The 72089-nt window shown below is 40.0% G+C and overlaps 3 protein-coding genes and 1 long non-coding RNA gene across 4 annotated transcripts in view; 1 reads left to right on the top strand and 3 right to left on the bottom strand.

The window, feature by feature from the left end:
• Nucleotides 1-19427: 19427 nt before the first annotated feature.
• On the bottom strand, nt 19428-20211 carry LOC145040006 (uncharacterized). Its single transcript, XM_078988000.1, has 2 exons — nt 19962-20211; nt 19428-19894 (listed from the first exon to the last, which is right to left on the bottom strand). Exons 1-2 carry the CDS (start codon nt 20209-20211, stop codon nt 19428-19430), a joined length of 717 nt encoding a protein of 238 aa, XP_078844126.1.
• A 956-nt stretch (nt 20212-21167) lies between these two features.
• On the bottom strand, nt 21168-21912 carry LOC145040004 (uncharacterized). Its single transcript, XM_078987996.1, has 2 exons — nt 21595-21912; nt 21168-21485 (listed from the first exon to the last, which is right to left on the bottom strand). The coding sequence occupies exons 1-2, from the start codon at nt 21910-21912 to the stop codon at nt 21168-21170; spliced, it is 636 nt and encodes a 211-aa protein (XP_078844122.1).
• Nucleotides 21913-45961: 24049 nt separating this feature from the next.
• Nucleotides 45962-48151, top strand: LOC145038742 (O-fucosyltransferase 37-like). The gene is made up of 6 exons (XM_078987002.1): nt 45962-46655; nt 46799-46970; nt 47065-47154; nt 47255-47448; nt 47514-47772; nt 47866-48151. The coding sequence occupies exons 1-6, from the start codon at nt 46054-46056 to the stop codon at nt 48001-48003; spliced, it is 1455 nt and encodes a 484-aa protein (XP_078843128.1). The 5' UTR covers nt 45962-46053; the 3' UTR covers nt 48004-48151.
• Nucleotides 48152-71392: 23241 nt separating this feature from the next.
• The window catches only part of LOC145038741 (uncharacterized), a 1306-nt gene continuing 609 nt past the window's right edge, over nt 71393-72089 (bottom strand). Inside the window, exon 2 of the long non-coding RNA XR_013679536.1 lies at nt 71393-71555. This is a non-coding gene — a long non-coding RNA (uncharacterized LOC145038741). The remainder of the gene's footprint in view (nt 71556-72089) is intronic.

The following is a 72089-nucleotide window of genomic DNA, read 5'->3' as shown; positions in this document are numbered from 1 at the left end:
CCTTTGAGCCAAAGGAGGGGTAAAATGGTCTTTTACCCTTCTAAGGGTGCTTAGAGAGAGTAGAGTCTAGTTTTGAGAGTTATATTTATGAGAATATTACTTTATGCGTTTAGGCGGAGGCTAGATCGTATTTCTACCGAGTTAGTGATTTACCGGGGCATCTGAGGTGAGTCTTCTCACTATACTTTACCTAGAGTGGTAATTAGAGTTATGTGCCAGAGTTATCGTATGATATTATGTGATGTGTTATACTGCATTGTTCCTATGTGTTTTATATCAGAGTATATCAGAGTTAGAACCGAAAGGTTCACAGATTTAAGACCAGAGGGTCCACAGAGTTAGGGCCCATGGGCCCACAGAGTTATAGCCTCGAGCGGCTAGCAGTGTTATATATGGTATTTTGGGGAACTCAGGGGTCGTTTGATAGTTGTTGATTGGGTTAGAGCTGACTGGGTTAGAAGCTGATTGGATTAGAAATGCTGACTGAATCCACATCTGACTGAGTTTATGTTGTGTAACGCCCGTAGATTCGGGCTAGTCAATTTAGAGACGATAAGCATCAAAAATGATTTTTTGATAAAAGATTATTTATAATGAATAATCTTAACTAAGTTGTAGTATATGTTACAAGGATTCCGTACATATAAAGAACGCCAACATCCGAGTTATAACGAAGAAGTTATGACCTGTCGAAGTTTCGCGACAGAACCGGCACGACACAATGCGACGTAAAAAGTGAATTTACGTTAGAGCGATATTTAGCTGAAACAATCTAAATGAGGATCGAACATCTCATTAATTGTAGTAAAATGATAAAAAGTTAGGCGAGAACGGGCGTCAAACGAAGAAGTTATGAATTTATAACGAAAGTTTCTGTCCCGGCCTATTAAAAATAAATAATAAAAATAAAGTCAAAATTAGCCGACGAAGTCTAAACTAAAGTTGTAAAGTGTAGTCTCACCTTCGCGTGGATATAAAGAACGTCGAAAACAGAGTTCGTATGAAGAAGATATGAATTTCCGAAGTTTATTAAATAATTTGTATTTAAATTTAATTGAAAAATCTGGTATTATCTGAGGACGAGTCATCAGACTCATCCGAAGTACGCCCCGCGTACACCGAGGATGTCGACACTCGCATCAAGTGGCTTCGGATGATGAACGTAGTGATGATTTCGGACCTGTACGCCCCGCGTACTCCGAGGCTCCAGCCTCCTATAAATAGGATGCGAGGGCAGCCGACTCAATTGCTATTTTTCTCTCTTCTCTCTCCAGTTTTATCTCGATCTGCGTGCCAAAAGTACCCCGAAGCCCCGGTAATATTCCCAAGCCCCGAAGCAAGTCCCGAGGCCCCGAAGATCCCAGGAAGTGCGATTCCCGAGCCGAAGCTCTGCTCGCAAGGAGTCCGGTTTTTGTAGAGATCTTCCAAATCTGCTGAGAAATACTACTCCTACGAGCTGTAGTGCTGTCCGATCATCTTCTGATCAAGTGAGTGTATACTACCTTTCATAAACACGATAATAATACAAGTATGGTTTAAGTGTATTAAGTATATTGTTGTTTATATGTGTGAGTGTGTAGTTACTTTCTTCTAATGCATAAATATGAAGTATTTGTTATAAAACACATGCTATGGTTTTATATATATTGTTGTTTATTTGAGATGAGTGTGGAATGGATGTTTTATATAGTTTTTAAATGGGTTAAACTATATATGTATTTATATCTACAAATATGTTGGGTAGAACATGGGTAGATGAGATAGTTGGTATGTGACAAAATGATGAGGTATGAAAGATGATTAAGAATGATATTGGCAGATGCACCAATTAGAGAATGTCATAATGCTAGCAGATGTGCTCAAGCATAGTATTGGTAGATGCACCAAAGAGAGAATGACATAATACTAGTAGATGCACTTAAGTATAGTATTGGTAGATGAACCTGAAAGAGCATGCCATAATGCTAGCAGATGCGCTTAGGAATAATATGTTGGGTTTTAGCCATAAGAACTTTCCTATGTGCGCATGCAAAACCCTATTGCTTGGATCTAGGCTTTCTAATAAACATGCTTTTGAATCCAAGACTTCTAATGGCTAATTAGGTTAAACAACAACATTAAAACAGATCTAGAATCATACCTTTGAGTTCCTTGTTGATCTTCTTGTCTTGGAGCTTCTAGAGTCACAATTGTCACTCCTCTAATGGCTTACAAACACCAATAGCAAGCAAGATGATTTAGGAGAGAGGAGAGGGGATGGAATTCGACCAGAGGTTCCTTGCTTTAGGTTCTGAAAGGTTGTACACGAATTCCACATCCCAAGGGCCTATTTATACCTTTAGACTCCTTAAGGGTTTCACCCTAAACCCTAATTGGATAATCCTCTCTTAAGGCTATCCAAATCCATTCCATAGATATCCCTATGGACGATTTTGAGCTATCCTAAAGCTCTTAGAATCCGTCCAAAGTGTATCTTAATGGATTTACAGTCCAAAGTCTAACTATCAAACAATTGACAGTTTATACCCTCTTATTTAATTAATCTCTTTAAGTCACCAAATTAATACCAATTAATTTATGACTTATATTAATCAAATAGCTAAATATTATTCCTTATAATATTTACTCTCTCTCTTAATAAATCATCCTTCAAGTTGCTATGGTGAAGGCAACCCAAAAGGACCATGCACCACCGAATATAGTTATAGCCTTAGACACTATTCCAACAGTCTCCCACTTGGATAAGTCTAGTAACTATACAAGTATAATACGGTTTGCAATCGTAGCTCTCAAAGACGCTGTCAACTCTGATCTAATCAATCTTGTCCTTTAGATAAGGGATCGTACAGTCCTCTATTAGATATCATGCTGACAATCCTATGGAATGGTTAGTCTAGCATTTAGATTTCTCGATCTTCGATTTATTTGACATAGAACTTAATCGAACACATCAATTCAGTTCTGACCGGGCCCGGCACATAAGTCAAATCAAATCATCGAGTGGCCAAGATATCTCTTCTACCCTCTTAGGATAAAATTTACAGATAAACTTCGACTTATATGCATTTACTTATTCATTAACCAACTATACACAACAATGCGTTTTATAACATCAAGTTACTGATGCGTTTTCGCATTATCAATGCACAATCAATTAACAAATAATAAACCATATATCTAGGTTTTAAGACCATATGATATTATCGTCTTGCGATCACCTTTTATATCGTATTCCATAAAGTGATTCCAGCAAGCGCGGGTTTATTCCAATTCTCAAAACCAGTTCATAAGCACTCATGAACGTTGCAGCAACCTTTGCTATGTCTAACACCATTTAGACATTCTACACACCAATTCATGACAATATTCATTCATATCTACTCCCAACATATGAACGATTGTGGACCATTTGAATAATTCGATTATTCTTAATAACTCAATTATTCTGGAAGTCAAAACATGCAAAGTGAAACAATAGTTAAACAACTAATATATGATAGTAACTTTACTTATAAATAAAACTTCTTTATTTAATCATCAAATGTCAATTACATTTATCTATTATACGTTTCTAATACTATCTAATCTATGCTAATATCACCCTTCAGCCCAATACTCCTAGCATGCTGCAAGTGCTTAACCCTACTCAGTCCCTTCGTAAGCGGATCTGCTGGGTTATCTTCTGATGATATCCTCTTCACTACGAGTTGTCCTTCTTTTACACGATGTCTAATGAAGTGATATTTTCTGTCGATATGTCGAGATCTACCATGATCCCTCGGTTCCTTGGTCAAGGCAACCGCACCTTCGTTATCACAGAAAATCTCCATGGGCTCTTTTATGGCCGGCACAACTCCAAGATCACCGATGAAGTTCTTCAACCATATTGCCTCCTTCGACGCTTCGCTCGCTGCGGTGTACTCTGATTCGCACGTTGAATCAGCTACGGTTTCCTGCTTGGAACTTTTCCATGTCACTGCTCCTCCATTTAGGGTAAAGACCCAGCTCGACTGTGAACGGTAGTTGTCCCTGTCAGTCTGAAAGCTGGCGTCACTATACCCTCGCACCTTCAAGTCATCACTCCCTCCAAGGACTAAGAACCATTCTTTCGTCCTCCGAAGGTACTTAAGGATGTTCTTCACCGCAATCCAATGTGCTTTGCCAGGGTTCCCTTGATATCTGCTAACCATGCTCAAAGCGAAGGCTACATCAGGGCGAGTACAAGTCATAGCGTACATGATTGAGCCAACTGCGGAAGCGTATGGTACTAGGCTCATTTCTGCTATCTCAGCTTCGGTACTCGGACTTTGAGTCTTACTCAACTTGGCATTTCCTTGTATCGGTAGTTCTCCCTTCTTTGAGTTTTCCATACTAAAACGTTTTAGTACCTTCTCCAAGTAAGTATTCTGACTAAGTCCAATTAGTCTCTTACTTCTTTCTCTTACTATCCTTATTCCCAAAATGTAAGAAGCCTCTCCGAGGTCCTTCATAGCGAAGCACTTCCCAAGCCAGGACTTAACCTCCTGCAGAGTCGGGATGTCGTTTCCTATGAGTAATATGTCATCGACATATAGAACGAGGAAGCTTACTACACTCCCACTGCCTTTGACATATACACAAGATTCGTCTTCGCTTCGTACAAATCCAAACTCTTTGACTTTCTCATCGAAGCAAAGATTCCATCTGCGAGACGCTTGCTTAAGTCCATAAATGGACTTCTCAAGCTTACACACTCTATTCGGAAGCTTCGGATCCACAAACCCCTCTGGCTGAGCCATGTAAACATCCTCAGCCAACTTTCCATTAAGGAAAGCGGTCTTGACATCCATTTGCCAAATCTCATAATCATGAAATGCGGCAATCGCTAGCATCACTCTAATAGATTTAATCTTCGCAACTGGTGAGAAGGTCTCATCATAGTCAACTCCGGGAGTTTGAGTAAAGCCCTTCGCAACCAATCGCGCTTTATACGTGTGTACGTTCCCATCCACGTCGGTCTTCTTCTTGAAGATCCACTTGCACCCTACAGTCTTACGTTCGGGCACGTAATCAACCAAATTCCAAACTTGGTTATCGTACATGGATTGGATCTCGCTATCCATCGCCTCTTTCCATTTCGCAGACTCCGGGCCTGCCATGGCTTCCTTATAGCTATTAGGTTCATCAAGATTTACTAGTGTACAATCACTAATATACGTGTCCCCTTCGGTAGTAATATGAAAACCATAAAACTGGGGTTGAACTCTAACTCTATCAGAACGTCTAAGAGGTAAGGATTCATCAATCGGTTCAACCGGAGTTTCCTCCTCGGGTTGAACGCCAGCGGTAGAGGTTCCTTCATCTATCGATTCTTGAATCTCTTCAAGTTCGATTTGCCTCCCACTGTCTCCTTGGCTTATGAGTTCCCGCTCTCGGAAAACTCCTCTCCTTGCAACAAAGATGACATTATCTTTCGGTCTATAGAAGAGATATCCAAAGGAAGTTTACGGGTAGCCGATGAAAATACATCGCTCACTTCGAGGTCCAAGCTTGTCGTGAGTATCTCGTCTTACGAAAGCCTCGCAACCCCAAACCTTGATATGTGCCAACGAGGGAGCTTTCCCCGTCCACATCTCGTGAGGTGTTTTGGCAACCTTCTTAGTAGGGACTCGGTTAAGGATATGGGCGGCAGTCTCTAAGGCATACCCCCAAAAGAAGATAGGTATTGAAGCACGACTCATCATAGAGCGAACCATATCCAATAAGGTTCGATTACGCCTTTCTGCCACACCATTTAACTGCGGTGTCCTAGGAGGCGTTAATTGCGAAACTATTCCACACTTCTTGAGATAATCGTGGAATTCAAGACTTAGGTACTCTCCTCCTCGATCGGATCGAAGCATCTTGATTTTCCTGCCCAATTGATTCTCCACTTCATTCTTGAACTCTTTGAACTTTTCAAAGGTTTCTGACTTTTTCTTGATTAAATTGATATACCCATATCTACTATAATCATCGGTAAAGGTCACATAGAAGCGGTTCCCATCCTTCGTGGTTGATCTAAAAGGTCCACATACATCGGTATGTATTAGGTCTAATAGTCCCTCACCCCTTTCACAAGTACTCGTGAAGGGTGACTTAGTCATCTTTCCAAGTAAACAAGACTCGCATGTGTCATCTTCCCTAAGGTCGAATGACTCCAACACTCCATCCTTTTGGAGTTGGGCTATGCGTTTCTTGTTGACATGTCCAAGACGACAATGCCACAAGGATGCTTTATCCATACTAGTGGAAGAATCAATATTCAAAACATCATTTCCTAAGTTATCAACAATCATAACAGTTTCATATATTCCATTACATGGTATAGCTTCAAAGTAAAAGACACCATTTAGATAAACCAAAATAGAACCATTCTCATTATTAAAAGAAAATCTGAATCCTTGTCTATATAAACCATGAAATGAAATGATGTTTCTAGCCATTTCTGGCGAATAGCAACAATTGTTCAAATCTAAAACTAAACTATTCTTAAGCACTAAAGAATACACTCCAATTTTGGTCACAGGCGACGATCTTCTGTTCCCCATGATTAGATTGATCCTTCCTTGCTCCACATCCCTACTTCTTTTTAGTCCCTGCACATTAGAACAAATGTGATAACCACAACCGGTGTCAAGAACCCATGAAATAGCATGATTAGAATCGTTAGATTTTATTGCATATATACCTGCGAAAGATGGCTTGATCTTTCCTTCCTTGATGGCTTGCAGGTAATCCGGGCAGCTTCTCTTCCAATGTCCTATCTTGTGGCAGTGGTGGCACTCTGCCTCCTTCGGGTTAGAGCAGGGCTTAGAGGGATCAACTTTGGTCCCACTAGAAGAGGAACCATCTCGGGCTTTCACCTTTCGATAGTTATTTGAAGAAGCTTTCCTCTTCTTTCCCTTCCCTTGACCAATAGCCAAGACAGGAGCAGCGGATGGATTGGGAGTTGGTGCAACAGACTTGTCCTTGAAGTTGCTCTCAGCAACCCTCAAGAGACCTTGGAGTTTACTTAGAGTGACCTCCTCTTTGTTCATGTGGTAGGCCATCCTAAATTGGTTGTACATCGGAGGCAAAGAGTGAAGCACCATGTCGATCGCCAAGTCTTCGCCGAAGTCAACATTTAACTTGCGAAGGCGGTCGACATACCTTTGCATCTTTTGCAAGTGCACGGTAAGCGATTCTCCATGACCCATCTTGGCGGAAATCATGTTAGTGAAAATCTCGTAACGCTCTTGTCTCGCGTTTTGGTGGTACCTCTCCAACAAATCTTGATGCATCTCGTATGGATACATGTCCTCGTAGGACTTTTGGAATTCGGAGTTCATGGTGGCGATCATGATGCAATGTACTTTCGTTGCATCTCACTCATGGGTTTCAAAGGCGGTGATTTCGGCGGGAGTAGCAACTTCGGGGTTGATTTTCTCGAGCTTCTCGTCGAGGACATACTCTTTATCCTCATAGCGAGCAATGGTGCGAATGTATCTTATCCATTCGCCAAAGTTCGTTCCATCGAAGGTGACCTTTTGGCAAAGGCTCATCAACGTGAAAGAACTAGCAGCAGCGTTGTTTGCGTTTGACATCTATAGAAAGGACAAAGATTGATTAGAATAAGAATCCCTAATTATCACCCAATAAGAAAAATTAGGGCTAGGATCCAACAATAACATTTACATACTAGAAAAGGGATGCCGTAATCCAACATGCAAATAAATTGAAGGTAAGTGAATGACGATTCACTAATTCTCCAAAACTTAAACTTTTAGTCCTAAGTGTTTTTGAGAATTCCTAGGTTCGGATGAGATTCATTGAACTATTCAATGGCATGTTTAAATCTCGATATGCCCCTCTCGTTTGTGACTGGGATGCCGAGGATCACAAAGCGGGTGTGAATTACCATGCAAATTCACATGGTGCCTTCATTGTTACGATCACCTATTCGATGTGCCGGTAAACCACACACGCTCCATCGAACTATGATAAACAATGAATCACCCTTTTCCACCTTCGCTTAGAACCAATTAGTGTGCCGGTAAACCACACACGCTCCACTAACATCTTAGCAAGGTGCAAAGTGTAATTTCATGGGATTGCATCAATTCACTTTTCCTAAAGTAACTAAGATTGGGAAATTTTAAAAAAAAGGTTTAGTTACTTCGTATTTCTTATTATACTTTTAATGAGAGGATGAGGTTGCCCTATCCTACCCGTTCGGCTAACGACCCTCCACCAATCAAGCAAGCGGTGGGTGTGAGTGTACACCCATTAAGCGCCATTTTATAGGCCGCAACCTTATACCCACCTTATAGATCGGCTTCGTGAATGAGGCCTACTAGCGGTAAGACTAGCATTTAGTTATACATATATATATTATTCTAACAATATCATATAAGTATAGGGTTGCATTTTAAACTTTTCAAAATCTAGGGTTTGAAATTTAAGTTGTCTAAATTAAAACTTTTAATCACAATTATAAATTTCAAAACTTAAGGGTAGGTTTTAAACATTTAAAAACATAGAGGATCAAATAACAAATAATTCCAATTAACAATTAATATTCTAATTATCTTTATTTGATTTATCTTGATTTCTTTGAAAATAATTACCAAAATAATTAATTATTATCATATAAGGAAACTAAATATTTTATTAGATGATAAATATCTTTAATTAGATCAAGATAACAGTCATATTTATCAAAAAATCGGATTTACATTGATCTAATATGATTAAGGTAAGTTTCCATAAGATAATTATGAAAAAATCCCGAATCTGGCCATTCCTGACGCTTGGACTCGCCGAGTGCACAAGGGGACTCGACGAGTCAGGCCTACTCGACGAGTCCACCATGGAACTCGACGAGTCAGTGACTCAAAACCCAAAAATTCGAATTTTGCAGGTTTGTTTCAGTTATTCAAGCAACAATTTAAAGAAAACCAATCTAGGCTCTGATACCACTGTTGGGTTTTAGCCATAAGAACTTTCCTATGTGCGCATGCAAAACCCTATTGCTTGGATCTAGGCTTTCTAATAAACATGCTTTTGATCCAAGACTTCTAATGGCTAATTAGGTTAAACAACAACATTAAAATAGATCTAGAATCATACCTTTGAGTTCCTTGTTGATCTTCTTGTCTTGGAGCTTCTAGAGTCACAATTGTCACTCCTCTAATGGCTTACAAACACCAATAGCAAGCAAGATGATTTAGGAGAGAGGAGAGGGGATGGAATTCGACCAGAGGTTCCTTGCTTTAGGTTCTGAAAGGTTGTACACGAATTCTGTTGGGTTTTGGTCATAAGACAACCTATGTGCTCATACAAACCCTAATGCTTGGATCTAGGTTTCTCTATTGTACATGCTTTGAATCCAAGACTATAAACCCTAATTCTAGCATACATATAATCATATTAACATGAGAATAAGTTTATAGTGTTACCTTGATTGTTATGCAGCAATAACAATCCCAAATCTCCTTGTATTGACTTTGGAAGGCTTAGAGTCACAAGTGTCACTCCTCTAATGGCTCACAAACACCATAAGCAAGTGGAGAAGGTATAAAGAGAGAGGTGAGAGGTTAGAATTCGTATCTAGGACCTCTTGGGAAGGGATACACGAATTCATGACCCTAGGGGTGTTTATATAGGTGTAGAGATAGGGTTTCAGTCATTATCCTTATCAAGTTGATTATCCATTAAGCAACCAATAAGATAATCCTTGAATCCTTATCATACTCGAATTCTAAGGGATTTACACCTCAAATTCGTTCACCATATATATAAGATAATCCTTACCTTATTTTGTAACTATCACATAATTACAATTCAGCCCCTCTAGTTTAATTAATTACATTTGATCACAAAACAAATTCTTAATTAATTATTGACCAATATTAATTAAACAAATATGATTTCTCCTTTAATATATTATTCTTATAACATATTAATAAATCATATTATCCTCTCTCTCTTTATTCATTTCTCCAATCAAGTTGCTTTGGTGAAGGCAACCCAAAAGGACCATGCACCATCGGGTCAAATACATACCAAAATAGTTATGGACTTAGACACTAATCCAACAAATTCCACATCCCAAGGGCCTATTTATACCTTTAGACTCCTTAAGGGTTTCACCCTAAACCCTAATTGGATAATCCTCTCTTAAGGCTATCCAAATCCATTCCATAGATATCCCTATGGACGATTTTGAGCTATCCTAAAGCTCTTAGAATCCGTCCAAAGTGTATCTTAATGGATTTACAGTCCAAAGTCTAACTATCAAACAATTGACAGTTTATACCCTCTTATTTAATTAATCTCTTTAAGTCACCAAATTAATACCAATTAATTTATGACTTATATTAATCAAATAGCTAAATATTATTCCTTATAATATTTACTCTCTCTCTTAATAAATCATCCTTCAAGTTGCTATGGTGAAGGCAACCCAAAAGGACCATGCACCACTGAATATAGTTATAGCCTTAGACACTATTCCAACATAATATTGGTAGATGCACCAAATAGAGAATGTCATAATACTAGCAGATGCGCTTAAGGATAATATTGGCAGATGTGCCTAATAGTGAATGACGTAAACCTGGCAGAGGCGCTTAAAGGATAATGTTGGCAGATGCGCCTTATGTAGCAATGGAAGTTTGTGCTAATTCCTTAGGTCAATCCTTAGGAATGAAAGAATGACGGGTAGTTGAATTCCTAGGGTAAAATCCTAAGAATTAAAGAAGATAATAGGGATGGGTAATTGAGTTGATTGTTTGATGGTTGAATATAATAATTATATTATTGTGGGTTGAAAACCCTATATGCTCACCAGGCTCCCAAGCCTGACCCACTCAGTTTTCTTTGTATCATAGGTATTAATACGAAGATATATTTGTTGGATAAGGTGTCTAAGTCCATAACTATTTCTGGTATGTACTTGACCCGACCGGGCATGGTCCATTTGGGTTGCATGGCACCATGCAATTGGATAGACTAAATGAGAGAAATAACACTTGGAGATTATTAATATATTATAAGTTCTAATATATTAATAATATTATTTGATTAGTTTGATCAATAATTAATTTAGAATTAATTAAGTGATCAAAAGAGAACTAATTAAATATATGGGTTGATTATGTAAATCATCCATATCTTGTATAGTGGGCTAAGAGGCTCCATGGATTATCAAGTTGGGTTCTACCCATAGGATGCTCCATGGATGCTCCATGGGAGTTACAAACCCATGGGTCATGGAAATGAAGAGTCATGACACATTAGGGTTTACATGGTGTAACCCTAGATGTGTCAACACTATATAAGGATCTCATTCTCCACCAAAATCGGCTACACTAAGAAAACAAGAGGGCTTGGCCGATTTTCAAGAAGTGCGCATTCTCTCATAAGTTTTTCCAAGAGCATTTGGTGTTGTGTGAAGCATTTGAGGCATCACACTTGGGGTGCAAGGCTCATAAGGTTTCAAGGAACACAAGCAACAACAAGGTAAGTTATTCTATCTATCATTCAAGTTAAAATTGTTCCCCATGTATGCTAGATAGGAATATAGCTTTGGAATTCAACTTTGCATGATAATTAGACAAACATAGATCCAAGGTTATTAGGGTTGCATGTACACTTAGGAAGTGTTAGAATGCTCAAAGCCCATCAGTGGTATCAGAGCCTAGGCTTGTTTGCTTTTTATTTGTGCTTAAAAGTTGAAAAAAAAGTTGAAAATCTTGCTGTCTACGAATGGACTCGTCGATTCTATAGGGGGGACTCGTCGAGTTCACGTGTAACTTCAACCAACTCGGTGAGTAAGTTCATGCACTTGGAGAGTAGGGTCGACAGATTGCAGAATTTCAACTTTAGTTGCTGGAAATGGACTAGAAACATTACCCTAAACTGTTTTGGTACTTGAAAACTTGTTTTGATGGTGTAATGTTCTTTCTAATTCATTTACAACAACTAGTTATCAAAATTACAAAGTTTTAAGTGTAATTTTGATTTATGAATGTGTTCATATTCATGTTCTTGTTCTTATGATGTTTTAGATGATCATAGGAATTATTTGTAACCTATGTGGTAGATTAATTCTTGATCATAATGTGTTTTAATGGAGTCCATAACTTGTCCTCAAGTTATGGAAAACCAAGAGTCACACTTGAATTAAAACCATTAAAAGAACACAAGAGTTAGAAAAATCAAGAGTCTTCATTTTATTACTCTATTAAACTCATAAGTTACAAGAAATGAAAAGTTTTGAAAGTTACAAAACTTGCCCTCAAGTTTTAAAACAAGTAAAGTTAAGTTAAAACTTTAGTTCCAACCCTTAGAATTTTAAAAGTTAAAATTCAATCCTTATACTTATATTATGATGATTTAATATATATATATATATATATATATATATATATATATATATATATATATATATATATATATATATATATGTATGTATGTATAAGAACAAAGTCATCTTACCGCTAGTACGCCTCATTCACGAAGCCGGTCTATAAGGTGGGTATAAGGTTGTTGCCTATAAAATGGTGACTTAATGGGTGTCTACTCTCACCCACCGCTTGCTTGACTGGTGGAGGGTCGTTAGCCGAACGGGTAAGACAAGGACTTATAACTTCTCATTCAAAGTATGATGAATATTATAAAGTAACTAAATGTGTTATTAAATTCCCAATCTTAGTTACTTTAGGAAAAATGTGAATTAGGTGCTAATCCATGAAATTACACTTTACACTTTGTCTAAGTCGTTGGTGGAGCGTGTGTGGTTAATCGGCACACTAACTTGGACTTAACAAGGTAGGTAAAGGGTGACTTAAGGTTTATTATAGTATCGGTGGAGCGTGTGTGGTTTACCGGCACATCGATTGAGTGATAACCTTTAAGGGTACGAAGTGATTTGCATGGTTACTTCACACCTCGTTTTGTGATCCTCGGTATCCCAGTCACAAAACTTGGAGGGCACACTCGAGATTGAAACATGCCTTTGAAAAGTTCATTGAATCTCAAAGAATCTAGGAATTTCTAAGAACCAATCATAAAACCTAATATCTAATATTTCGGTTTTCGTGGTGGAAATTGGTGAATCGTCATTCACCTACCTTTCAAATATGTTATAGCTTGGATTACAGCATACCTCTTCTAAGTTAAAATATATTGTGATTGGATCCTAGCCTTAATATTACATTTGGGTGTCTTATTAAGGACTCTCTTAATATCTAAACTAATCTTGTCCTCTTCCTTCAGATGTCTTTAAACAATGCTGCTTCTGGCTCGAATCCTAATGGCTCCTTTACTCTTATGAGCTTGTGTGGGAAAGTCACTTTTGATGGATCCAACTTCAATGAGTGGATCAGAAACATCAGAATGATTACCCGCTACGAGGACAAAGAATATGTCCTCGACAAGGAGCTTAAGGAGATTGATGAGACCACTGCAACTCCTCAGGAGATCGCTGACTTTCAGGCACATGAAAGGGATGCTACGAAAGTAGCATGCATCATGATGGCCACAATGACAGCAGAACTCCAAAAGTCCTATGAGGATTTCTACCCTTATGAAATGCACCAAGATTTGATGGAAAGATACCATCAAAGTGCACGACAAGAGAGGTACGAAATCATTTGCTCCATGATAAAAACCATGATGAAGGAAGGGGATTCCGTCACGAGCCACATGCAGAAAATGCAAAGGTATGTGGATCGATTGCTGAAGCTTAATGTGAACTTCCCTGAGGAGCTTGCAATAGATATAATTTTGCGCTCCTTACCATCGTGCTATGATCAATTCCGCATGACATATCACATGAATAAGGAAGAGGTCACACTCAGCAAACTTCAGGGACTTCTCAAGACCGCAAAATCAGGTCTTAAGGGGAAGTCGGTTGTTAACACTCTTACTCCAAACTCCACTCCGGTTTTGGCAATCGGGAAAAGTTGAGGGAAGAAGAGAAAGAGTTCTTTGAAGGGTACCAAGGTTAGGACCCTTGATGGCTCTTCTTCAAGTGGAACCAAGAAAGGTTTTGTCACTCCTTCTTCTGACCCAAAAGAGGCTGAATGCTTCTATTGCCATGAAAAATCACATTGGAAGCGGAACTGCCCAAAATACCAGCAAGATGTGAAGGATGGGAAAGTTAAACCCAACCATGCAGGTATTTACACTATCATTTCTAATAACTCACCCCATTCGAAATCTTGGGTCCTTGATACCGGTTGTGGTATTCACATTTGTTGTGACTTGCAGGGGTTAAGAAGAAGTGAGAATGTGGAGCAAGGAAGAATAAACTTAATCATGGGGAATAGGAAAGTTACACATGTCACCAAGATTGGAGTTTACACTTTATCGCTAAGTAGTGGGTTAAATTTAGATTTGAATAAATGTTGTTATTCGCCAGAAATGGCAAGAAATATTATTTCCTTTCATGCATTGTATAAACAAGGTTTCACCTTTTCATTTGATAATGAAGTTGGTTGGATTAATGCTTTCTTTAATAATGTTCTTTATTTTAAAGCATTACCTTGTGATGGTGTGTATGAAGTTGTATCTGTTGTAGATAACTCAAGAAATAATGTTTTGTGTATTGATTCTCCTAATAATAATAACTTGGATAAAGCATCATTATGGCATTGTCGTCTTGGACATATAAGCAAGAAACGCATAGGCCAACTCCAAAAGGATGGAGTCTTGGAGTCGTTTGATCTAAAGTCAAATGATAGTTGCGAATCATGTTTACTTGGAAAAATGACAAAGCGACCCTTCACAGGCTCGTGTGAAAGGGGTGAAGGTTTGTTGGACCTTATACATACGGATGTGTGTGGACCATTCAAACATGCCACAAGGGATGCTAATCGTTATTATTTGACTTTTACTGATGATTACAGTAGATATGGATATGTCTACTTAATCAAACATAAGTCAGAGACTTTCGAGAGGTTTAAGGAATTTAAACAGGAAGTCGAGAATCAATTGGGCAGGAACATTAAGATGCTTCGATCCGATCGAGGTGGTGAGTATCTTAGTTCAGAGTTCCTCGACTATCTAAGGGAATGTGGGATTGTCTCACAATTGACACCTCCCAGGACACCGCAGTTGAATGGTGTGGCTGATAGGTGTAATCGAACCTTGTTAGACATGGTTCGTTCCATAATGAGTTGAGCTTCGCTACCAATCTCATTCTGGGGGTATGCCTTAGAGACTGCCGCCCATATTCTTAATCTAGTCCCTACAAAGAAAGTTGCCAAAACTCCTCACGAGATGTGGACTGGTAAAGTACCTAAACTAGACCACATCAAGATTTGGGGTTGCGAGGCTTTCGTGAGATGCGAGACTCATGATAAGCTCGAACCTCGAAGCGAGAGGTGTATTTTCATCGGCTACCCACAACAATCCTTTGGTTACCTCTTCTACAGACCTAGTGACAATGTGGTCTTTGTAGCAAGAAGAGGAGTCTTTCGAGAAAGAGAGTTTATAAGCCAAGGAGACAGTGGGAGGCAAATTGATCTTGAAGAAATTCAAGAGTCAAGTGGTGAAGGAACTTCAAACTCTAGCCCTCAACTTGAGGAGGAAACTCCTGTTGAGCCAATTGACGAATCTGTACCTCTGAGACGTTCCACGAGAGTTAGGAGTGCACCTGAGCATTACTATGGATTTCATATTACTGCAGAAGGTGAGACACTTATTAGTGATGGGACACTAGTAAGTCAAGATGACCCTAACAGCTACGAGGAAGCCATGGCAGGCCTCGAGTCTGCTAAATGGAAAGAGGCTATGGATAGCGAGATACAATCCATGTATGACAATCAAGTTTGGAACTTGGTTTAAAATGTACCAGGTCGTAAGATGGTGGGGTGCAAATGGATCTTCAAGAAGAAGACCGACATGGATGGTAATGTACACACTTATAAGGCTAGACTGGTTGCAAAGGGGTTCTCACAAATTCCTGGAGTGGATTATGATGAAACCTTTTCTCCGGTAGCCAAGATTAAGTCTATTAGGGTTATGTTAGCCATAGCCGCATTTCATGACTATGAAATTTGGCAAATGGATGTCAAAACCACTTTCCTTAATGGAAAATTGGCTGAAGATGTTTACATGAGTCAGCCGGAAGGTTTTGTCAGCAGCAAGTACCCTAATAGAGTGTGTAAGCTTGAGAAATCCATCTATGGATTAAAGCAAGCACCTCGCAGATGGAATCTTTGCTTTGATGAAAAGGTCAAGGAATTTGGCTTTTCTAGGAGTGAAGATGAATCTTGTGTGTATGTCAAGGCTAGTGGGAGTATAGTTAGCTTTTTGGTATTGTATGTGGATGACATACTACTCATAGGAAACGACATTCCAACCCTGCAGGAAGTAAAGTCCTGGCTTGGGAAGTGTTTTGCTATGAAGGACCTTGGTGAAGCTGCCTATATTTTAGGGTTAAGGATCTTGAGAGATCGGAGTAAAAGACTAATTGGACTTAGTCAGAGTACCTACTTGGATAAGGTGCTGCAAAGATTCAGCATGCAGGATGCCAAAAAAGGAGAGTTACCCATCCAGAGTAACGCCAAATTGAGTAAGACACAAAGCCCTAGCACTGAGGCTGAGGAAGCAGAAATGAGTCGAATACCTTATGCTTCGGCTGTAGGATCGATCATGTATGCTATGATATGTACTCGACCTGATGTAGCCTTTTCCTTGAGCATGGTTAGCAGGTTTCAGGGGAACCCTGGCTAGGCACACTGGACTGCGGTAAAGAATATTCTCAAGTACCTACGAAGGACTAAGGACTGGGTCCTTACCCTCGGTGGGAGTGATGACTTGAGAGTTGTAGGGTATAGTGATGCTAGCTTCCAGACTGATAGGGATAATTTCCGCTCTCAGTCAGGCTGGGTCTTTACCCTAAATGGAGGAGCAATTTCTTGGAAGAGTTCCAAGCAAGAGACAGTGGCAGATTCTACTTGTGAATCAGAGTATATTGCAGCGAGCGAGGTGGCAAAGGAGGCTATATGGCTAAAGAACTTCATCGGAGACCTTGGAGTTGTACCAACTATTAAAGAGCCAATGGAAATTTTCTGTGATAGTGAAAGCGCTATTGCCTTAGCCAAGGAACCAAGGGATCACGGGAGATCTAGACACATCGATAGAAAATACCATTTTATTAGACATCGAATAGAAGAAGGACTCCTCGTGGCAAAGAGGGTATCATCGGATGAGAACCCAGCAGATCCCCTCACGAAGGGACTGACTCGGGTTAAGCATCTCCAGCATGCTCGGAGCATAGGGCTGAAGGATGATATTAGATTTAGTAGTTAGATAACCTCGAAATTTGTAAAGTGTAATTGACATTAGATGATGAATAAAAGGTGTTTTATTTATAAGTAAAGTGTTGCTATCTCTTGTCAATCGTTTACTATATTTCTTTTGCATGTTTTGACTTCCAGAATAATTTTTTTTGATATAACATATTATTCAAACCTCCACAGTCGGTCATATGTCGGAAGTAGGTATGAATCAAGACTGTCATGATTGGTTGTAGAGGTCTAAGGTGTTAGACAAGGCTACAACAATCATGAGTGTTCATAAGTTCTGAGCATTGGACTCAACCCACGCTCACTGGAATCACTTCATGGAATTCTATCTCGAGTGATCGTGAGACGGTAATATCATATAAGTCTTCAAACCTAGAGATATGATTTGTTACTTACAAGTTGGTTATGCATTGATTGTACGAAAACGCATTGGTAACTCGATGTTATAAATCGTACTCTTGTGTGTAATTCAATGAGTAGTAGAACAAACATATGAGTCGAAGTTTATCTGTTCCTTCTTGGATTAGAAGCTGATATCTGGGCCCCTCGATGATTTTGTTTTGACCCATGTACCGGGCCCGATCAGAACTAAGTTGATGTGTTCAATTAAGTTCTTTGTCAAACAAATCGGAAATCGGGAAACAAACTGTTGGACAATAAGTAAGACATTGTTCCATGTATTTGTCCAACTGATATCTAGAACAGACGATTATATGATCACTTATCTTAAATGGCGTACCATCATCTTCTCAGTTCTGAGAAACCTTGAAAAGAGCTACGATTGCTGATCGGTTCCTGAAGTCATACTTGCAGTAATAGTTATTAGACTTATCCAAGTGGGAGACTGTTGGATAAGGTGTCTAAGTCCATAACTATTTCTGGTATGTACTTGACCCGACCCGGCATGGTCCATTTGGGTTGCATGGCACCATGCAATTGGATAGACTAAATGAGAGAAATAACACTTGGAGATTATTAATATATTATAAGTTCTAATATATTAATAATATTATTTGATTAGTTTGATCAATAATTAATTTAGAATTAATTAAGTGATCAAAAGAGAACTAATTAAATATATGGGTTGATTATGTAAATCATCCATATCTTGTATAGTGGGCTAAGAGGCTCCATGGATTATCAAGTTGGGTTCTACCCATAGGATGCTCCATGGGAGTTACAAACCCATGGGTCATGGAAATGAAGAGTCATGACACATTAGGGTTTACATGGTGTAACCCTAGATGTGTCAACACTATATAAGGATCTCATTCTCCACCAAAATCGACTACACTAAGGAAACAAGAGGGCTTGGCCAATTTTCAAGAAGTGTGCATTCTCTCATAAGTTTTTCCAAGAGCATTTGGTGTTGTGTGAAGCATTTGAAGCATCACACTTGGGGTGCTAGGCTCATAAGGTTTCAAGGAACACAAGCAACAACAAGGTAAGTTATTCTATCTATCATTCAAGTTAAAATTGTTCCCCATGTATGCTAGATAGGAATATAGCCTTGGAATTCAACTTTGCATGATAATTAGACAAACATAGATCCAAGGTTATTAGGGTTGCATGTACACTTAGGAAGTGTTAGAATGCTCAAAGCCCATCAATATTTCACAGAGAGATTTAAAGGAGATATAAATCAATTGTGTAATTAAATGTAAGTTCTGTTTATGCTTATATGTCTGTATCGGAACATGACATCCCGAGGTTTTATTATTAAATGAAAATACATTCTCTTCGAGAAATGTTTTGATAATTTTTATCATATTTTGTTTTGGGAACAAATCCCGCAACCGTTTTCTTTAAACGGTTACTCTGATTTTATAAAACAAAGCATAAACAAATCGGTCTTTTCTGGCCGTGAAAATGGGGATGTCACATGCTGTTTGATTATTTCTTTGACGGATTGTGCTGAATGATAAAAATGACCATATTACCCTTGAGTTGTACCTTGTGGGGGATAAAATAATTATAAAAATACAAACTATAATATAAAAACAAAATTAAACATACATCATTTAAAATATAAATACAAAGTGTAATACAAAATCCAAATATAAAAAATATATATAAAGTGTCATACATCATAAAAAAGTACATCATTTAACGTGAACCATTTGAAAGTAACTGATTAGCAATCTGGTCACGCAAAGTAGTCATATAGTTAACTGCTTCTGAACCCCATTCTATACCTTGTATGTTTTGGCCCTCACTTTCTCCACCTTCCACATCAGGAGTAACCATAGTGTTTTGTTCAAAGTTCATAAATAAGTCATCTTCAATATCGTATTTCCTTATAAAATTATGGACCGCAACACAAACAATGACTATGTCTCTTTGCACTGGAAAAGGATAAGGAGCCATTTGTTTTAAAATTGGAAATCTTGCCTTCAATACACCAGAAGCACGTTCAATGATATTTCTAAGTTGTGCATGAGCATGATTGAACCTTTCTTCCTTAGTTAAAGCTCTATTTCTTCGAAAATCGGCTAACCAATACCTAGTATTGCGGTAGGGAGCCATAAATCCACGGGTGTTGGTGTATGCAGCATGACAAAGGTAATATTTATCTGTAGATGATTGACAAATTTATCATATAAATAACATAAATAATAAAACGTATAGAAAATTACAAACCTGGTGGAGGGAATGGAAATCCAGAAGTCAGATTAAATGCAACTTCTTTCAAAACTTTAGAATCATGTGCTATGCCCTCCCATCCAGCCCATACAAAGGTGAATATCATATCAAAATCACAAATTCCGATTACATTTTGATAACATTCACCTTTTCCTCTTCCCCTATAGCGAGTTTGTTGATCAACGGGCACAACTGCATGTATAAGTGTACCATCTAGTGCACCTATTACTCCAGGAAATATGTGCATTAGTCGTCTATGTCGTTATGAGGTATTTCTTGTTGGATTAGACGAGGTTGGTACTATAATTTCTCTTGCAAAACACATCATTGCACGTAGGAACTCATGAAAACATTGATGAATTGTTTGTGTGGAGTGATGAAATCTTTCTTTAACCGCTCGAAAACTTTCATTATGTCCTATAATATGTAAAAACATAGCCACCTTCTCTCCAACACTTATCGTCCTATTACATTGCAACCAATTTCTTTCTGTAAAATGATTGCATAATAGTACAAATGCATCTTGTGAAACACGCATCATATCATAACATTGTATAGGACATCCGTGTATCAAATCTTGCGTATACACATGTCCCTTTGCTACCGGTTCGCTAGCGCTTATTCTTTTAATTATTCTTTGCCTTTGCCAGACCAACATCAACCAATACCACGAGAATATCAGGAAATATAAAAAGTCATCTTGTTTATCCATGTCACCTATTAAATTTCAAATACAAATAACATTTACAAAATAATTCAAATAAAATTTCATAACATATAAAAGGTCATCTTGTTTACTAAACACATAACATTCCATAACATATAAATTCAAATAACATAAGTGCACTTAACAAAATAATCCATAACACACAACAACTGTAAACATAAAAATCCATCAAATGACCTATGACATACTAAGCTCAAACAATGAATCATAAAATACTAAAGTCAAACACCTAATCCAAAATTTCTTCCCGCATTTATTACCCACGACTCACAAGTCGACAAGTTAAGTCGCAACCAAATTTTCCTATTACCCGCACTTTCAGCAAATAACATAAGAGTTGTGGTGTATTTCGGATCAAATTCTCCCCACTCCAAGCTTGCCAACTTCATCATACAATCATCCATCTCCTTGTCAAGATTATTTGCTTGCGTGAATGCCTGTGCAACCTTGACAATTTCTCTGCCAACTTCTTTCAACTAATCATCAAGTGTTGTTTCCTTGGGACCATTTCGTTTGCCTCCCTTGTTTTTAGTCCGCCCAGATGATTCTTCACTTGCAGGTGAAGCACTAGTAGGTTGGGGTACTGTTGAGCTTGGGGTATCTGCATGAGGTGCTTGCTCTTCCATCTCTGTATCCTCAAAATCATGTGTAGTAAAGTCTTCATTGGGATGAGGTAGTGTAGAAGATGGACCCCAATTGTGAACACCAGTCGAGGTCGCCCCATCAAATAGTTGGATACAAAGATCAGGGCAAGAAAGGGGTTCATTTCTCAACTTATCTACATACTTGTTCAACTGTTTGAAAATTTAATAAATATTATCAAAGTAGTAAAACAAAATTTAATATATATATATATATATATATATATATATATATATATATATATATATATATATAATATACCTTCGCTTCCGCTTCCCATTCTTCATTAATCATGTTAAAAGAATTCGTTACGGGATTATAAAGATTTCCGATTTTATTTTTAAGTTTTAACCACACCGCATACTTTGCATTCAAATAGTCGTATCGGTTTTTCATTTGTTTTCTGTCGACAACAAAATTATGATCTTTTTTCAATTTCTCCGCGACTACAATCCATGAGCTTGCTTTTAGGCCACTACCCTCCCTTCCATTACTTGTTAATTCGTGTATATAAGCTTCCAAAAAAGTTTTGTCCGCGATTTCTGACTTCCAACTAACTCTAGTTCTTTTATCTGTCATGTCTATTGTAACAAAAAAAAAAACCCTAAATCATCCACATAACACACGTTCACAACATAAATCAAGCATAAATTTGATTTCATCACATTTTTAACAACATATACAACATACAATTTGATTTCATAAGTATATAACAATTTTTTACTTTTGATTTCATACAAACATGTATAACATATTCAACATTTTTTGATTTCAACTATCTAAAATCTAATTTTATGCACACATAAGTTCACGTAACAAAGCACTGATTCTAACAACATAATTATAGCATATTCATATTTAAGAATGTTCAAACATATTTAATTTACAACATATTTCAGATTGTACCAAAGCACTAATGAGCAAGAATGGCTTATAGATAATGCTTTAATTTGGATGAGATGGGACTTTTAATTTATATGTATAAACTCAAATACTTTGTGTGCATGTAATCGGTGTGAGACAAATAAATAAAGGAAATTATGGATCTAATAATGGTTAGAACTTATGGAGCTTATATCTTCTACACATATGAGATATTTAAACGAAATTACTTTCACATGTGTGGTAAAATCATAATCAAGTTCATAAGAACATTCAGATTTCAGAGTTCATAATCTTTCACAATATTGTTTTTCTACAAACCCTTAAAATCGTTAACAATTAATTACAAAATAATTTTTTTGCTCTCATACACATTGCTTACAATTCATCCATAATTGATTAGATAAAAGCAAAAGAAAAAAACAGGAGGGGATGTTGCATGTGAAGGACGTCAACAGTGAAGTTGCATGTGAAGGACTTTCAACCATGAAGTATTTGGGATGAAAAAAAAACAAACCTACTGTCGCCTGTGAAGGATCGTTGGTTGGAGGCTGTCACAGGTGGAGGACGCTGAGGAGGAGCAATGATAAATGTTGTTGTTGTTTCTGCCGATCGGTTTTTTTTTGTATTAGGTGTCCAGGGGAAATCGATGATATATAAACGAAAATATAAGTGTGGGCTTCTTCTCTTTTCCAGTCAACCATAATTTCTCATCTTACCGAGTAAGCCCTTTGGGTCAGCAAGGCTGACCGAATCAGATTAAATGTTATTTTATCAAACAGTCTGACTACTTACCGGGTCAGCAGTTAGCACTTACTGGACCCGGTAAGTTCAAATCAAACAGGCCCTCACTAAGCTTTATGCTTACAGTGTTATGTGTTATGTGTTTTAGGTACCAGTGATGATCGCGGGAAGGCGTCAGCATAACTCGTACACACGCATGGATTTTTATGTACTTGATCTTGGGAAATATTTTTGTGAACCAAAGTATTGATACAATGGGATTTTGTTTTAAATGTGTTTGATAGAATGTGTTTAAAAATGTGAAAATTTGTTTTAAATTTTACGGTGTTACAGTTTGGTACCAGAGCCTTGGTTTGAGGGATTCAGATGCATTTTCGGGCGTATCTGAACTCAAACCGAGGAGTTGAGGAAAAAATTGATAATAAAGTAATTTTTTTTTTATGAAAAGGAGTAAAAAGAGTTTTGAAACAAACAGAGCAGAACCGTATGTACGATCAGCCAGCGCCCGAACGGTGATTTCCTAAAATACCCTTACAATAAGTTGTAAAAGAAATGTTATGCTATATGAATTATATTATGCATGCTAGAGTAAGACTAGGTATTCTTATTAGGACGAGAGTGGCCTGATATATGATGCCTTAGTCTAGGGATTTTGCTATTAGGAATGCTTAAGAGTGTTGAGATAGCAACAAGGAGTTTATGAGAGATTTGCTAGTGAGTAGCACATGATTAGAGAGAATAGCATACTTGGGATTTGGGGCTCTGGGAGGAGGACTTGGTGTGAATGCTGAGTCGGTGTGGTTGGTAGTATTGGGCCCGTACTATCGAAGGCACCGGGTCAATACGCAACCCAAGTAAAAATCCATAGGGCACCAGAGATCAAGTAGGGTTGGGATATCGAGTCTGTGTATATCCGAGTAAATTACTTATATCTTATATTGTATTTCAGAAAGGCATCATGGTAGGGACACATCACATACCAAGGACCAGTGGAGGGGGTGTGAGCGACGAGGAGCTCTGCCAGATGATTCATGATGAGGTGGCTGCTACCATCCGAGATGAGATTCTAGAGATGTTCGGGTCTATTAAGACCACCCTGATAGAGACATTCGATGAGAGATACACTGCTATTTCTGAGGTTGTTGTTGCTGTGGCCACTGCAGCCGTAGCTACGGCTAGACCGCAGGGTGGTGATGCGTTGCTGTTCCGGGAGTTCAGCAACACAAAACCACCGGAGTTTGATGGGACCTAGGATCCGATCGCAGCGATGAGGTGGATTTCAGACATGGAGGGATGTTTCTTTACTTGCTCATATCCTGAGCATTTGAGGGTCCGGTTCGCGCTGAACCAGCTTTGCTTAGGAGCGAAGGACTAGTGGAAGTTTGTGATGGTGCATTTTTTGCCTGCTGAGCTTGCTGTAGTGACTTGGGAGAGGTTCACTGCTATGTTCCGAGATGAGTACGTTCCCCAGGTGGAAAGGGAACGTTTGGCCTAGCTGTTTTTGACCCTCAAGCAGGGTACTGATTCTGTTATGGTGATTACGAGGAAGTTCCAAGAGTGGGCGATGTTCTGCCCAGAGCACGTGTCCTCCGAGCAGGCACGTATGAGCCGCTACCTGAGCATTTTGAGGAGGGATATATGGGAGTTCATGGCAAGCTCAACGTATTGGACATTTTCTGAGCTTCAGGCAAATGCCTGGAAGAGGGAGATAGAGCTGGAGACCCAGGCTAGGGAGGAGGCTGAGTCTTAGGCAAGGGATCGGCGACCGACACAGTTTCAGCCGGCAGCCAAGCGGGCCAAGCTTGCTGATCCGCGATCTGGGAGTCAGAAGGGCCGCACTTGTGGCAAGTGCGGAAAGAGCCACAAGGGGGTATGCAGAGCGGGGTCTTGCTACAAATGTAGCAAGGAGGGGCATATGGCCAGGGATTGCCCCAAGGGGTTTGCAGTATGCTTTCACTGCAACCAGACCGGACACCGCAAGGCAGAGTGTCCACAGTTGCGTGGGACTACCCAGGGAGCACCTCAGGGATCTGCCCCTGCTGTTATTAGAGCTACTGAGAGCCAGCCAATGAAGGCCGAGGTACCGAAGGCGCGAGGGAGAGCCTTCCAGTTGACCGCGGAGGAGGTCCGCGCAGCACCCGATGTCGTGGCTGGTATGTATTCTTTCGTATGTTTACTTTTATGTTGAGATATTGTGCTTATATTATGATATGCGTAGGTACTTTTTCTTGTGAATTTTGTACCTGCCTTGGTGTTATTTGACTCGGGTGCGAGTCGGTATTTTGTATCTTTGGCTTTTAGTCAGCACATCAGTATTAGTCGGGAGGTGATGAGTCGACCTCTGAGAGTTTCCATAGTTGATGAGAGAGTGGTGTATGCCACCAAGGTGATTCGAGGATGTGTACTCGAGATTTTCGGCGTCAAGTTCCTGATTGATCTAGTTCCTATTGCGATGGGAGATGTCTGTGTCATCATGGGCATGGACTGGTTGAGTAAGTTTGGAGCGGTTATCGACTGCGAAAGACAACTAGTGACCATACGAGATCTTAGTGGGGGAGTTCTTACCGTGTACTGCGAGGGTACACGTTCTGGGTCGGCATTTTGTTCAGCCGCTAGAGCGAGACAGAGTCTACAGCAGGGCTGTGAGGGGTTTGTAGCATATGTGATGGATACGAGGGTTGATTCAGAGAGACCAAAGTCAGTTGATGAGGTTTCGATAGTGCATGAGTTCCCAAATGTATTTCCGAAAGAGTTACCGGGTGTACCTCCCGAGAGGCAGGTTGAGTTCAGCATCGATTTGGTTCCGGGAGCTGCACCTATCGCCAAGGCACCTTATCTCCTTGCGCCTCCAGAGATGCAGGAGTTATCCTTGCAGCTTCAGGAGCTGCTGGGGAAGGGATTTATTCGGCCTAGCAGTTCACCATGGGGAACACCTATCCTTTTTGTTAAGAAGAAGGATGGCTCACATCGAATGTGCATTGATTACAGGGAATTGAACAAGTTGACGGTCAAGAACCGTTATCCGTTGCCGAGGATCGATGATTTGTTCGATCAGTTGCAGGGAGCATCTTGGTTCTCCAAGTTCGATTTGAGGCCGGGTTATCATTAGGTGAGGGTGCGAGATGAGGACATCCAGAAGATAGCATTCAGGACTCATTACGGGCATTATGAGTTCATGGTGATGCCTTTCGAGCTCACCAACATACCGGTGGTGTTCATGGACCTCATGAACAGAGTATGTAGACCGATGTTGGATCGCTCGGTGATCGTGTTCATTGATGACATATTGATGTATTCGAGATCCAAGGAACATCATGAGGAACATCTGAGAGAGATCCTCACAGTTTTGAGATCGGAGAGGCTTGATGCCAAATTCTCCAAGTGTGATTTTTGGTTACGAGAGGTCCAATTCCTAGGGCATCTTGTTAACAAGAAAGGGATATTGGTCGATCCGGCCAAGATCGAGGTGGTGATGAGTTGGTAGGTGTCGAGGTTACCTATAGATATCAGGAGTTTCCTAGGATTGGCAGGCTATTATCGGAGATTTAGCAGGGATTTCTCCAAGATCGCCGTGCCACTCACCAAGTTGACTCGGAAGGGCGTTGCTTTCTCACGGGGCCCAGAGCAGCAGGCCTCCTTTGAGACAATTCGTCAGAAGTTATGCGAAGCCCTGATGCTAGCCCTTCCGGAGGGTATGGAGGAGTTCTTGGTATAGTGTGATGCATCGCTATCAGGGCTGGGAGCGGTGCTTATGCAGAGGGGGCACGTGATAGCATATGCATCAAGGCAGCTGAAGCCTCATGAGGCAAGGTATCCCACCCACAATTTAGAGTTGGGGGCAGTGGTGTTCGCCCTCAAGATCTGGCATCACTACCTGTATTGGGTCCAGTGTACCATATACACAGATCATAAGAGCCTAAAGTACTTGATGGATCAGCCCAACCTGAACATACGGCAGAGGAGATGGTTGGATGTGGTAAAAGATTATGATTGTGAGATCCTGTACCACCCGGGTAAGGCTAACATGGTAGCCGATGCCCTGAGCCGTAGGACAGAGAGCGTCCCAATGCAAGACGTTTGTATAAGATTGATAGTGATGACTCAGTGTTGGACACCATTCCAGGGGCCCAGACCGAGGCTGTGAGACCAGAAAACCGAAAGAGGGAGCGAGTTGTCGGGCAGGTATCGGAGTTCGTTACCGATAGCCGGGGACTTATGACATTTCAGGGTCGGATTTGGGTACCGTTTGTGGGTGGGACGCGTACCATTTTGATGGAAGAGGCACATCGATCGAAGTTCTTGATCCATCCCGGGGCCATGAAGATGTATCTGGACCTAAAGAAGGAGTATTGGTGGCCCTGTGTGAAGAGGGATGTTGCATGGTTCGTCGAGAGGTGCCTAACCTGTCGCCGGGTTAAGGCCGAGCACCAGAGACCGCATGGTAAGTTGCAGCCGTTAGAGGTTCCCGAGTGGAAGTGGGAACATATTACTATGGACTTTATCACCAAATTGCAAAGGACTGCGAGGGGCGTCGATGCAATTTGGGTGATTGTAGACCGGTTGACGAAGAGCGCTCACTTCCTTGCTATTAGCGAGAGCTCTTCTGCGGAGAGGCTGGCAGAGTTGTATGTGAGAGAGGTGGTCTCACGGCATGGAGTTCCGATCTCAATTGTCTCGGATCGAGATGTGCGTTTCACTTCCAGGTTCTGGAAGAAATTTCATGAGGAGTTGGGTACGCGGTTGCATTTTAGTATCGCATATCACCCACAGACTGACGGGCAGAGCAAGCGGACAATTCAGACGCTCGAGAACATGCTCCGAGCATGTGTTTTGGATTTTGGTGGGAGTTGGGACACATATTTTCCCTTGGTAGAGTTTTCATACAACAACAGCCATCATTCGAGCATTGGTATGCCACCCTTTGAGCTATTGTATGGGAGGAGGTGTCGGACCCCCATTTGTTGGGGAGAGGTGGGACAACATGTAATGGGTAGTACGGAGATCATGCTTCAGATGACTGAGCAGATACAGCAAGTCAGGCAGAGGTTGTTGACCGTTCAGAGTCGTCAGAAGAGTTATGCGGACAGGCGTCGGTCCGAGCTCGAGTTTCAAGTCGGTGACTTAGTACGCTTGAAGGTCTCTCCTTGGAAAGGAGTGATCCGATTTAGGAAGAGGGGCAAGTTGGGGCCTCGATATATTGGACCTTTCAGGGTTATCGTGAGGGTAGGCAGGGTAGCCTACCATTTGGAGCTACCTGCGGAGTTAGGTCAAATTTACGACACTTTTCACATGTCGCAGTTGAGAAAGTGTATAGCCGACGAGTCGGCAGTGGTACCATTAGAGGATATTCAGGTGGATGTAGGCCTGAACTATGTTTAGAGACCGGTGGCAATTAGGGATCGGAAGGTCAAGGTTATAAGGAACAAGGAAGTGCCTCTGGTGCAGGTGCAGTGGCAGCATGGAAGGGGTCAGAGCTCACTTGGGAGCCGGAATGCAAGATACGTAAGCAACATCAAGAGTTGTTTGCAGAATGAGACTTCAAGGGTGAATTCTGATTCTAGTGGGGGAGAATTGTAACATCCGAAATCCTAGGTATATTATTCTAATATTTTATTTTTGTAATTTATGAAGGAACTCGGCGAGTTGATGCTTAGACTCGCCGAGTAGGGTCGCGGTTGATCATCTGGGTTCGCGTTGGACTCGGTGAGTACATGAGTGGACTCGGTGAGTCCACACTGTTTAATGAAACCCTAATCCTCTGGGGTTGGATCCTATTTAAGGGCACTCTTAGCCTTCCATTGCGGCTACCAGTCCCTTGAGAGCACCCTAAGTGAGATAGATCGTTTGGGAGGAAGGAGAAGCCATATTTGACCTTTCTATCTTTGGTTTAGCAAGAAGAAGGTGATCAAGAGCAAGAGGAGACTGAAGGAGGTGTGATTCTAGTGGTTTCAGAGTCCAGAGACTTCAACTTGAGGTATTCATTCGGACCTTCTTTAGTTTTGGTATTGATTCTTAGAGTTAGGGTTTTCTAACCTCTTTTGAGGATGATTATGTGGAGCAATTGGTCTGTTATCAAGTTTATTCATTGGATCTGGACTCAAAGAGTTCCAGAGACCTTAACCCTTGGAGCTTTATGAGTTATCTTGGGAGTTATGAGCTTAGGATGCCATTTTTAGGGCTAAATCACCAAATGATACCATCTAGATGATATATGAGTGTCAAGGTCTGGACTTTACGTGATTATTATGCTTGGGAAGGACAGATCTATGGATTTGAGGAATAGATTTGACCTCAGGAGGTCAATGGAGTTTGTGCAAGGCTTGTACTCGCTGAGTTGTTCTTGAGACTCGGCGAGTTGAGTCGGGGTAGCCCCGCGATTCTTACCTGGGGACTCGTCGAGTAAAGGGAGGACTCAACGTGTTAAATGGGACTAACGAGTTAAGTGGACACAAGTGGACTCACCGAGTTGCCTAAGTGCACTCGCCGAGTCGGGTCAAAGTTTGACCGTTGACTTTGGTTGACTTTTAGGGTTTGGTCAACAATGAGGGCCTTTGAGCCAAAAGAGGGTTAAAATGGTCTTTACCCCTTCTAAGGATGCTTAGAGAGAGTAGAGTCTAGTTCTGAGAGTTTTATTTATGACAATATTACTTTATGTGTTTAGGCGGAGGTTAGATCGTATTTCTACCGAGTCAGTGATTTACTGGGGCATCTGAAGTGAGTCTTCTCACTATACTTTACTTAGAGTGGTAATTAGAGTTATGTGACAGAGTTATCGTATGCTATTATGTGATGTGTTATACTGCATTGTTCCTATGTGTTTTATATCAGAGTATATTGGAGTTAGAACCGAAAGGTTCACAAAGATAGGACCAGAGGGTCCACAGAGTTAGGGCCCACGGGCCCATAGAGTTATAGCCTCGAGTGGCTAGTAGTGTTATGTATGGTATTATGGGGAACTCACTAAGCTTTATGCTTACAGTGTTATGTGTTATGTGTTTCAGGTACCAGTGATGATCGCGGGAAGGCGCCGGCATGACTCGTACACACGCATGGATTTTTATGTACTTGATCTTGGGAAATATTTTTGTGAACCAAAGTATTGATACAATGGGATTTTGTTTTAAATGTGTTTAAAAATGTGAAAATTTGTTTTAAATTTTATGGTGTTACAGAAAATTTGATAGTTATGGTTAAATCTACACTAAAACATGTGTAGTCTACAACCATATATCACATTGGTCTGTCGATTCACCCTTGTTGCCCACGGCTACAATTAGTTACTTTAAAATAGTGATTATAAGAATTCATTTTTTCAATAACACAAAGTTTTATGTGGTATAGATATGAAGTTTTTCTCAAATTGGAGCAACAATGGTATTCCAAATTTCATATCACGCTAACTGTCACCAACTCGAGAACAACCTTTACCACTTCTGAATGTGGTATTCCGGATATGATGGTCATTTTGCAAATTTCTAAAAAAAACTGATCATTTTTATTAACATACTAATTTATATTGATTACTATAGTTAATTTCCTTTTGTTTTATATCTTTAACTAATTAAATAATGATATTAATTAACTTAGGGAGTCAATGCACACGTACCAACTTAAAAGTTTGATGATTTTTTCTTTGTCCAACTTAATTCCAAAATATATCTATACAATACAATGTTTTAAAATTTGGTTCAAATCGATCGGTTAGATTGGGTATCAAGATGAGAGTGATTCAACGATGACCGATTTTATATCAATTTCTAGACTAGATCTAACTAGATGATTTTCTAAAAAATCGATTTTAACCAGTGTGATGAAACCGGTCTTTTGGCTTATTTAGATGGATTTCACTCAGTTCGTTAAAAAACAATTAATTTCCAAAGAAAATTGAATATTTTCGAAGTGTACACAATTCGAAAGCCGATGCACACCATCACCACATGTAGGAAAATACTTGGTTGAATCAGCTGTCGAACTGGCGATCAAACTAATTTAACTGAAAATCGGTGATCATCCGATTCAAGTAAAAAACCGGTATTTAAAACATTGATGCAATACTTAATTAACATCACTAAATCATCATTACATTTCTTTTTGTTTGTATTGCTATGAATGTAACTCAAAATCTTCTATCTAAACATTTGTTTTAAAAACCAGTTCGAGTCGGTTGGACTGAGAACTAGTGATGAGAATGGTTCTATAACAACCGACTTTATGTCAATTTCTAGATTAGATAAAAACATATAGTTTCTTTATGAACTATGTTGAATTGGTGTGATACAACCGGTAAAAACAGTTTGAACCTGTTTATTGAATTTGTATAGATTGATTTCACTTAGTCCATTAAAAAAAACAACTCATTTTGTAACATCCGGATTTCCAGGTACATTATTTATTCATTATTTTGGAGATTTTGAGAGAGACACGGCGAGTTGATGCTTAGACTCGCCTAGTAGAGTCGCGAATTCCCATCCGGGTTAATGACCGGACTCGACGAGTCGACTAGTGGACTCGGCGTGTAGTGATCGTTTCCGAGGTATAAAATTTATTTAATTCTTCAGTTTATTTTGGGCTATAATTGAATTGTTATTGTGAGTGGACCTTTATTTTGGGCTGAAGTGTAAGCGGCCCATAAGCCGTACGCTGGGCGTACTGCTTAAATGAAGCGTGGGGAGGCTGAGCGTACGCGCAACGTACCTTATGGTACGCCCAGCGTATGTGACCAGGTGGAAAACCCTAATTTTAGGGGTTGAGGCATATTTAAACCCCATTATAACCTCCCATTTGTCCTCCTCACTCATCATTCACTCCAGAGAAATCCTAGTTCATCCCCTTTGCTCTTTGTTTGTGTGTGTTTGATCTTTGAGCTTATTTTTGTGAAGAAGGAGAAGAAGAGAAGTGGAAGAAGAAGAACTTGAGCACCTTTAGCTCATAGATTTGAGATCATTCCTTCATTTGGCATTCAAAAGAGGTATAAAGCTTCCAACTTTCCTCTTGTTAGTTTAGATCTAGGAGTTTTTGGAAGTTTGGACCTTTTAGGTCCAAAGGAAGGACCTTTATCTTGCAACTTCGTTTTTGGAGCTTGGGATTGCTATCCTTGAAGCTCAAGAGTCCCCATAGCAGTAAAGTTTCGATCTTTGTGGCTTATAGGGAACCATGCATGAGATCTAGTTAGTTTTATGGAAGTAGAATGTTATTTGTGTAAGTTTGAGCCTTTATGAGACTTGTAAGCCATCAAGTAAGCAACTTTATGGCTTAAGTCATGGAATAAGCTTAGGATCTGGATTTGTAGCTTTTGGATCGGATTATTAAGAACTTAATGAGATGTTGGCTTAATAGAGCTATACGCTGGGCGTACAAGGAAGTACACACCGCATACAAGCCAGCAGCTGGTACGCTCAGCGTACCTTGGTGTACGCTCCGCGTACGCTGCCAGTTTGGGCTTCGAGTGTTAGGCCTCGGTGTAGGCTGGGTTTCAGGCTTGGGGTCCTTGGGCCTTGATGGCCCATCAAAATTCAGTTTCTAAGGACCAAGGATTTAGTATTGGGCTTGAGTAAGGCCCAATAAAAGGGTTCTAGGCCCAATATAGCAAAGTTGGGCCATAAGTGGGCCTATAGTGGGGCCATAGATGGACTTAGAAGGAATTAAGGATTTGGGCCATGTTTGTGTCCCACACCATAGTAGGGGTAAAATGGTCATTTTACCCATAGAGGAATCCTTATTTTGATTTAGTATTTATTTCCCATGATAGCTGGGAAGCAGCCGGAGCAGCAGTCAGGGATTTCTCATTCAGGAGTTCAACAGTCAGCATCACGAGGTGAGTTTCCTTCTAGTAAGAACGGGTCTAAGGCCATAATGTCGGCCCGTTTAATTAGTAGTAGTTTCCGGACCTCGGTCCGATGCAGTAGTTAGAATGTTTAATGCCTTCATGGCTCAGACAGTGTTTATGTGTTATGTGTTCCAGGCTACGACTCGATGCAGTATGCAATTTATGTGTTCATGCTAGTTGATATGTTTATGCTAAGCTATGTTATGCTCAGATAGTTTCCGGACTTCGGTCCGATGCAGGGGACAAGGTCCCAGTCAGTTTCGGACTTCGGTCCGATGCAGTTAGTCCCGGACTTCGGTCCGATGTAGAGGGCAAGGCCCTGGTTTAGTTCCAGACTTCGGTCCGATGCAGTTTCCAGAATTCGGTCTGATGCAGTGGGTAAGGCCCAGTATGTGTTATATGTTATTGTATGGTATGTGGTAGTTTAGGGGAGCTCACTAAGCTTTGTGCTTACAGTTTCAGTTTTGGTTTCAGGTACTTCCGCAAGTAAAGGGAAGAGCTCGGGTTGATGGCATCGCACACACCACAACTTTAGTTTGTCCTGGGAGTTGTTTTAGCTTTTTCATAGATGTGATTTGATACAGTCTTGATACAGTTTTCTCGTGATACTTTGCTATGGTTCTGAGATATTGACGTATGAGTTTTATTTTATGGTATTGACATGATGTTTTTAGTAATTATTAAACAAAAATTTTTAGGTCGTATTTTAGGACGTTACACGGCGAGTCCGCGTTGTTTAATGAAACCCTAATTTCCGGGGATTGAGACATATTTAAAGGCCCTTATGGCCTTCATTTGCGGCTACCAGTTGATAGAGAAACCCCAGAGTGTGTGAACGTTTTGAGAGAGAGAGAGAGAGGAAGCCATTTTTTGATCCTTGTGTGGGTGTTTGTGCAAGAAGAAGGTGGCCAAGGCAAGAGGAAATTGAAGAGGGTGCTAATCTGTGGATTTTAGAGCTTCGGGACTTTATCTTGATGTAAATGTTCGATCCTCATTCAATGTTGGTGCAAGTTTTGAGAGTTAGGGTTGTTTGATAAGGTGTCTAAGTCCATAACTATTTCTGGTAAATACTTGACCCGACCCGGCATGGTCCATTTGGGTTGCATGGCATCATGCAATTGAATAAACTAAATGAGAGAAATAACACTTATGGTTATTAATATATTATAAGTTCTAATATATTAATAATATTATTTAATTAGTTTTGATCAAGAATTAATTTAGAATTAATTAAGTGATCAAAGGATAACTAATTAGATATATGGGTAGATTAAGTAAATCTTCCATATCTTATATAGTGGGCTAAGAGGCTCCATGGATTGTCAAGTTGGGTTCAACCCATAGGATGCTTCATGGAGTTAACCCATGGATCAAGAAATGAAGAGTCATGGAACATTAGGGTTTACCTAATGCAAAACACTATATAAGCAATGTAACTCTCCCCAAAATCAGCTACACTAAGAAATAAGAGGGCTTGGCCGATTTTGCAAGTGTTAGAGTATTCTCTCAAGTTTATTCTTTGCATTTGGTGTTTTGTGAAGCATTTAAGGCATCACACTTGAGGTTCTAGGCTTACAAGGTTTCAAGGAACACTTTCAACATCAAGGTATGTAGTTCTATCTTTTATACAAAGAAAATCGTACCCCATGTATGCTAGATAGGCTCATAACCTTGGAAATTTTTTTTGCATGATTATTAGACAAACATAGATCCAAGGTTATTAGGGTAGCATGTACACTTAGGAAGTGTTAGAATGCTCAAAACCCATCAGCGGTATCATAGCCTAGGCTTGTTTGTTGATTTTGTGCAAACTGCTTGAAAAAAATCGATTTTCTGTTTCCTGCTCGTATGAACTCGCCGAGTCCATGGGGGGACTCGACAAGTCCATGAACAGATGCAAGCTACTCGTCGAGTCTGATTCTTGCACTCGGCGAGTAGAGGCTGTTGTGTTCAGAATTTCGATTTTAGTTGCTGCAAATGGACGAGAAACATTACCCTAAATTGTTTTGGTACTTGAAAACATGTTTTAGATGGTGTAATGTTTATGCTAATCCATTTACAATGACAATTATCAAAATTACAAATTTTAAGTGTAATTTTTTGATTCTTGAAAGTGTTCATATTCATGTTCTTGATCTTATGATGTTTAGATGATCATAGGAATTATTTGTAACCTATGTAGTAGATTAATTCATGATCATAATGTGTTTTAATGGAGTCCATAACTTGTCCTCAAGTTATGGAAAACCAAAAGTCACTTTGTTAAAAGCCATTAAAATAACACATGAGTTATAAAAATGAAGAGTCTTCATTTTTAATACTCTATTAACTCATATGTTACAAGAAATGAAAAGTTTTGAAAGTTTACAAAACTTGCCCTCAAGTTTTGGAACAAGTAAAAGTCTTGATTAAAACTTTAGTTCCAACCCTTAGAATTTTAAAAGTTAAAATTCAACACTTATACTTATAATATTATAAGTTAACTATATATATATATATATATATATATATATATATATATATATATATATATATATATATATATATATATATATATATATATATATATAAGATCAAAGTCGTCTTACCGCTAGTACGCCTCATTCACGAAGCCAGTCTATAAAGTGGGTATAAGGTTGTTGCCTTTAAAATGGCAACTTAATGGGTGTACACTCTTACCCACCGCTTGCTTGACTGGTGGAGGGTCGTTAGCCGAACGGGTAGGACAAGGACTTATAAATTCTAATTAAAACTATAATGATAATTATAAAGTAACTAAATGTTTTATTAAATTCCCAATCTTAGTTACTTTAGGAAAAATGTGAATAAGGTGCTAATCCATGAAATTACACTTTACACTTTGTCTAAGTCGTTAGTGGAGCGTGTGTGGTTAACCGGCACACTAACTTGAACTTAACAAGGTAGGTAAAGGGTGACTTAATGTTTATCATAGTATCGATGGAGTGTGTGTGGTTAACCGGCACATCGATTGAGTGGTAATACATTAAGGGTACTGTAACGCCCGTGTTTCTGGGCTTGCCATTTTTAGCAATGTAATAGTCTAGGTTAACCTTTGTAACTAAATTTGAAATAATAAAAATGTATTATTTGTGAATTATGTGAATTATGTGATTTATGTGTTTATTTTCTTGATTTTTATAATTTAATGAATTAAGAATGAAATAAGCGTCAAAATTAAAGTGTGAGATACGCCCGATATCTTTGCATAAAGTTGTAGTGGTCGAAACAAGGATTTCGGAGATATAAGGAATGCCAAAATCCGAGTTATAACGAAGAAGTTATGACCTGTCGAAGTTTCGAGACAGAACCGGCACGACGCCGAGTGACGTAAAATATGAATTTAAGATAGAACGATATTTAGCCTTAGCGATCTAAACGAAAGTCGTAGATTTCGTTAAACCGAGAGCGTGCATAAAAGGAACGCCCAAATCCGACTTCGTATGAGGAAGTTATGATTTTCTGAAGTTTCGACGTGGCAGTATGCAGCTCGAATACTCGATTTGAGATCGAGCGGTTTTTAACCGAAACAATCTAAATGAGAATCTAAGATCTCATTGTTAGTAGCGAAACGATGAAAAGTTAGGCGAGAACGGACATCAGACGAAGAAGTTATGAATTTATAACGAAGTTTTTCTGTCCCGGCCTTCTAAAAATAAATAATAAAAATAAAAGTGAAAATTAGCCGACGGAGTCTAAATAAAAGTTGTAGAGTACGGTCTGACCTTCGCGTGGATATAAAGAACGTCGAAAACGGAGCTCGTATGCGAAAGTTACGCAATTTAGAAGTTTGACAAGTCAATTACGCCCCGCGTAATTTGAGTACGCCCCGCGTACTCAGTCGGTTGCAACTTGTCTGACCAATACTCGAGTGCCACCAGTCGACGCACGCAGTGACGTCAAAGTACGCCCCGCGTAACCCGAGTATGCCCCGCGTACTGAGTACGCCCCGCGTAATTTGAGTACGCCCCGCGTAATCCCAGACCCAGCAGCCTATAAATAGAACTCGAATTCAGCCATTTTCTCTTGTTCAAACTCTTCTTTCTCTCTAAGTTTTGCCTCGTTTTGCGTGCCGTTTATACCCCGAAGCCCCAGTAATATTCTCGAGCCCCGAAGCAAGATCCGAAGCCCCGAGAATCCCGAAGAGCGTTATTCCCGAGCCGAAACGCTGCCCGCGAGGAGCCCGGTTTTGTGAAGATCTTCCAGATCTACGGAGAAACACCTCTTCTGCAAGCCGTAGTGCTGCCCGATCATCTTCTGATCATGTGAGTGTGTAGTTACTTTCATTCCAACACAATATTATGAAGTATTTTATATAAAATACGTGCTATGTGTATATATTTGGTTGTTATATATGTGAATGTATACTCACTCTCTTCTATATTATAGATCTGATTATTTCTCTATGAAATACGTGTTATGTGTGTGTGCCTCATCTGTTATGTGAAAAATGTTTTGATTGAGCATGCTATACAGGTTTTGAAACTACGTATAAAAATGTATATTTTATCTACTAATATGTTGGGTAGAATATGGGTAGATAGTTGGTGTGTAATAAACAGATGAGAGGCCTCGATGTTGTTTTGATCCAGTCATCTAGCGGAATTTAGATGACGACCACGGACTTTTCTAGATAGTCCAGTGGAACGCTAGCAGGCTCATAACCTGTAGGTGTTAATGAACTTGGGTGTTCATTCGCTGTATTCCATCCCCCCCATGGTTGCCTTATTTGACTTATATTGCTGAGGAACCCCCGAAGCATGTGTAGTCGCCCCGATGAAATATTCTTAGACTAGGTCCCTTGTGTTAGTTATTTTAGGGACATAAAGTGAGAATAACGGGAATGGGTAACTGGGTTATTGTTGGTTGATAATAATTAATTTAATTATTTATTGTGGGTTGAAAACCCTATATGCTCACCAGGCTCCCAAGCCTGACCCACTCAGTTGATTTATTTTACAGGAAGTGGCGCAAGAGCTTAAGATGGGCGAACATCAAGTTGTTTTGTTTACAAGTCTGTATATGTATATATTTGTTGAAAGACTTATAATGCTATCGTTTATGCTTTATGATCTGTATCGGAACATGACATCCCGACTTTTGATTATGAAATGAAATTATATTTCTTTATGAAATGTTTTGATAAATATCTATTTTATCATGTTTTGTTTTTGGGAACAAATTCCGCATCTCTTTTAAAATTAAAAGGATTTACTCTGAAAATTATTTTAAAAAGCATAAATGAAATCGGTCTTTTCGGGCCGAGATTTTGGGGATGTCACAGGTACCAAGTAATTTGGATGGTTACTTCACACCTCGTTTTGTGATCCTCGGCATCCCAATCACAAAACTTGGAGGGAACACTCGAGATTAAAACATGCTTTTGAAAAGTTCACTGAATCTCAAAAGAATCTAGGAGTTTCTAAGAACCAAATTAAATATTTTAATATTTCGGCTTTGGTGGAAATTGGTGAATCGTCATTCACCTACCTTTCAAATATGTTATTACTTATATTACGGCATATCTCTTCTAAGTATAATATATTATGATTGGGTCCTAGCCTTAATACTACATTTGGGTGTTTTATTAAGGACTATCTCTATTTCTAAACTAAACTTTTCTTCTTTTCAGATGTCTGCAAACACTGTTGCTTCTGGCTCTAATCCTAATGGGTCCTTTTCTCTAATGAACTTGTGTGGGAAAGTCACTTTTGGTGGATCCAACTTTAATGAATGGATCAGAAACATCCGAATGATTACCCGCTACGAGGACAAAGAATATATCCTCGATAAGGAGCTTAAGGAGATTGATGAGACAGTTGCTATTCCTCAAGAGATCGCTGACTTTAGGGCACATGAAAGGGATGCCACCAAGGTGGCATGCATCATGATGGCCACTATGACAGTCGACCTCCAAAAGTCCTACGAGGACTTCTACCCTTTTGAAATGCACCAAGATTTGATGGAAAGATACCATCAAAGTGCAAGACAATAGAGGTATGAAATCATCTCCTCCATGATAACAACCCGAATGAAGGATGGTGAACCCATCACGGGCCACATGTAGAAAATGCAAAGATTTGTGGACCGCTTGCTGAAGCTTAATGTGAACTTCCCTGAGGAGTTAGCAATAGATATCATTTTGCACTCCTTACCTTCATGTTATGATCAATTCCGCATGACATACCACATGAAAAGGAAGAGGTCACTCTCAACAAACTTCATGGACTCTTAAAGACCACGGAAAGTGGTCTTAAGGGTAAGGCGGTTGTTACTACTCCTACTCCTATCAACTCCGCCCCTGTCTTGGCAATCGGGAAAGGACGAGGGAAGAAGAGAAAGAGTTCTTCGAAGGGTACCAAGGCTAGGACCCTTGATGGCTCTTCTTCAAGTGGAACCAAGAAAGGTTTCATCACTCCTTCTTCTGACCCAAAAGAGGCTGAATGCTTCTATTGCCATGAAAAGGCACATTAGAAGCAGAACTGCCCAAAGTACCAGCAAGATGTGAAGGATGGGAAAGTCAAACCCAACCATGCAGGTATTTACACTATCTTATCTAATAACTCACCCCATTCTAACTCTTGGGTCCTTGATACTGGTTGTGGTATTCATATCTGTTCTGATCTGCAGGGACTAAGAAGAAGTGAGAATGTGGAGCAAGGAAGAATAAACTTGATCATGGGAAATAGGAAAGCTTCACCTGTCACTAAGATTGGAGTTTATACTTTATCACTAAGTAGTGGGTTTAGTTTAGATTTGAATAAATGTTGTTATTCGCCAGAAATGGCAAGAAATATTATTTCCTTTCATACATTGTATAAACAAGGTTTTACCTTTTCATTTGATAATGAAGTTGGTTCGATTAATGCTTTCTTTAATAATATTCTTTATTTTAAAGCATTACCTTGTGATGGTGTGTATGAAACTGTATCTGTGGTTGATAACTTAGGAAATAATGTTTTGTGTATTGATTCTCTTAATAATAATAACTTGGCTAAAGCATCATTATGGCATTGTCATCTTCGACATATAAGCAAGAAATGCATAGGCCAACTCCAAAAGGATGGAGTCTTGGAGTCATTTGACCTAAAGTTAGATGATAGTTGCGAATCATGCTTACTTGGAAAAATAACAAAGTCACCCTTCACAGGTTCTTGTGAGAGGGGTGAAGGTTTGTTGGACCTTGTACACACGAATGTGTGTGGACCATTCAAACATGCCACAAGGGATGCTAATCATTATTATTTGAATTTTACTGATGATTACAGTAGATATGGATATGTCTACTTAATCAAGCATAAGTCAGAGACTTTCGAGAGGTTTAAGGAATTTAAACAGGAAGTCAAGAATTAATTGGGTAGGAACATTAAGATGCTTCGATCCGATCGAGGTGGTGAGTATCTTAGTTCAGAGTTCCTCGACTATCTTAGGGAATGTGGGATTGTCTCACAATTGACACCTCCCAAGACACAGCGGTTGAATGGTGTGGCTGAGAAGCGTAATCGAACCTTGTTGGATATGGTTCGTTCCATGATGAGTCGAGCTTCGCTACCAATCTCATTTTGGGGGTATGCATTAGAGACTGTCGCACATATTCTTAATCTAGTCCCTACAAAGAAAGTTGTCAAAACTCCTTATGAGATGTGGACTGGTAAAGTACCCAAACTAGACCACATCAAGATTTGGGGTTTGCGAGGCTTTGTGAGGCGCGGGTCTCATGATAAGCTAGAACCCCGAAGCGAGAGGTGTATTTTCCTCGGCTACCCACAAAGATCCTTTGGTTACGTCTTCTACAGACCTAGTGATAATGTGGTCTTTATAGCAAGAAGAGGAGTCTTGAGAGAGAGAGAGAGAGAGAGAGAGAGAGAGAGAGAGAGAGAGTTTAAAAGCCAAGGAGACAGTGGGAGGCAAATTGACCTTGAAGAACTTCAAGAGTCAAGTGGTGAAGGAACTTCAAACCCTAGCCCTCAACTTGAGGAGGAAACTCCTGTTGAGAAAATTGATGAGTTTGTACCTCTGAGGCGTTCCATGAGAGTTAGGAATGCACCTGAGCATTACTATGGTTTCCATATTACTACGGAAGGTGAGACACTTATTAGTGATGAGACACTAGTAGGTCTGGATGAACCTAACAGCTACGCAGAAGCCATGGCAGGCCCTGAGTCTGCTAAATGGAAAGAGACTATAGATAGCGAGATACAATCCATGTATGAAAATCAAGTTTGGAACTTGGTTGAGAATGTACCTGGTTATAAGACTGTAGGGTGCAAATGGATCTTCAAGAAGAAGACCGACATGGATGGTAATGTACACACTTATAAGGCTCGACTGGTTGCAAAGGGCTTCTCTCAAACTCCTAGAGTGGATTATGATGAGACTTTTCTCCAGTAGCCAAGATTAAGTCTATTAGGGTTATGTTAGCCATAACTGCATTTCATGACTATGAAATATGGAAAATGAATGTCAAAACCGCTTTCCTTAATGGAAATTTGACTGAAGATGTTTACATGAGTCAGCCAGAAGGTTTTGTCAGTAACGAGTACCCTAATAGAGTGTGTAAGCTTGAGAAATCCATTTATGGATTAAAGCAAGCACCTCGCAGATAGAATCTTTGCTTTGATGAGAAAGTCAAGGAATTTGGCTTTTCTAGGAGTGAAGATGAATCTTTTGTGTATGTCAAGGCTAGTGGGAGTATAGTTAGCTTTTTGGTGTTGTATGTGGATGACATACTACTCATAGGAAATGACATCCCAACTCTGCAGTAAGTTAAGTCCTGGCTTGGGAAGTGTTTCCATATGAAGGATCTAGGGGAAGCTGCCTATATTCTAGGGATAAGGATTTTGAGAAACCGGAGTAAAAGACTAATTGGACTTAGTCAAAGTACCTACTTAGACAAGGTGCTGAAGAGATTTAGCATGTAGAACTCCAAGAAAGGAGAGTTACCTATCCAGAGTAATGCTAGATTGAGTAAAGCTCATAGCCCAAGGACTGAAGCTGAGATAGCATAAATGAGTCAAGTACCTTATGATTCGGCTGTAGGATCGATCATGTATGCTATGACGTGTACTCGACCTGATGTAGACTTTGCCTTGAGCATGGTTAGCAGGTATCAGGGGAACCTTAGCAAAGCACACTGGACTGCGGTAAAAAATATCCTCAAGTACCTACGGAGGACTAAGGATTGGGTCCTTACCCTCGGTGGGAGTGATGACTTGAGAGTTGTAGGGTATTGTGATGCTGGTTTCTAGACTGATAGGGATAATTTCCGCTCTCATTCGGGCTGGGTTTTCACCCTAAACGGAGGAGCAATCACTTGGAAGAGTTCCAAGCAGGAGACAGTGGCTGATTCCACTTGTGAATCAAAGTATATAGCAGCAAGTGAGGCAGCAAAGGAGGCTATATGGCTGAAGAACTTCATAGGAGACCTTGGAGTAGTACCAGCTATAAAGGAGCCCATGTAAATTTTCTGTGATAGTGAAAGTGTTGTTGCCTTAGCCAAGGAACCAAGGGATCACGGGAGATCCAAACACATTGACATAAAATATCATTTTATCAGACATCGCATAGAAGAAGGAATCCTCATGGCAAAGAGGGTATCATCGGATGAGAACCCAACAGATCCCCTCACGAAGGGACTGAGAAGGGTTAAGCTTCTCCAACATGCTCGGAGCATAGGGCTGAAGGATGATATAAGTTTTAGTAGTTAGATAAATTATGAAATTTGTAAAGTGTAATTGACATTTGATGATGAATAAAAGTTGTGTTTATTTATGAGTAAAGTGTTACTATCTTTTGTCAATCATTTACTATAATTTCTTTTGCACGTTTTCACTTCCAGAATAGTATGTTGTGGTTTCACATATTATTCAAACTTTCCACAGTCAGTCATTTGTTGGAAGTAGATATGAAGTAAGACTGTCATGAAGTTGGTTGTAGATGTCAGGATATAAGACAACACTTCATGAGTACTCATAGGTTCTGAGTATTGGAATCAACCCACGCTCACTGGAATCACTTCATGGAATTTTATCTCGAGTGATCGTCAGACGGTAATATCATATAAGTCTTCAAACCTAGAGATATGATTTGTTTCCTATGAATTGATTATTGATTGTATGAAAAATGCATTGGTAACTCGATGTTATAAAATGTGCTTTTGAGTATAATTCAACTAGTAGTTGAACTAACATATGAGTTGAAGTTTATCTGTTCCTTCTTGGATTAGAAGCTGATATATGGGCCCCTCGATGATTTTGTTTTGACCTTTGTACCGGGCCCGGTCATAACTAAGTTGATGTGTTCAATTAAGTTCTTTGTCAAACAAATCGGGAATCGGGAAACAAACTGTTGGATAATAAGTAAGACATTGTTCCATGTAATTATCCAGCTGATATCTTGAACAGAGGATTATATGATAACTTATCTTAAATGGCAAATCAATATATTCTCAGTTCTGAGAGACCTTGAAAGAGTTACGATTGTCGATCGGTTCCTGAAGTATTGCAGTGATAGTTATTAGACTTATCCAAGTGGGAGACTGTTGGATAAGGTGTCTAAGTCCATAACTATTTCTGGTAAATACTTGACCCGACCCGGCATGGTCCATTTGGGTTTCATGGCATCATGCAATTGAATAAACTAAATGAGAGAAATAACACTTATGGTTATTAATATATTGTAAGTTCTAATATATTAATAATATTATTTAATTAGTTTTGATCAAGAATTAATTTAGAATTAATTAAGTGATCAAAAGATAACTAATTAGATATATGGGTAGATTAAGTAAATCTTCCATATCTTATATAGTGGGCTAAGAGGCTCCATGGATTTTCAAGTTGGGTTCCACCCATAGGATGCTCCATGGAGTTAACCCATGGATCAAGAAATAAAGAGTCATGGAACATTAGGGTTTACCTAATGCAACACACTATATAAGCAATGTAACTCTCCCCAAAATCGGCTGCACTAAGAAATAAGAGGGCTTGGCCGATTTTGCAAGTGTTAGAGTATTCTCTCAAGTTTATTCTTTGCATTTGGTGTTGTGTGAAGCATTTGAGGCATTACACTTGAGGTGCTAGGCTCACAAGGTTTCAAGGAACACTTTCAACATCAAGGTATGTAGTTCTATCTTTTATACAAAGAAAATCGTACCCCATGTATGCTAGATAAGTTCATTACCTTGGAAAAAAACTTTGCATGATTATTAGACAAACATAGATCTAGGGTTATTAAGGTTGCATGTACACTTAGGAAGTGTTAGAATGCTCAAAACCCATCAAGGGTTTCTAGCCCCTTTTTAGAGTATGATTTGTGAAGCCAATGGTCCCTTTTTGTGTTGAGGCTTTGAATCTGGATCCAAAGAGGTCTAGATACCTTAAATCCTTGATCTTTATTGAGTGTCTTTGAGAGATATGAGTTTTAGATGGCATGTTGAGGCCATTTCATCAAATAGAGTCATACGGTCTTTGCATGGGCATCAAGATCCAAACTTTACGTGTTTATTATGATCACGGAAGACAGATCTATGGGTTAGAGGAATGGATTTGACCTCAGGAGGTCATTTCTGAATAAGCACGGAATGAAATCGCCGAGTCCCAAGAACAGACTCGGTGAGTAGGGTTAGGGTTTCCCGTAAGTCACTCAGTGAGTAACTTGTCGAGTTGGGGAAATGACTCGGTGAGTCAGAAAGGGGTAGAGGATTACAGGTGGAACTCGCCGAGTTCATAATTGAACTCAACGAGTTGAGTCAGGGTGGCCCCGCGATTCGTGCCAGGTGTAACCCGTCAAGCAGGGGAAAGGGTCGACGTGTCTTTAGAGGCTAGAGAGATAGTGGACACGTGTAGACTCGCCGAGTCGCCCAAGTGCACTCGACGAGGCAGGTCAAAGTTTGACCGTTGACTTTGTTGACTTTTAGGGATTGGTCAACAATGGGGTCTTTGAGTCAAGAGAGGGGTAAAATGGTCTTTTACCCTTCTGAGGGGGCTAAGAGAGGGTTGGGTTTAGTCTCGAGAGTTATATTTATGAGCGTATTTACTTTATGTGGTTAGGCGGAGGCTAGACTATACTGCTACCGAATCAGGGATTTACCGAGACATCTGAGGTGAGTCTTCTCACTATACTTACCTTGAGTGGTAATTAGAGTTATGTGACAGAGTTATTGCATGTTATTTATGTGATGTGTTGCACTGCATTAATTCTATGTGATTTATGTTGTGTGTATACCAGAGAATATCAGAGTGAGAACCGGAAGGTTCACAGAGCTAGGACCAGAGGGTCCACAGAGTTAGGGCCCAAGGGCCAGCAGAGTTATTGCCTCGAGTGGCTAGTATGTGATATGTGTGGTATTTTAGGGAACTCACTAAGCTTCGTGCTTACAATGTTTTGTGTTATGTGTTACAGGTACTAGTGAGGAGCGCGGGAAGGCGCCGACATGATTCGTACACACCCATCGGAGTTTATTATAATATGATCTTGGGATTTTGTATTAAGATAATAGTGATACATTGTTTATGAAAGTAATTATGAATGAATTATTATGTTTTTGAAAAGCGAAAAATTGGTTGAATTTTTACGGTGTTACACATTTCCAAAAAAAAAAGTAAATGTTTTCGGAGTGTACATAACTCAAAGACCGAGACACATAGTTAGATATAGAAAAATTATTGGTTGAATCAGCGGTTGAACCAGTGGCCAAACCGGTTGAACCGAAAATCAATTACCAAACTAACTCAACTAACAAAAACGGTTTTTAAAACATTATCTAAACACACATGGCGAGCTTCTATAAAATACAAATCCCTATTCTAACTAATAGAGATTTCTCAAATCTAAACATAGACGGTTTGCTCATACTCTTAAAATTGGATGCTAATTAAGACATTTTGACTTGAATTTGAAACATTTAGTCATAGAAATATGGACTACGTCATTGGATAACTTGATGCTTTAAAAGAAAAAGAATTGTATTATTTAAGACGTAAGGACAATTGGTTTTTGGATAGAGTATTTCATTGTTTCTAAAAGTTAGGGTTATAGTTATAAATTTCACAAAATTGAAGGGCTTCTTTTAGATAATTGGGTAAATTTTGTTGCAGTCGGAGCAAATAATCTGATCGTTCTTCGGGTCGTTAGTATTTTTGCCGCCAAAGTGAACTGATTCTCCGATGAACAGTTAAAGATGCGCCATAAAATGCCAAACGATTCTGTTATGCTCACAGCTCTCCTTCTTTCTCTCTCAGTCAGCTCTAATGGCGAAAAGCAAATCCCTCAAGAACTCCATTGTAACCCTTAATCCCCATATCTTCCCTCAATTTCTCTGTCTCTTTTCACCCAAGAATCACCCGAGAAATCCCCAATTATCTTTCGTCCCTTCAATGCGAGTGTTATTCTTCTTCTTTACTTTCTTGTTGGCTACGATTCTATGCTGTGTAGCAATGAATCCGTTTCTGAACACACCGTCGTTGTCTATATTTTCTCAATCGGCTTCATACTCGCCACTATTTCTGGCGTCATTGTCCTCCGTGTTTCAAGATCCAACTGCTGCTGATAACAACGATGCTCCGGTAAGTCTCACCACCACTGCAATGGTGCCGTTACCACCTCGTTCTGTGGCAGGAACTGCGTCGGAGTTCTGGCAGCAGCCGGATGGGGAAGGGTACCGGCCGTGTTTGGATTTTAGTTTGAATTATCGGAAGAGGTCTAGTAAGATTGCGAAAGAGAAGATGAAGTTCTTAGTGGTTTTGGTCTCGGGAGGATTGTTTCAGATCAGGAATCAGATTGTGGATGCTGTAGTTATCGCCAGAATTCTCGAAGCTGCGTTGGTTTTCCCCGTTTTACAGGGAGATGAGAGGTAACAGTAGCTCAATTCAATTTATTAGGTTAAATCTGTGTATCTTCGTGTTCCTAATTGTTAATTTAAGGTTCATAATAGCTCCATATGTCATCTCTTCCCTCTTGATACTTGGTTTTTGATTTACATATTCGCTTATGCAGTGAAGAATTTTCAGAAATTTTCGATGTAGAGTACTTCAAGAAGACATTAAAAGCCGACATTAGAGTAGTATCATCTCTTCCCACTACACATCTGGTTTCATGGCAATCATTAGAGAATCAAATTCCACACAACGTTCCCCCCTTTTGGCTTCGCGCAAAATTCTTAAAGAAAGTAAGAAACATCAAAATATCTGTCCAATTTCACTTTCTATAACCAAAACCACCATTTTATTTTTAACAACCTTCAAAACATTCACATTTTTCAGCTTAATGAAGAAGGGTCTCTAGTATTAACAGGCCTAGACTCAAAACTTTCCAAGAATCTTCCACTCGATCTTCAAAAACTCCGATGCAAGGTCTTAAACATGATCCAATTTCCAATTTCCTTTTCGTTTTTTTCCCCATTTCGGAATCATTCCAGTTAAATTCATATTCACATTTCTGTATTAATTTCAGGTTGCATTTCACGCATTGAAATTTGCAAAACCGATTCGAGATCTTGGAAACCGAATCGCAAGAAGAATGTGGATCGAGGGCCCATATGTAGCCATTCCTCTCATACTAGAAAAAAATCTCTGGTTAAGAACAAAAGAGTACAATTCTATTATAAACAAAGAACCCGGGTTTCTTAATGCGTCAGAAGTAGCAAGGTACCATTTTCTTTAATTCCATCTTTTATAACAAAAAAGAAGCTTAAAATTTGTTACGAATTCAGGCTGCTTAAAGAACTAGGAGCACCAAAAACTGCTCGATTGTACATTGCAAATGGTGAGCCATTTGAGGATGATGAAGCGATTCTGCCATTGAAGGCTGAGTTCCCAAATGTGGTGACAAAAGAGATGTTGGCTCGAGATGGTGAACTTGATCCATATAGAAACAAAACCCTAATTTTGACTGCAATCGATTATATTGTGTCACTAAGTAGTGATGTTTTTCTGCCTTCTTTTGATGGTAATATGGTCCGAGCATTGCAGGTATATGATCAATTTTCTTGAATTTTACAAGTTTTAATTTGATATGATATGGTAATTAATATTGTGAAGCTGATTTTTATTGTGGATTTTAAGGGTCATCGTGCATATGTGGGACATAGAAAATTTATAACAATGTGGAGGGATTTCAATGGGCAACCGGAGACAAGGGGTAGGAGGAGAGATAGAGATGTAATAGCCTATCCAGTACCCGAATGTATGTGTAAACACTAGTGTCATGGAGGGTATTTTGGGAAGAGTGCTTCTTGCTTTTTTTTTTCCAACCCATTTGGGATTCTTGTAGCATGTTCATATTGTATCAATTCTTGAATCATGATTTTCAATTGTATCTAGGCTTCTTATATCATAAAGAATTCTAAGTAGTAAGTAGTGATGTTTTCTGATTCTTTTGATGGTCATGTGGTTTGATCCTTGAAGCTATGCATTTTATTAATTTCCACATGTTTTTATGCCTTCGTTATAGTGAATTTTGATTGTATTATGATTTACTGTGTTTTTAATTATCATTGTGCATATGTGGGACATAGAAATTTGTTAACAACTTTGAGGAATTTCAAGGGCAACCGAGGCCAATAGGTAGGAGAAGAGATGGAGATGTAATAGCCTATCAAGCGTCGGGATGTATGTTACACATTATTCTTGAGGGTATTTTGATTTTTGGAAAGAGTGATGGCGTTGTTCTAACAAATTTGGGATTTGTAGCATGTTTATATTGTATTGTATCAATTCTAAAATCAAGATTTTTAAGCATGGTTTTAAAATTGTATCTGATTCTAATCAATTCTTAATGGACCAAACTAGACAAGTCTCAAGTCAAGAGTTGATACAATATAAAGATTATGCTACAAATATCAAATAGGTTCAAGAACAACCAACATTCTTCCCAATAATATGTCCTTAGGATGGTGCTTACACATACATTCTTTCACCAGAAACGCTTTGATATCTTTGTTTCACTTCATTGTCCTAGGCCACGACTGTCTCTTGGAATTCATCAACATTGCTACTAATTTCCTGTGTCCCACATATGCACAATGACCCTTCAAAAACACAATGAATGACATAGAATCGGGTTCACTAAAAGACAAACTTTTGGAATACATACTAGTGTTGCATCATAAAATGACATAAAAGTGTCGCTAGTTAATAATATTGTAGGTTAAAAATGACTTGCAATGTCTAAGGTTAGTCTATAAATAATATTATATTATAAGGTTGGCATCGTTTTAGTTTTGACCACACAAATAAAGGCTTTAGACAAGTGCCATGGTTGCAAGGTACGATTCCAATACACTAACATATATGTATATATGTATAATATATACAAAATTGTTGCTATAAATCAGACCTTAAAAATGGCATGAGTTGTAAAAACGTGAGGCTTGGTCTTGATGGCACGTCATGTCTAATACAATTTAGAACTTTTCTTTAGAGACATAATAGTTTTACTTTTCTTTTTTTTGTTTCTCTCTTCCTACGTGTTCATTGCAAGAGACTAGAAATCTATATTTTGGTTGTTTTCTTCTAATTATATTTCACAAACACACAAAATATCTTCTCTTTATAGTGCTCATCACAAGAGACTAGGAATCCATATTTGTGTTCATCAAGATTGCTTTCTTCAAATTATCTTTCACAAACACAATTAAACGCACAAAATAGCACAACGGATTGGTATCATGCCATTAATGAGAGGATTTTTTTATTCCATATTTAGGAGTTCTTGCACGTATTATAATCAAAACTAATAATTAATTTATTCGATACAAATGACAAGTTATAACTCCAAACAATTGTAAATAAATAATTTGTCATATTACAAAAAATAATAATAATAATAAATAACCTAAAGACATGATTACCGAGAGATGATCGGGAAATTTCATCATTGAAAAGCTTGCTAGAGATTGAAAAGATGATTTCAGCTGATGAAATTATAAGGTATTTATAGGTTTATTTGGGACGTTGGATTTTGATTTTAAGCGATGTGGGCTATGGAATTATAGGTTTTGTAAAGGGTTTAGGAGATGTCGAGTGGGTATAAGAATTTCCTTGGGGTTTACGTACTTGGTGATTAAGGCGGTGGATGTGTTTAGGATGCCAGATTGCAGGTATAGTAACGTGTGGAGATATGGGTGTGTGTATGTTTTGGAATTAAGATAATGGCGTGAATTTAGGAAGGTTCTTTCCGGTGCAAGCTAAAGGTTTATGCATGCATGAAGGGAGTGGTGATGTGGAAGGGATGATCAAAGGAACCGATCTGGTTACAACTGGCCAAGAAATTGAAGTTGGTCGAAATTAAGAACTGAACCGGATCGCCGGTTCCCGGTTCCTATCTGTTCTTGTAGTGTCTTTAATATTAGAATTGATCATCGAGAAATACCAACATACGGTTCCGGTTTTCGCCGGTTCTACTGGTTCCGGCTCCTACCGGTTCCTGGTTCTAAAAATACATATGAATATCGTCCCAATCTCGGCCTAACCGATTCCATCGTTCCATCGGGTTCCGGTTCCTGTACCGGTTCCGACCGGTTCCCCGGTCCAAATGCTCATCCCTCACCATGAGTTTAAAGCTTGTTATATGGGAACGGATTATGAGTTTAGCCGCTACAAGGTCGCCGTTGTTGTCTTGCTGCAAATGTTTCATATGTCGCCGCTAATGATCTCTATTGCCGTAAACGCTAGGTCGCCGTTGTGCTCACAACCGCCGCAAAAGACCTATCACCACTAATACTTACATGCCGCTGCTAAAAATATTTTCCTTTTTTGTATTTAACATTAAAAATATAAAAAACAATATAACATTTATTAAAACTGTTACGAGCTTAATTTTGCAAAAAAATAGTTTGAAACATTAACCACACTTAATACTATATCTAATCCAAAATATTAATCCATATACATTTGGTCCAAAATATTCATCCAAACATAATGCAATATATCCAAAATACTAACCCAAACAATACATTTCCTAAATCCTAAAAGAGTAGCTACTTGTCTTTATCACTCCTCTTGTTTCATTCGTTTTCATTTCGTGATGGCAATGACAAAACCAGTCTTCCAGTGTCGCACTAAAAGTCGAGTTTGTTAGCATTGTTTGTAGCATTTCCAACTACAATGAAAACAAAATATATTACCAACATATCATAATAGCATTATATTTTTCAAAAATTACCAAAATGCAAAATACCAACATACCAAACTATAACCAACATATCATTATTGATGGGTTTAAGCCATAAGAACTTTCCTATGTGCACATGCAAACCCTAATGCTTGGATCTAGGTTTCTCTAATTGAACATGAAATGTATCCAAGACTTTCATTCATAGATTTAGTGTAAACAAACAATTCATAAAATATGAAATCAGATCTAGAAGAATACCTTGAGTTGCTTGCTTGAAACTTCTTGTTCTTGGAGCTTAGAGTCACAATTGGCACTCCTCTAATGGCTTACAAACACCTACTAGCAAGATGATGATTTGAGAGAGGGAGAGAGGTGAGAAATCGGCCTTAAGGTTTCCTCAATCATAGAGTGGCCGATTTCCCTCACCCAAGGGATCTATTTATACTATGAGCTCCTAGGGTTTCACCCTAAACCCTAATTGGATGACTTAGCCTCAAAGCAATCCAAAGATCCTTCTAGATGATAACCTTGGACGATTTTAAGATATCCTTATCTTACAAATCGTCCCCCCCCCCCCTCTTATTATCTATAAGGATTCATAGCCCAAAACACAACTATCACACAATTTGACAGTTTATGCCCCTTTATTCAATTAATCTCTTTAAGTCACCAAATTAATTACTAATTAATTTATAACTTATATCAATCAAATAATATTATTATTCCTTTAATATATTATTCTTATAATACTTTAATAATAATATCTATTATCTCTATATAAATCACCCTGTCAAGTTACTATGGTGAAGGCAACCCAAAAGGACCATGCACAACCGGGTAAAGTACTTACCAAATATAGTTACAGCCTTAGACACTAATCCAACAATTATAGCATTCCACTTTCCAAATACACTTAAACATACATCATATACATTATATCATTGACTTTCTTTTTCATTTTTCCATTATAGCATTGTACTTTCCAAAAAATACCAACATATCAAACTATAACCAAACTACATTGTAACATTCCTTTTGAAATTAAGTAATTAAGTAATAAACACTGAACCCGAAGATGTAAATTTATTTTTTTTATTATTTTATAGTATCCCTAAAATTCATAATATTTAGCGGTGTGTTGGTTTCGGGGAGTTAAATTATATAATTTGGATTTTGGGGGTTAAAAGTGTAAGCTCCAAATTGGTTTTGTAAAGATTTTCAAAAGTCTTGGGGGGGGGGGGGGGGGGGTAAATATTAGACTTAACTTGAAAAGATTTTGGAATACTGAGGGCTAAATGGTAATTTATGGATTTGTTTTGAAAAGAATATAGTGTAGGAGGGCTAAACATGAAAAATATTAAATAATGTTTGAAAGGAACACGGGTTTAGACCCCGTGCTCCCTTCCTTTACCGTTTCAAGATACATCATCGGGTAATCCTAACCCTAGCGTATCTCTTTCATTAGCTGCCACCATGGTGGGTCTCCTCATTCGTCGCTTGCATCACTAAGCTCGACCGCCACCCTTTCCGCCTGCTACCTCGCCGTTGGGCGCCACCACAACAACCCATTCTGTCGGAGACATCATGGGTAGTCGGATGAACCACCGAGACTGATTATTGAAGTTGTGTTCATCGCTGTGCGGGCCGTGAGCGAAAGGGAAGATCTCAAAAAGGATAATCGCCTCCTACTTATCCATTTTCTCCGTTATTTTTGTGGTTTAACGTCGGATATGTCGGTTCTGGTCGTTGGTGGCCGTTGGTCACCATTACTATGTTTTTGGTCATCGCCTGCCACCCGGAGTGGCTGAGTTGGGTGTGCTTCTGTGTTTAGCTCGTGTTTATGAGTGTGTGCGTGTGTTTGCTTGGCTGGGAATCAAAAGAACCCATCACCACCACCGTTAGGTGGTGGCTGTCGCCTCCAACCACCGCCTACCACCACATTGGTGGTTGTGTATTTTACATGGTGTGTGTGTGTGTGTGCATTTCCTTTAAAATGATACGTCATATGGGTGTGGTTGGCTGGAGAAAAGTCAAGGAGAACCCTTGTAACGCCTGTTCCAGGTATCATTTAATTTTTTTGTTTTTAGGGTTTTGTGCTAGGACTCAACGAGTTGGGGAGCTCCAATTCATCGAGTAGATATCATTTATGAAGACGTAGGATTTAGATCGTACTCGACGAGACGGAAGGCTTCGACTCGACGAGTAGGCTCTGTAAAGGAAAACCCTAATTTTTAGGGTTTGCACCTTATATAAAGGACTTAATCTGCATCCTTTGGCCTCCCCTATAATTTCAAAAGTATTTTTTTTTTCAAATTCATGAAACCTCATGCTTACTGGAACCAAAGCTTTCATGGATGAAACTGAATGCTTACTAGAACCAAAGCTTTCTTGGATAAAGTTTGTAACATCTGGATTTCCAGGTATATTATTTTATTCTTTTATTTTGAGTTTGGGGAGGAACTCGATGAGTTGATGCTTAGACTCGCCGAGTAGGACCCTAGGTTCTTATCCGGATTGGTGACCGGACTCGGCGAGTCCACCCTGTTAAGTGAAACCCTAATTTCTCGGGTTTGGGATCTATTTAATGGCTCTTATAGCCTTCAGTTGCGGCTACCAGATCCTTGAGAGAAACCCTAAGAGAGCTAGAACGTTTCTGAGGGAGGAGAGGCCATTTTTGATCCTTGTGTTGGTGTTCTTGCAAGAAGAAGGTGACCAAGGCAAGAAGAAGCTGAAGAGGGTGCTATTCTGTAGATTTCAGAGCCCAGGGACTTCATATTTGAGGTATAGATTCGATCCTTCTTCAGTTTTGGTGTTAACCTTTGGAGTTAGGGTTTTCTAGACCCTTTAGAGGCTTGATTTGATGAGCATTTGGTCCCTTCTCGTATTGAGGCTTTGGATCTGGATCCAAAGAGGTCTAGAGACCTTAATCCTTTGATCTTTATGATTGATATTAGGAGACATGAGCTTAGGATGTCATATTTGAGGTTATTTCTCCAAATAGAGCCTTTGGGCCTTTGCATGAGCATCAAGATAAGAACTTTACATAATTATCATGCTTGGGAAGGTCAGATATGTGGATTAGAGGAACAGATCTGACCTCAGGAGGTCATTTGAGTTTGAGCATGGCATGAACTCATCGAGTCTAAGAACAGACTCGACGAGTAGGATAGTTTTCCCCATGAATCACACAGTTGGTGACTCGTTGGGTTGGGGAAGTGACTCGGTGAGTCATTGGTGATTTAGAGGACTTGAGTTCATGACTAAACTCGTCGAGTCACAATTATGCACTCGGTGAGTCTGGTCAAAGGTTTGACCGTTGACTTTTGTTGACTTCTAGGTTTTGGTCAACAATTGGACTTGTGGATTGTTTGAAGGGTAAAATGGTCTTTTAGCCTTCTTAGAGGACATGTGAGGATCTAGTCTAGCCTGGAGAGCTGTTATTGACATAGATGATCGTTTATGTGTTTAGGCAGAGGCTAGATCATTGTTTACGTGAGCAAGATATTACCGAGACATCCAAGGTGAGTCTTCTCACTATACTTTACCTTGAGTGGTAATTAGAGTTATGTGACAGAGTTATTATATGCTATTTATGTGATGTGTTGCACTGCATTATTTCTAGCCCTGTCGAAAATACCCGATACCCGAATTACCCGTTCGATTTTTTCGAGTATCGGGTAAATCGGGTATCGGGTAAAATTTTCCGGGTAATCGGATTACCCGATTTTTTTCGAGTCGGGTAAAGGGTACATTTTTTGGATTTCGGGTATACCCGAATTACCCAAATTATTTTAAAATTTCATTTTTTTATAGAGCTTGTACTATATAGCAGGTATTTGATCACGCTTAAACTAATATCATTATTATAAAACATAAATATATTTATTATGACAATACGACACTAACAATATTAAAAGTAATTTTTATATATCATCACGTTCTTTAAAACTTAACTGTTTTCTATATTATAGTTTTTATTACAACTAACAAACTCATTATCTTGACGAAACTTTAGAACATGGCAAAACTTATGACTACATTTATCTTAAATATTTTAAACTTTTAAATTAAGATCTTTAGGTATTTGTTTTTTTAACATCTTATTAGATTAGATTAAGTCGTTACAAAAATACTTGATATCTCATGTATTATTGAGTAGAAAATCTCAATGTTCAAAGCTTGAGTAACTTCGTTTATGTATCGTTTGTTTATATAAACAAGACTAATAAAGCACGACGTATTTATTTCATTAAATTTATTTTTAGGTGAAATTCAAAAAAAAAATCATATATTTCGGGTAATACCCGAATTACCCAAACCCAAACCCGACCCGATACCCGAATTACCCGAATTTAGTTTGGGTAGGGTAACGGGTAATTTTTCTAACATGAAAAACCCGAATTACCCGAAACCCGAAAAAATTACCCGTTCAACACCCCTAATTATTTCTATGTGATTTATGTCGTGTGTATGTAAGAGTGTAATGCCCCGTTCCTGGTATGTATTTATTTTGATTAAAGGTTCTTTTGGGAAGTGCTACTCGGCGATTTGTAGCCCTAACTCGCCGAGTAGATGTCGAGTGGATGCGGGCTTTAAGTGATCTACTCGGCGAGTCCTCGACTGGACTCGCCGAGTAGGCCAATCAGGAGGAGACCCTAATCCTCAGGGTTTGCACCCTATTTAAACATCCTTATAGCCCCATCTCAACCTCCATCACCCTCAAAGCAATCCTTATCAAAAACCCTAGCCTCCATTGGTAAGTTTGAGTGGTTGTTGCCTTGTGAAGGGACTTTTGGTGCACTTTGGAGCAAGTGGAAGAAGGGAGAAGTTGAAGAGGTCAAGGAAGGGGACTTAAATCCATAACACATTCATTTGTGGTCATCCATTCTGGTAATAAAGTTTCCATCTTGGTTATTGATCTATTAGATCTTGTTTGTCCCTAAATTGTTGCTTTTAAGACCTAAAACCCCAAATCCTTGAAGAGAAACCTTATGGTTGGGTTATACTTCAGATATGGACTCTCATTACCTTCTTGAAGTGTTAAGTTTCGGTCATATTGGTGATTAAGGTCCATTTTGAGCTTAGAACCCCATTAAGAGCTTAGTTTGGACATTTAAAGCTCCTAAAGCTATGCATGCACGTAAAGTTTGCAACTTTACGTGATAAGCATGCCCTAGAAGCCTAGATCTGTGGTTTGGAGCCGTTGCATGGCTCAAATCAGGTTTGTATGGAAAAAGGACTGAATGTACTCGACGAGTAGAACGATGGACTCGGCGAGTGCTATGAAGATAGCCTTGGACTCGACGAGTCCGATGAAGATTGCCTTAGACTCGACAAGTTGTTCTTCAACTCGGCGAGTCAGATGAACTTGGACTTAGTATGTATGCATCGAGGAAGAACGCGTCGAGTCTTCGCTAAGCTCGACAAGTAGAAACGGGTGTAGAACTAGAACAGACGGAAGGGACTCGGCGAGTCCGGTCATCCAGGAAGTTGACTTTGACCAGGATGTCGACTTTGACTGGGGGGTAAAATAGTCATTTTACCCTAAGATTAGTTATTAGTATCTGACTTAGTGTTTATGGAAATTGTAGCCGGGGAGTTCCAGTTCAGCAGTCAGGTGCTCAGCAAGCAGACTTTCAGCAGCTACTTCGAGGTGAGTTACCTTCCAGTAGCGGTGGGTCTAAGGCCACAATGTCAGCCCACTAGTAGGAATTGTATGATTAGATGATTGTCTTTGTGATATTCATCTAGGGTTGCCACTACCTATGTTATGTTTATGTGTTTGTACGATATGACGCTATGTGCTAGCGATAGTAAGGGAGATAGTCCCCAGGTTACTGGTCGATAGGGACGAAGGGGCACTCATGCCCAACCATGCTAAATAGATTATGTGATATGTGTTATGTGGTAGTGGTAGGGGTGAAATAGTCCCCAGTATCCGGTCGAAAGGACCGAAGGGGAGACCAGCACCCAGATATGCTAGTCAGTATCCAGTCGAAAGGACCGAAAGGGAGACCAACACCCATATATGGTAGTCAGTATCCGCTCGAAAGGACCGAAGGGGAGACCAGCACCCAGATATGCTAGTTAATATCCGGTCGAAAGGACCGAAGGGGAGACCAGCACCTAGATATGCTAGTCATTATCCGGTCGAGACGACCGAAGGGGTAGGTCGGGCACCCAGATATGCCTGACAATATTTGTATGTTATATGATTATTTGGTATGTGGTAAGTTGGGGGGACTCACTAAGCTTCGTGCTTACGGTTTTTTAGTTGTTGTTTCAGGTACCTCTTCAGCCAAGGGGAAGGAGCTCGCGCGGTAGCGGCATATCACACACACATGCTCTTGTTTTTCCGCACTATGATACATTCTGGGATTTGTACTCTGATATTATTATGATTTACGTTCTGGGTTACAAACACGAGACATGTTTTATTAAATGCTATGGTCGAATGATATTTTGCTACTAACGTTTTGAAATTCACTTAATTAAAAATGAAAATTTTGGCCCATAACTTTTGGGATGTTACAAAGAGTATATCAGAGTTAGAGCCGGAAGGTTCGTAGAGTTAGGACCAGAAGGTCCACAGAGTTAGGGCCCAAGGGCCCACAGAGTTATAGCCTCGAGTGGCTAGTATGTATTATGTGTGGTATTTTGGGGAACTCACTAAGCTTCGTGCTTACAGTGTTTTGTGTTATGTGTTTCAGGTACTAGTGAGGATCGCGGGAAGGCGCCGATATGATCAGTACACACACGCACGGAGTTTTATTTATATGTTATAATCTTGGGATTTTTGACTTATGTTGAATATATGAAACAATGTGTTTTATAATATTGTGAATTAAATTATTTTTAAAATGTGAAATTTTGTTTGAAATTTTACGGCGTTACAAGTTGGTATCAGAACCTTGGTTTGAGGGATTCGGGTACACCTTCGGGCGTATCTGAACTCAAACTGAGGATTTGAGAGATATTTTTCAAAAAGTGAAACAAAGTTTTCTAAAAGAGTAAAAGAATTTGAAAAGAGCAGAGCAGAGCCGTGTATACGACCAGCAAACGCCCGAACGGTGATTTCCTAAAATACCCTTATGTTATATGTTTATAAGACAATATGATATATTTTGCATGCTAGAGCAGGCTAGGTATTTCTATTAGGACTAGAGTGCCCTGATTTGGGATGCCTTAGCCTAGGGGTTGCTGCTAGGAGATGTTTGAGAGGAGGTAGATAGCAGCGAGAGGCTTATGAGAGATCTGCTGGAGAGTAGACTATGCTTAGTGAGAGTAGAGTACTTGGAATTTGGGATCCTAGGAGGAGGACTTGGGGTGTATACTGATGAGGTGTGGACAGTAGTATTGGGCCCGTACTACTGAAGACACCAGAGCGGTGCACAGTCCAATTAAGAATCCTTGGAGCATCAGATATCAAGTAGGGTAGAGTTATCGAGTGAAAGTATACTCGAGCAAGTCCCTGATATTTTCTTATGTTATATTTCAGAGACATCATGGTCAGGACACGCCTTACACCAGAGAGGAGCAGTGCTAGTGATGAGGGATTCATAGGATCATTCACGAGGAGGTGACTGCGGCCATCAGGGCAGAGATACCAGAGATGTTTGGGTCTATCAAGACCACGCTGATAGAGACTTTTAATGAGAGATATGTTGCTCTTTCTGATGCTACTGCTGCTGTAGCTGCGGCTAGACCACAGGGTGGTGATGCGTTGCTGTTCCGAGAGTTCAACAACACAAAACCACCAGATTTTGATGGGACACAGGATCCGATTGCGACGATGAGGTGGATTTCGGACATTGAGGGGTGTTTCTTCACATGCTCATGTCCAGAGCATTTGAGGGTTTGTTTTGCACTGAACCAGCTTCGCTTGGGAGCGAAGGACTGGTGGAAGTTTGTGACGGCACACTATTCGCCTACTGAGCTTGCTGGAGTGACCTAGGAGAGGTTCACCGCTATGTTCCGAGAGGAGTATGTTCCCCAGGTGGAGAGGGAGCGCTGGGCCCAGGAGTTTTTGACCCTTAAGCAGGGTACTGAGTCTGTTACAGTGATTACCAGGATGTTCCATGAGAGGGTGATGTTCTGCCCAGAGCACGTTTCTTCCGAGCAGGCACGTATGAGCCGATATCTAAGCGTTTTGAGGAGGAATATACGAGAGTTTGCAGCGAACTCGTCATACTGGACATTTGCCGAGCTTCAGGCAAATGCTCGGAAGAGGGAGATAAAGTTGGAGACTTAGGCTAGGGAGGAGGCAGAGTCTCAAGGGAGGGACATGCGACCAATACAGTCTCAGCTGGCAGCCAAGCGGGCCAAGCCTACCAATTCGAGGACAAAGAACCAGAAGGGTTGCACTTGTGGAAAGTGCGGAAAGAGTCATGAGGGGGTGTGCAGAGCAGGGTCTTGCTACAAATGTGTCAAGGAGGGGCATGTGGCCAAGGATTGCCCCAAGGGGTTTGCACTTTGTTTCCACTACAACCAGACCGGACACTAGAAGGTAGAGTGTCTGCAGTTGCGAGGGTCAGCGCAGGGAGCATCTCAGGGATCTACCCCTACTACTATCAGAGCTACAGAGAGCCAGTCGGTGAAGGCCGAGGCACTGAAGGCACGAGGGAGAGCCTTCCAGTTGACCGCGGATGAGGTCCACGCAGCACCCGACGTTGTGGCTGGTATGTATACTTTTATGTATCTATTTTTTTATGTTGAGATATTGTGCTTATATTATGATATGCGTAGGTACTTTTTTTGTGAATTATGTACCTGCCTTGGTGTTATTTGACTCGGGTGCGAGTCGGTCTTTTGTATCTTTAGGTTTTAGTCAGCACATCAGTATTAGTCGAGAGGCGATGATTCGACCTCTGAGAGTTTCCATAGCTGGCGAGAGAGCAGTGTATGCCAATGAGGTGATTCGAGGATGTGTACTTGAGATCTTCGGCGTTGCATTTCCTATTGATTTAGTCCCGATTGTGATGGGGGACGTCTGTGTTATCGTGGGCATGGATTGGTTGAGCAGATTTGGAGCGGTTATTGAATGCAAGCGATAACTGGTGACCATAAGAAACCCTAGTAGGGGAGTTCTTACGGTGTATGGAGAGGGTACCCGTACTGGTTCAACATTTTGTTCGGCTGCTAGAGTGAGGCAGAGTCTACAGCTGGGTTGTAGTGGGTTTGTAGCTTACGTGATGGATACGAGAGCTGATTCAGAGAGACCGAGGTCAGTCGATGAGGTACCGATAGTGCGCGAGTTCCTGGAGGTTTTCCCCGAGGAGTTACCGGGTGTTCCTCCCGAGAGGCAGGTAGAGTTTCGCATTGATTTGATTCCGGGGGCAGCACCTATTGCCAAGGCTCCCTATCACCTTGCGCCTCCAGAGATGCAGGAGTTATCCTCGCAACTTCAGGAGCTGTTGGGGAAGGGGTTTATTCGGCCGAGCAGCTCATCGTGGGGAGCTATGATCCTTTTTGTCAAGAAAAAGGATGGTTCACACCGGATGTGCATTGACTACCGGGAGTTGAACAAGTTGACGGTCAAGAATTGTTACCCCTTGCCGAGGATCGACGATTTGTGTGACCAATTACAGGGAGCATCTTGGTTCTCCAAGATCGATCTGAGGTCTGGATATCATCAGGTGAGAGTGCGAGATGATGATATTCAGAAGACGACATTCAGGACTCGTTATGGGCATTACGAGTTCTTGGTGATGCCTTTCGGGCTCACCAATGCACCAGCCGCATTCACGGATCTCATGAACAAGGTGTGTAGGCTGATGTTGGATCGTTTAGTGTTCATTGACGACAAATTGGTGTACTCAAAATCCAGGGGGCAGCATGAGGAACATTTGAGGGAGATCCTCGGAGTTCTGAGATCGGAGAGGCTTTATGCCAAATTCTCCAAGTGTGATTTCTGGTTACGAGAGGTTCATTTCCTAGGACACCTCGTTAAATAAAATGGGATATTGGTCGATCCGGCCAAGATTGAGGCAGTGATGAGTTGGGAGGTGCCGAAATCCCCCACCGAGATCAGGAGTTTCCTAGGGTTGGTCGGCTACTATAGGAGATTCATCAAGGATTTCTCCAAGATTGACATGCCTCTCCCAGGTTGAACTGGAAGGGTGTTGCTTTTACATTGGGTCCGGAACAGCAAACCTCGTTTGAGAGTCTTCGCCAGAAATTGTGTGAAGCTCCGGTGTTAGCCCTTCCGGAGGGGATGAAGGATTTTGTGGTGTATTGTGACGCATCGATATCGGGATTGGGTGCGGTGCTGATCCAGAGAGGGCATGTGATCGCATAAGCATCGAGGCAGCTGAAGCCTCATGAGATGAGGTATCCCACCCACGATCTAGAGTTGGGGGCTGTAGTATTCGCCCTCAAGATCTGGCGTCACTATTTATATGGGGTCTGGTGTACTATATACACGGACCACAAGAGTTTGAAGTACTTGATGGATCAGCCCAACCTAAATATGCACCAGAGAAGGTGGTTGGATGTGGTAAAGGATTACGACTGCGAGATCGTGTACCACCCGGGCAAGGCTAATGTTGTAGCCGATGCCCTGAGTCGTAGGGCGGAGAGTGCCCCGATACAAGACATTTGCATGACATTGAAAGTGATGACTCCAGTGTTGGACAACATTTGAGAGGCCCACGTTGAGGCCGGGAGACCAGAGAACCACAAGAGATAGTGGGTAGTCGGGAAGGTGACCGAGTTTGTCGCCAACAGTCGAGGGCTTTTGACCTTTCATGGTCGGATTTGGGTGTCGTTTGAGGGTGGGGCACACACCATTCTGATGGAGGAGGTGCATAGGTCGCGATTCTCGATCCATCCCAGGGCCACTAAGATGTACTTGGACCTGAAGAGAGAATATCGGTGGCCCTGTATGAATAGGGATGTCGCATGGTTTGTAGAGAGGTGCTTAATATGTCGCAGAGTCAAGGCTGAGCATCAGCGTCCGCATGGCAAGTTGCAGCCATTAGAGATTCCGAGTAGAAGTGGGAACATATTTCCATGGATTTTATCACCAAATTGTCGAGGACTGCGAGAGGCGTTGATGCAATTTGGGTGATCGTTGATCGATTGACTAAGAACGCTCACTTCCTTGCTATCAGTGAGAGCTCTTCTGTTGAGAGGCTGGCAGAGTTGTACGTAAGGGAGGTGGTATCACGACATGGAGTTCCGTTCTTGATTGTTTCAGATCGAGATGTGCGTTTCACTTCCAGATTTTGGAAGAAATTCCATGAGGAGTTGGGTACGAGGCTGCATTTTAGTACCGCATACCACCCACAGACGGACGGTCAGAGTGAGCGGACGATTCAGACGCTCGAGGATATGCTTCGGGCACGTGTGTTGGACTTTGGGGGAAGTTGGGACACGTATTTGCCTTTGGCTGAGTTTTCATATAACAACAGCCATCATTCGAGGATTGGTATGCCTCCCTTCGAGTTATTATATGGGAGGAGGTGTCGGACCCCTATTTGTTGGGGAGTGGTCGGGTAGCGTGTGATGGGAAGCACATAGATAGTGCTTCAGACGACTGAGCAGATTCAGCAGGTCAGGCAGAGATTGCTGACAACTCAGAGTCGTCAGAAGAGCTACGCGGATAGGCGTCGCTTGGAGCTCGAGTTTCAAGTTGGTGACTTCGTTCTCCTGAAGGTATCTCCTTGGAAAGGAGTGATCTGATTCAGGAAGAGGGGAAAGTTAGGGCCCCGATATATTGGTCCATTCAGGGTGATCGCAAGAGTAGGCAGGGTAGCATACCGGTTGGAGCTACTTGCGGAGTTAGGTCAGATTCATGACACCCTCCATGTATCGCAGTTGAGGAAGTGTGTGGCCGATGAGTCGGCGTTGGTACCGTTAAAGGATATCTAGGTGGATGCAAGCCTGAACTACGTTGAGAGACCGGTTGCAATTATGGATCAGAAGATCAAGGTTCTGAGGAACAAGCAAGTGCCCCTGGTGCAGGTCTAGTGGCAATATCGGAGAGGATCCGAGCTGACTTGGGAGCCAGAGCGAGAGATGCGTGAGCAGCATCCAGAGTTGTTTGTGGAGTGAGACTTCGAGGACGAAGTCTGATTATAGTGGGGGAGAATTTTAACATCCGGATTTTCAGGTATATTATTTTATTCTTTTATTTTGAGTTTGGGGAGGAACTCGGCGAGTTGATGCTTAGACTCGTCGAGTAGGACCGTGGGTTCTTATCCGGATTGGTGATCGGACTCGGCGAGTCGACTCGTGGACTCGGTGAGTCCATGCTGTTAAGTGAAACCCTAATTTCTCGGGTTTGGGATCTATTTAAAGGCTCTTATAGCCTTCAGTTGTGGCTACCAGACCCTTGAGAGAAACCATAAGAGAGCTAGAACGTTTCTGAGGAAGGAGAGGCCATTTTTGATCCTTGTGTTGGTGTTCTTGCAAGAAGAAGGTGACCAAGGCAAGAAGGAGCTGAAGAGGGTGCTATTATGTAGATTTCAGAGCCCAGGGACTTCATATTTGAGGTAAAATGGTTTTTTAGCCTTCTTAGAGGACATGTGAGGATCTAGTCTAGCCTGGAGAGCCGTTATTGATATAGATGATCGTTTATGTGTTTAGGCAGAGGCTAGATCAGTGTTTACGCGAGCGAGATATTACCGAGACATCCAAGGTGAGTCTTCTCACTATAATTTACCTTGAATGGTAATTAGAGTTATGTGACAGAGTTATTGTATGCTATTTATGTGATGTGTTGCACTGCATTATTTCTATGTGATTTATGTCGTGTGTATGTAAGAGTATATCAGAGTTAGAACTGGAAGGTTCGCAGAGTTAGGACCAGAAGGTCCACAGAGTTAGGGCCCACAGAGTTATAGCCTCGAGTGGCTAGTATGTGTTATGTGCGGTATTTTGGGGAACTCACTAAGCTTCGTGCTTATAGTGTTTTGTGTTATGTGTTTCAGGTATCAGTGAGGATCGCGGGAAGGCACCGGCATGATTAGTACATACACACGCCGGAGTTTTATTTATATGTTATGATCTTGGGATTTTTGACTTATGTTGAATATATGAAACAATGTGTTTTATAATATTGTGAATTAAATTGTTTTTAAAATGTGAAAATTTGTTTGAAATTTTACGGCGTTACAAAGTTGCACGCTACTAAAACCAAAATTAACATTTATCAAATTCCATTATGCCATTGACTCTGAAAAACATCTTATGCCCCAGATTTGAAATTTGAAAAGATATTTTAAAAAAAATTCAAACGTAAACTTAGTTTTTTTTTTGGTCTCTGATTGAGGCATCTTTGGGCCAAGAATACGTTGGAGTATAGATATACAAAATTGACATACACACCCAAATAAGTATAAGATTTAAAAACATACAATGAACATAAAGTTAGCAAATTGTTATAAAGCTTGTAGAGGCAAATACCGACCAGAAATATTAAATTGAATTGTAACAAAATAAAACAATAAACCATAAAACACATAAAAACCGACTTGAGAAGAGCAATAGATAGGGAGAAGCGATTGCACAGAGAAATCTTAAGGAGACGTGCAAAGATTTAATGGAAATGGAATTCAAAATAATTTTGAAAACTGAACTGTATGCGGCATAGAACCAAGATTTTGTTGGAATAGTGTCTAAGGCTGCAACTATATTAGGCAAGTATTTGATCCGGTTGTGCATGGTCCTTTTGGGTTGCCGTCACCATAGCAACTTGATGGATGATTTGTTAAGAGAGATTAAATATTTTAAGGAATAATATATGGTTATTTGATTAATATAAGTCATAAATTAATTGGAATTAATTTGGTGACTTAAAGAGATTAATTAAATAAAGGGGTATAAACTGTCAATTGTTTGATAGTTAAACTTTAGACTATAAATCCATTGGGATATGCTTTGGACGAATTCTATGAGATATAGGATAGCTAAAATCGTCCAAAGGCTTATCTATGGAATGGATTTGGATAGCCTTAAGAGAAGATTATCCAATTAGGGTTTAGGTTGTAACCCTTAAGGAGTCTACAAGTATAAATAGACCCTAGGGGTGAGGGAATTCTACACACCATCTAAAGTAGAGATACTCTGGCCGAATTCCTCCCCTCTCCTCTCTCCTAAATCATCTTGCTTGCTATTGGTGTTTGTAAGCCATTAGAGGAGTGACATTTGTGACTCTAGAAGCTCCAAGACAACAAGATCAACAAGGAATCCAAAGGTATGATTCTAGATCTGTTTCAATGTTGTTATTTTACTTAATTAGCCATTAGAAGTCTTGGATTCAAAGCATGTTTAATTAGAAAGCCTAGATCCAAGCATTAGGGTTTTGCATGCGCACATAGGAAAGTTCTTATGGCTAAAACCCATCAGTGGTATCAAAGCCTAGCTTGGTTTTCTTTAAATTGTTGCTTGATTAATTGAAACAAACCGGCAAAATTCGATTTTGGGTTTATGAGTCATGGACTCGGCGAGTTCCAAAGTGGACTCGGCGAGTAGGCCTGTACTCGGCGAGTCCGGGCGTCTGGATTAGGCAAAACCGGGATTTTTTCATGTTTATCTTATGAAAACTTACCTTAATCATATTAGATCAACCCTAATCCGTTTTTTTGATATATATGACTATAATCTTGATCTAATTAAAGATATTTATCATCTAATAAAATATTTAATTTCCTTATGTGATAAATGATTAATTATTTTGATAATTATCTTAAAAGAAATCTTGGATAAATCAAATAAAGATAATTAGGATATTAATTGTTAATTGGAATTATTTGTTATTTAATCCTTCATGTTTTAAATGTTTAAAACCTACCCTAAAGTTTTGAAATTTATATTTGTGATTAAAAGTTTTAATTTAGACAACTTAAATTTCAAACCCTAGATTTTAAAAGGTTTTAAAATACAACCCTATACTAATATGATATTACTAGAATAATATATATATATGTATAACTAAATGCTAGTCTTACCGTTAGTAGGCCTCATTCACGAATCCGATCTATAAGGTGAGTATAAGGTTGCGGCCTATAAAATGGCGCTTAATGGGTGTACACTCACACCCACCGCTTGCTTGATTGGTGGAGGGTCGTTAGCCGAACGGGTAGGATAGGGCAACCTCATCTTCTCATTAAAAGTATAATAAGAAATACAAAGTAACTACACGTTTTAAAAAAATTTGCCAATCTTAGTTACTTTAGGAAAAGTGAATTGATGCAATCCCATGAAATTACACTTTGCACCTTGCTAAGAAGTTAGTGGAGCGTGTGTGGTTTACCGGCACACTAATTGGTTCTAAGCGAAGGTGGCAAAGGGTGATTCATTGTTTATCATAGTTCGATGGAGCGTATGTGGTTTACCGGCACATCGAATAGGTGATCGTTACAATGAAGGCACCATGTGAATTTGCATGGTAATTCACACCCGCTTTGTGATCCTCGGCATCCCAGTCACAAACAAGAGGGGCATATCGAGATTTAAACATGCCATTGAAAAGTTCAATGAATCTCATCCGAACCTAGGAATTCTCAAAAACACTTAGGACTAATAGTTTAAGTTTTGTAATGGAGAATTAGTGAATCGTCATTCACTTACCTTCAATTTATTTGCATGTTAGATTACGGCATCCCTTTTCTAGTATGTAAATGTTATTGTTGGATCCTAGCCCTAATTTTCTTATTGGGTGATAATTAGGGATTATTATTCTAATCTATCTTTGTCCTTTTTCTAATTGAAGATGTCGAACGCAAACAACGTTGCTGCTAGTTCTTTCACGTTGATGAGCCTTTGCCAAAAGGTCACCTTCGATGGAACGAACTTTAGCGAATGGATAAGATACATTCGCACCATTGCTCGCTATGAGGATAAAGAGTATGTCCTCGATGAGAAGCTCGAGAAAATCAACCCCAAAGTTGCTACTCCCGAAGAAATCACCGCCTTTGAAACTCATGAGCGAGATGCAATGAAGGTACATTGCATCATGATCGCCACCATGAACTCCGAATTCCAAAAGTCCTACGAGGACATGTATCCATACGAGATGCATCAAGACTTGTTGGAGAGATATCACCAAAACGCGACACAAGAGCGTTACGAGATTTTCACTAACATGATCTCCGCTAAGATGGGGTCATGGAGAATCTCTTACCGTGCACCTGCAAAAGATGCAAAGGTATGTCGACCGCCTTCGCAAGTTAAATGTTGACTTCGGTGAAGACTTGGCGATCGACATGGTGCTTCACTCTTTGCCTCCAATGTACAACCAATTTAGGATGACCTACCACATGAACAAATAAGAGGTCACCCTAAGCAAACTCCAAGGTCTCTTGAGGGTCGCTGAGAGCAACTTCAAGGACAAGTCTGTTGCACCTACTCCCAATCCGTCCGCTGCTCCTGTCTTGGCTATTGGTCAAGGGAAGGGAAAGAAGAGGAAAGCTTCTTCAAATAACTATCGAAAGGTGAAAGCCCGAGATGGTTCCTCTTCTAGTGGGACCAAAGTTGATCCCTCTAAGCCCTGCTCCAACCCAAAGGAGGCAGAGTGCCACCACTGCCACAAGATAGGACATTGGAAGAGAAGCTGCCCGGATTACCTGCAAGCGATCAAAGAAGGAAAGATCAAGCCATCTTTCGCAGGTATATACACAATCAAATCTAATAATTCTAATCATGCTATTTCTTGGGTTCTTGATACCGGTTGTGGTTATCACATTTGTTCTGATGTGCAGGGACTAAGAAGAAGTAGGGATGTAGAGCAAGGAAGGATCAATCTAATCATGGGGAACAGAAGATCGTCGCCTGTGACCAGATTGGAGTGTATTCTTTAGTGCTTAGGAATAGTTTGGTTTTAGATTTGAACAATTGTTGCTATTCGCCAGAAATGGCTAGAAACATCATTTCATTTCATGGTTTATATAGACAAGGATTTAGATTTTCTTTTAATAATGAGAATGGTTCTATTTTGGCTTATCTAAATGGTGTCTTTTACTTTGAAGCTATACCATGTAATGGAATATATGAAACTGTTATGATTGTTGATAACTTAGGAAATGATGTTTTGAATATTGATTCTTCCACTAGTATGGATAAAGCATCCTTGTGGCATTGTCGTCTTGGACATGTCAACAAGAAACGCATAGCACAACTCCAAAAGGATGGAATGTTGGAGTCATTCGACCTTAGGGAAGATGACACATGCGAGTCTTGTTTACTTGGAAAGATGACTAAGTCACCCTTCACGAGTACTTGTGAAAGGGGTGAGGGGCTATTGGACCTAATACATACCGATGTATGTGGACCCTTTAGATCAACCACGAAGGATGGGAACCGCTTCTATGTGACTTTTACAGATGACTATAGTAGATATGGGTATATCTACTTAATCAAGCAAAATTCAGACACCTTTGAAAAGTTCAAAGAGTTCAAGAATGAAGTGGAGAATCAATTGGGCAGGAAAATCAAGATGCTTCGATCCGATCGAGGAGGAGAGTACCTAAGTCTTGAATTCCACGATTATCTCAAGGAGTGTGGAATAGTTTCGCAATTGACGCCTCCTAGGACACCGCAGTTGAATGGTGTGGCAGAAAGTCGTAATCGAACCTTATTGGATATGGTTCGCTCTATGATGAGTCGTGCTTCATTACCTATCTTCTTTTGGGGGTATGCCTTAGAGACTGCCGCCCATATCCTTAACCGAGTCCCTACTAAGAAGGTTGCCAAAACACCTCACGAGATGTGGATAGGGAAAGCTCCCTCGTTGGCACATATCAAGGTTTAGGGTTGCGAGGCTTTCGTAAGACGAGATACTCACGACAAGCTTGAACCTCGAAGTGAGCGATGTATTTTCATCGGCTACCCGCAAACATTCTTTGGATATCTCTTCTATAGATCGAAAGACAATGTTGTCTTTGTTGCGAGGAGAGGAGTTTTCCGAGAGCGAGAACTCATAAGCCAAGGAGACAGTGGGAGGTAAATCGAACTTGAAGAGATTCAAGAGTCGATAGATGAAGGAACCTCTACCGCTGGCATTCAACCCGAGGAGGAAACTTCGGTTGAACCGATTGACGAATCCTTACCTCTCAGACGTTCCGATAGAGTTAGAGTTCAACCCCAGTTTTATGGTTTTCATATTACTACCGAAGGGGACAAGTATATTAGTGATGGTACACTAGTAAATCTTGATGAACCTAATAGCTATAAGGAAGCCATGGCAGGCTCGGAGTCTGCGAAATGGAAAGAGGCAATGGATAGCGAGATCCAATCCATGTACGATAACCAAGTTTCGAATTTGGTTGATTATGTGCCCGAACGTAAGACCGTTGGGTGCAAATGGATCTTCAAAAAGAAGACCAACGTGGATGGGAACGTACACACATATAAGGCGCGATTGGTCGCGAAGGGCTTTACTCAAACTCCCGGAGTTGACTATGATGAGACCTTCTCACCAGTTGCGAAGATTAAATCTATTAGAGTGATGCTAGCAATTGCCGCATTTTATGATTATGAGATTTGGCAAATGGATGTCAAGACCGCTTTCCTTAACGGAAAGTTGGCTGAGGATGTTTACATGGCTCAGCCAGAGGGGTTTGTGGATCCAAAGCATCCGAATGGAGTGTGTAAGCTTGAGAAGTCCATTTGTGGACTTAAGCAAGCGTCTCGCAGATGGAATCTTTGCTTCGATGAGAAAGTCAAAGAGTTTGGATTTGTACGAAGCGAAGACGAATCTTGTGTATATGTCAAAGCCAGTGGGAGTATAGTAAGCTTTCTCGTTCTATATGTCGATGACATATTACTCATAGGAAACGACATCCCGACTCTGCAGGAGGTTAAGTCCTGGCTCGGGAAGTGTTTCGCTATGAAGGACCTCGGAGAGGCTTCTTACATTTTGGGAATAAGGATAGTAAGAGAAAGAAGTAAGAGACTAATTGGACTTAGTCAGAATACTTACTTAGAGAAGGTACTAAAACGTTTTAGTATGGAAAACTCAAAGAAGGGAGAATTACCGATACAAGGAAATGCCAAGTTGAGTAAGACTCAAAGTCCGAGTACCGAAGCTGAGATAGCAGAAATGAGCCGAGTACCATACGCTTCCGCAGTTGGCTCAATCATGTACGCTATGACTTGTACTCACCCTGATGTAGCCTTCGCTTTGAGCATGGTTAGCAGATATCAAGGGAACCCTGGCAAAGCACATTGGATTGCAGTGAAGAACATCCTTAAGTACCTTCGGAGGACGAAGGAATGGTTCTTAGTCCTCGGAGGGAGTGATGACTTGAAGGTGCAAGGGTATAGTGATGCCAGCTTTCAGACCGACAGGGACAACTACCGTTCGCAGTCGGGCTGGGTCTTTACCCTAAATGGAGGAGCAGTGACATGGAAGAGTTCCAAGCAGGAAACCGTAGCTGATTCAACGTGCGAATCAGAGTACATTACAGCGAGCGAAGCGTCGAAGGAGGCAATATGGCTAAAGAACTTCATTGGTGATCTTGGGGTTGTGCCGGCCATAAAGGAGCCCATGGAGATTTTCTGCGATAACGAAGGTGCGGTTGCCTTGACCAAGGAACAGAGGGATCATGGTAGATCTCGACATATCGACAGAAAATATCACTTCATTAGACATCGTGTAGAAGAAGGACAACTCGTAGTGAAGAGGATATCATCAGAAGATAACCCAGCAGATCCGCTTACGAAGGGACTGAGTAGGGTTAAGCACTTGCAGCATGCTAGGAGTATTGGGCTGAAGGATGATATTAGTATAGATTAGATAGTATTAGAAACGTATAATAGATAAATGTAATTAACATTTGATGATTAAATAAAGGAGTTTTATTTATGAGTAAAGTTACTGTCACTTGTTAATTGTTTAACTATTGTTTCACTTTGCATGTTTTGACTTCCAGAATAATTGAGTTTATTAGGAATAATCGAATTATTCAAATGGTCCACAATCGTTCATATGTTGGGAGTAGATATGAATGAAGATTGTCATGAATTGGTGTGTAGAATGTCTAAATGGTGTTAGACATAGCAAGGGTTGCTGCAACGTTCATGAGTGCTTATGAACTGGTTTTGAGCATTGGAATAAACCCGTGCTTGCTGGAATCACCTTATGGAATACGATATAAAAGGTGATCGCAAGACGATAATGTCATATAGTCTTAAAACCTAGATATATGATTTATTATTTGTTAATTGATTGTGCATTGATAATGCGAAAACGCATCAGTAACTTGGTGTTATAAAACGCATGGTTGTGTATAGTTGGTTAATGAATAAGTAAATGCATATAAGTCGAAGTTTATCTGTAAATTTTATCTTAAGAGGGTAGAAGAGATATCTTGGCCACTCGATGATTTGATTTGACTTATGTGCTGGGCCCGGTCAGAACTAAATTGATGTGTTTGATTAAGTTCTATGTCAAATAATGTCACACCCCCAAACCAGAACGGCGGAAACGTTCGGGGGCGGAGGACGTCATGTTCAATATCATAACAGTTCATAGAAAGGAAAGTACACACCACCATATATAATAAGTTGCTAAATGTTTACATAGTTGTATTCATTACATGTTAAAAATAAAGGTACATAAACTTCAATTAGAATGAAGTAATTAATGCCAGCGCGTTAATCCCAAAAGTTGAATCCCAACCTGCTTAGCGATTTCCTGAGAATACAAGTTATTTCAAAGAAAAAGTGTCAACAATTAAGTTGGTGAGTCCATAAGTTGTTTAGAAAAATTGGATGCCATTCCAAAATAGGTGTATGTTTTCCAGTAAACGTAGTGCTTCAACATGTAAAGAGTTGTGATTTGTGGTGTTGAAAATGAATGCATTAGTTCCAGAAAATCCCATATATGTTTATAAGTTGTAAATGATTGCACCGGAAAAATCCCTTCTTTTCCTATTTTGTTTGTATGCAGGAAACACTTTTATTTTTCCTCGCACATAATACCAGTCTCTAAGACCGAAAATTGTAAGAAACCACGTTTCTCGTAAATGTGTCATAGTTTTATATATAATAAAACTACGTGAAGATCGAACCGGTTGGATGAAGAATAGTTTTAATAACCACTCGTTCATCATAACTTAATATCATAATAATTGTATATCCGATGAGTTTTTATAACCATACTAAACATAATATGCCTGTAACGACGTTCTTCAGGCGTCGCATTGCTATGACAACTGTCACCCCAAAA

This window comes from Lactuca saligna, chromosome 4, assembly GCF_052625555.1.
Source record: "Lactuca saligna cultivar CGN05327 chromosome 4, ASM5262555v1, whole genome shotgun sequence".
In the NCBI taxonomy this organism is placed as follows: domain Eukaryota; kingdom Viridiplantae; phylum Streptophyta; class Magnoliopsida; order Asterales; family Asteraceae; genus Lactuca; species Lactuca saligna.
Note: the sequence above shows the minus strand (reverse complement) of the source record. Positions and strands in the feature narration are given on the sequence as shown.

What these genes read in the sequence shown, in the direction of transcription:
- LOC145040006 (XM_078988000.1), bottom strand. Translation starts at nt 20,211, where the DNA reads ATGCACATATTTCCTGGAGTAATAGGTGCACTAGATGGTACACTTATA. An exon ending in ATTTCCATTCCCTCCACCAG is followed by an intron (nt 19,895 to 19,961) that starts GTTTGTAATTTT and finishes AATCATCTACAG; the next exon opens with ATAAATATTACCTTTGTCAT.
- LOC145040004 (XM_078987996.1), bottom strand. Translation starts at nt 21,912, where the DNA reads ATGACAGATAAAAGAACTAGAGTTAGTTGGAAGTCAGAAATCGCGGAC. An exon ending in AATGGGAAGCGGAAGCGAAG is followed by an intron (nt 21,486 to 21,594) that starts GTATATTATATA and finishes ATTTTCAAACAG; the next exon opens with TTGAACAAGTATGTAGATAA.
- LOC145038742 (XM_078987002.1), top strand. Translation starts at nt 46,054, where the DNA reads ATGGCGAAAAGCAAATCCCTCAAGAACTCCATTGTAACCCTTAATCCC. An exon ending in TTCAAAAACTCCGATGCAAG is followed by an intron (nt 47,155 to 47,254) that starts GTCTTAAACATG and finishes TATTAATTTCAG; the next exon opens with GTTGCATTTCACGCATTGAA. An exon ending in AATGCGTCAGAAGTAGCAAG is followed by an intron (nt 47,449 to 47,513) that starts GTACCATTTTCT and finishes TTACGAATTCAG; the next exon opens with GCTGCTTAAAGAACTAGGAG.